This window comes from Convolutriloba macropyga, chromosome 2 (genome assembly GCF_964194025.1).
Source record: "Convolutriloba macropyga chromosome 2, txConMacr16.3, whole genome shotgun sequence".
Taxonomy (NCBI): Eukaryota; Metazoa; Xenacoelomorpha; order Acoela; family Convolutidae; genus Convolutriloba; species Convolutriloba macropyga.
The window spans coordinates 42,954,236-43,026,324 of record NC_134469.1 but is presented as its reverse complement, the minus strand read 5'-3'; the positions used below and the strand labels follow the sequence as shown (position 1 = coordinate 43,026,324).

General features: G+C 36.0%; 1 protein-coding gene across 2 annotated transcripts; it reads right to left on the bottom strand.

The window, feature by feature from the left end:
• Positions 1 to 41,137: 41,137 nt before the first annotated feature.
• On the bottom strand, positions 41,138 to 69,178 carry LOC142335285 (uncharacterized). 2 transcript variants are annotated; one of them, XM_075383722.1, is made up of 6 exons: positions 68,804 to 69,178; positions 56,691 to 56,940; positions 54,734 to 55,050; positions 49,738 to 49,900; positions 46,513 to 46,641; positions 41,138 to 41,497 (listed from the first exon to the last, which is right to left on the bottom strand). In XM_075383722.1, the coding sequence occupies exons 1-6, from the start codon at positions 68,944 to 68,946 to the stop codon at positions 41,363 to 41,365; spliced, it is 1,137 nt and encodes a 378-aa protein (XP_075239837.1). In that variant the 5' UTR covers positions 68,947 to 69,178; the 3' UTR covers positions 41,138 to 41,362. The 2 variants fall into 2 exon arrangements, with proteins under 2 accessions (XP_075239837.1, XP_075239838.1); XM_075383723.1 differs by having other exon boundaries at positions 56,727 to 56,940; positions 68,804 to 69,174.
• Between the last annotated feature and the right edge of the window lie 2,911 nt (positions 69,179 to 72,089).

Here is a 72,089-nt window from a genome sequence, read left to right as displayed (position 1 = left end):
ATTGCAGCCAAATGAATTCAAAATTTTACTTAAAAGGCACGTCAGAAACAGGCCGATTAGTATGAAACTTTGTTAATTGGCAGTTGACTTTTGCTAATGAGTGTATCAGGAAGAAAACAAAAAAATTAAATAAACTGTCAATATACACCCATTGACAAATGCAACCTTTCACTGTATTTTTAGTCAATTAGACTCAACATAAATTCGAATGTTTCATTGGACGCTTAAACAATAGAAGCTTAATAGATCTGAATTTACAAACAAAGACATGCATTATTGCAGAGAAAATTCAGATAACTTGGCCAGTTTTCCGCAAGCAGCAGTAACATTAGTCCCGCGTGAAAGCTGTTTTACTGCACAAAAATTTGTTGATTTCACAAAGCAAATTAATGTCTTCAATCGATAGAAGCATTATCAAATTGAACAGATTGCACGTAGGACTCAAATAACAGCAGCTTACGGAAAACCGGCCGTTATATCTGAAAAGTATACAGATTATCACTGTTTCTGAATTAAAATTAATTATGTATCGATTGCTATTTAAAAAACCAATTCAAAAAGATTGATCAATGAAGTCACACACATAACTCAGTTGAAACTGCATGAACGAATGAACAAGAAGCAGATTTGAAGTGATTGTGACGTCATATGGTCGTAACAAAAATCGTGACGATGAAATAAAAAACCAAGAGAAAGCCAATAATAGCCTCAGCTATCGCTTCGCGGCTATTAGAAACGAGGGTTATGCCCTTCTCTTGTGCCCTCAATGCGTTCTACCCCCAGTTGCAGAGCACGTCTCATTACATAGTATATCCTTATGTTTAAATATGGCACGTGCGTCTAGGGGTGCGTCTAGCGTCTTTTAAACAAAAAGTTACAGCGGAAATGCTTAAACGACACGAAAGAGTTCCAATAGACAGAAGGGTTGCAGGATTTAAACATATTTTTTATTAAATTATTTTACGAAAACCGAACCTTAGTTTGTTATAAATTAGAAAAAAAATAATGTTTGATTAATAAATTTCTAACATGTAACATTAACCAAGTGGTTAGTTTAATTTACATGTTTGCAGATTAAAAAAAATGAACCCATAAAGCTGGGAGGTGGAAGCAAACGAAAATAGCCAAACATCAAATTAAACGGTAAACAAAAAGGTGACCAAAATGAATTTCAAAAACAGGCAGATTGCAATTTAAAGTTGCATTTTGTTTGTTTAATTTTGTCAATTAAAGACTTCGTTGATCTAAAAAAAACTTTAATCTATCAGAATTCCATGACTGTTTATGCGTTTGTTTTGTGTGAAGAATAAAGCACTCAACAGTAGCTTCTGCCTGCGGACTGAACAATTAAAGTTGCACATGAACTTCACTGCCCAAGAGCTGGGTTTACTCAGTACAATGAAGCGATAAGGAAAAGCTTTACCAAACTCCTCGGTAAGTTTATTATGATGTTTATGCTCAGCCCCATCTTCAGCCATTGCAGGGGAAACCTTAACGCAACCTCAACTGATGAGTACAGACTGGATATTGGAGAATTTTTGATTTTGAAGACTTGGAAAAACATTCGTCGACGTCAAAGTTTTCAACCACCCATACAGCTACCATGAGAAAACCAGGAGGCTTCAATGCGATCATGCTAGGCTCAACACAGTAGTTTCTCGACGCAACTTTTTGAGTGCATTCGAGAAGCCACCACCTCATCGTCGCGTGTTGTTGGGGATTTTCAGCTAAGGCTGTGGGGACCTGGTCCCTGTCGTCTTAACTAAACATTGTCCGGTTGTTTCTACACGTTGAGCACTCGCAGCCGATTTCCCACGTGCAGATGTTTGTTTCACAAAAAGTTTCATTGACAAATCTCCACATGATCTCGAGAATTCAACTTTTTAGTCCTGTAGACTGGCAAACGTCTGTGTACTTGGCTAATCGATTGATGAATCGGTACGTTCTAAACACAAATTCGTTTCGTACTCTCTCAGTTCGTCTCTTCGGCAATTTGAAAATCTCGTGCGGTCGACTCTCCTCGTCCAGAGTCTTTGGCAGAACAAATCGCAGTTATCAGCTTTTACAAGCTTCACGAATAGCAATACGTCAGAAAGTTGAAGAATTATGGGCAGTGGAAGAATATTCTTAATTGGTTGAGATATTGCAGTTCTCTCTTTCCGGTGATCCATTTCATTACCTTTCTTTGAAATAATTCGAGTTCACTGAGATCTCTGCGTGACGGCGACACAGTTAAAGCCGCACAGCAGAACCGGAAGAACGAGTGATTTATAAAGAACCAATTTTACGCTCATTCTGACTTTCACAAGCATATTTCTCCTCAACATATAAATGACTTGGTTCCCCTTATAAATTCTTGTGTCAACATAAAGTCTCCAAGAAAGTTTTTTTTAGCACAGTGACACAGAGTCTTTGATAGCTTGTTTACTATCGAGTTTCCCGCCAAAGAGCTTCATTTGATTCCAGAGGCCTTGGAACGTTATCTGAGAACACTTCTCCATTGCAAGATCCATTTTATTTCGCAATACCCCTTTATCTACCGCATGCAGGTCAACCTGGCAATTCTAAAAAGTTTTTCCGAAGGACAATAACTTCAGATTATCAACAAAAAGGAATTGTTCTGCAAAGAAAAGCACATCGGTAGGATCGTTTATAAAAATACAGAACAGTGTGAGTGTCACACGTATACAAAAAAAAATTAACTAAAAACCTTGGGTTTCAAAGTTAAAGATTTAGTTTAAAATTTGATTTATTACTTGATTTATGGCTGACACAAGGTTGATAGGTGTCCAAAAAGAAAATAGACCTGTGATTACACAAAGCTCGGGCTTCGAGCGAAATCGACAAAACTGACATATCTTTGTTGACTTAGTTAATTTACCATGATGATAGAATTGATATTGGGTGCCGAGGAATAAATTACCAAAGCGAGGAATAAATTCATTTATTGAACACCCAACTTCCATCAGAGCTAACCACTCTATTAAATCTAGTCTAATTAAACCAACTTTTCTTCACCAAAATCTTATTAACAATTTAACTTTAAACTTTGCATTTTGACCAAGTACCACGCTCAATTAGCCAAGGACATAGGGTATTTCGCACGGGCGCTTACTATAGTGGCGAAAAAGATCAAAAATAAACAGAAAACCACCACCCAATAATATTGAGCGTTGTACTGAATTCTAAAAGAAATCTATTTTTTGTTTGAAAATCAATTTTCGACACAAGTCTGACGTCTTAACATCACGACCCGAATGAGAAATTTTAACTGGTGTCGGGATTCGACGAGAAACACTGCCATCTTCGAAATTTCAAGTGAGTACTCACTAAAATTTCAAACATCGCAAATCGGTTCGTACATGTTTTTTTGATTAAAAAAATAGCGTTCAAAATTCAGCAAATTTGAACTTGACATAGCTTGACTTAGAATACATCACTGAAGCTTGAGTTTTTTGAATTTTTCCAGGAAAAAATACAGTGTCAATAAAATTCAAATGCTGCTGATTTAGAGTGTCAAAAAGTAGTTCGAGTTTCGAACATAATAAATTGGAGTAATTTGAAAAACAGCAGCTTTAAAATAAAACACCGATGGCGTGGCACTCCTCAAAAAGCTGTTACCGGAGCCTTTTACGGGAACAAGTTATTTTGAAAGTTACTTTACACACTTTGAGTTCTTGTCACCACTACAGAACCGGCAAAGAAAGGAAACAGTAAACGGCGCCAAAACCGAAACTGATGAACGGCCGCATTATTTTGCTTTGCGTTAAGGCTAAAAAAGTTGGCTATTGATTTCTATCTTCAGTTTTTGGAGGATACTAGGAAGAGCTATAATGAGACCGTAAAAGCTTTCAGTTAACAATATAATGAGAAACCTGTAGATTTCCGGGAGGCTAGCTAGGAGAGTCCAGCAGCCGTTTGAAAAATTAACAGATTTTCTTGGTGATTTGCAAGTTTTAGCCTTGCAAGCACACCCTCAAATGTCTAATGAGATAAGAGAGCATTTCATTTCGAGGGGATTCCTCGAAGGCATAGAAAATAGCCAGATGCAACACGACCTGAGAAAGAACTTGGGTGACGCGGATAGGACTTTAGACAAAGTTTTAGAAAGAGCACTACATATTGAAGCAGTCACAAGAATTGAGGAGGAGGATAATGAGCCGCGGGTGTCTGCCATCCAATCGAATGAAAACTCTCAATTAGTTAATTCGATTAGCGATTTAGTGCGAACACTGCAGACTTACCAATCTAACAATCCAGGCAAGATAATCAAAAGTTTTCATTGCAAGGAGCGAGGCCAAAAGAGTTTCTGCGCGGAAGAGAGCGTAGTTCAAGAGAAACCGGAGAACGGAAAGAAACTTTAAAAGCTATAAAACAAGCAGCGCTGATAAGAAACGAACCAATTGCGACAATAGAGTGCCATCGCCAACACCAGGAGGCGAGCACAGAAGCCAAGGTTGGTCGCACGAGAGCTCTGCCAAGCAATCAAAGACAGCGTTGAGTTTTGAGAGAGAGAAATGTCGCCGTTGCGGTCAGCAAAATCATGCATCTAAGGAATGCAGGAAATGTTTTGAATGTCGGCGTCGAAATCATTTCAAACGAAGTTTCCCGTATTTAAACAAGAATTAGCTGAAGATGGCAGGGCTTCATTTTCAGCTAGCAACGTAAAAACTTTGCGTGGCGGAAACAGCCCCGTGGAGGCCTTGTTTGCCAAATTAATGATAAAAGACAAAATGATAAAGACCTTAACTGATAGTGGAAGTAGTGTTAATCTTTTAAGTGACACACTCTACCAGAAATTGGGAGAAACGAGCCAGATCAGAGTGTGCAATAAAGATTTAATAGATATCAACAATGGAAAAATGCCTGTGAAAAGTTCAACAGCTATTCAGATTCAACTTTAAAATTTTACACCTTAGATAACAGTTGAGTTTCTAGTCACCAAAATTGAGATAACGCCTTGTTTATTGGGCATGGAATTCTGATATAAATTTGACTGTATTTTAAACCTCAGAAAGAACGAACTTGTTTCCGGGACAATTGGGAAAACATTACAATTGTTCCCATCCCAACGAAATAGTCAAAATCTGTTTTAAATTGCTGCTGAGGATAATGAATTACCTCGTCGCTGCGAAGGGTTCCATTAATGCAAAACTATTGATTAAGAAGGTAACAAAACACAGCAAACAGAAATTGTAGTCGATCCCATGATAGAGTTTGAAGACAAGTCACAATAACTTATAGCGAGATCGCCGAATGACATGGTTGATGATGTCGTATGGGTTTGAGTTCTAAACCCGACATTAGAACCAAAGAAAGTTTACAAAAATGCGAGAATCGCATTTGCGGAAAACATTGAAAGTTTCCTTTTGTACAACAAAATAACCCTGACAATCATGGAAAACAAAGGGATGAATTTGATTTTGAAAAAAAATGTGAACTCAAGTTCAATGAGCTTGTCTTGTGAGGAAATGACAAAAGTAAGGTCACTTTGCGCAAAATATGAAGTAATATATTCTCGAAACTCAAATGATATGGGATTTTGCGACCGAATTTATCGTAAAATAAAATTAAAAAAAGGATGCTGTGCCATTCAGACGTACATACGGATGCATGAGGTTTGAGGAAAAAAAAGCCACGAAAAAAATTGTTGAAGACTCGGAACGAGACAACTTAGTCGAACCAACACATTCCGACTGGGCAGCACCATCATTCCTTGTATCAAAAAAGGATGGAACCTATCGCTTGATTGTAGACTACCGTGGTCTGAGAAAACAAATAAAAAAATCATGCTGGCCTTTACTACGAAATAATTAGGTTATTGATTCACTGGAGGGAAATATGTACCTCTCGAACAAATATCTCTTGTCGGGATACTTTCAGATGGCGATCGAGGATGAGAGTCAGAATTTAACAGCTTTCATTACGCCTCCAGGCCTGTATAAGTGGAAAAGACTCCCTATGGGATTAGCGTCTGCTCTGAGTGGTTTTCAAAATCTAATGGAGTTAATTTTTGCTGGCCTCTTTAACGAAATGGCTCTAGTGTATCTAGATGACGTTATCGTTTTCGGAGGAAATTTCGACGAACATCTGAAACAATTACAACTGATTTTTCGAACGTTTAGCGGAGAATGGATTAAAGATTAGGGGATCAAAATGCAATTTGTTCCAAAAATGTGTCAGCTTCTTGGGTAACATTATATCCGAGAGTTTAGTCGAGCTCGACCCAGAGAATGTTAGAGCGGAAGAAAGAATGAAAGAACCATCGTCCCTGAAGGACGTCAGGACCTTTCTAGGCCTTTTGGGCTATTATCGAAAATTTATTCAGGGTTTGGGAAAAACAACAGAACCTCTTTACAGTTTACACAATAAGTCAAATAAATTTGAATGGAGTAAAGTGTGCAAAAATGCGGTAACCGAGTTAAAAAAAGCCTTTTGACGACCTAGTTTTAGGATAGCCAAACGATAGGGATCCGTATACATTAACTACGGATGCTTCGTTGACAGGGATTGGAGCACTTCTTAAGCAAAAGCTAGGAATGGAGGATGGAGTTTTTACACATGCTAGCAAACTCTGAGTAAAAGTCAGCAAAATTATTCGGCCACCAAGCGGTAATTATTTGCAATTGTTCATTTTACCCAGCATTTAAAAAAAATATTTTCTTGGTCAGCACTTTTTAATTATAACGAACCACCGGGCGCTTGTCTAGATCTATATTTTTAAAGAACCAGACGGTATGAGTGCAAGATGGATAGAGAAACTTGGGCAAACTAACTTTGACATCAAGCGCAAAGCAGGCAAAAAAATTCCAAACCCAGAGTGTCTGTCGCGCATAAACACAGAAGACGATGAACGGACAGCTTTTGTTGACGCTATTGAGATTGACTTAGAGCAAGACAATACCGATTATGGTAGTCAAGGTTGGCAGTTAGACAAACTGCAGAGAGTAAAACTTCGAGATTCGCAGCAAAACGACAAACTACTCAAAGGAGTATACTCTTGGCAGCTAAACAGAGAACAACCGGAATCACGGAAGATGAAAAATGGGGCATCAAAGGAGTTATGGAAATACTGGGTTCAGTATACAAATCTTGGTCTGATAGACGCGATTTTGTATCGTATACAACAAAAAGAACCAAAGCATGAGACTGTTTACTAAATGCTTGTACCATGGGAGGGAGTGTCCAACGTGCTTGAGCTGTTGCATGACTCTCCTAGCGCAGGTCTTTTAGGGATTGAGAAAACCTACCAAAGGGCTTGTGAAAAATTTTACTGGCCGTGCGTGAGAAGGGACGCAAGAAACTGGATAGAAAGCTGTTACGTGTGCCCAAAAAGGAAAAGCTCTCAGCAGAAACATCGGCATTCACTCACAAAATGGAAACCTAGTCATCCATTTTGGCAAGTACCTCTTGATATCATGGGTCCACCTCCCGGGTCTCAGGGAAACAAGTACATTTTGCTTATCGGAGATCAATTCAGTAAGTGGTACGAAGCCATAGCTTTAACCAATCAGGAGGCAAAAACCTTGTCAAGAGCGCTTGTTGAACACTGGATAGTAAATTTGGTTTTGCAGTCAACCTACACAGTATGAACTTTATGTCAAAATTATTTCGTAGTCTTTGCAGTAAACCAGGAAATCAGAGGACATCAACAACCTCCTGCCAACCACAAGGGAAAACGATGATTGAAAAAACAAATCGGACAATAGAAGAATGTCTCTCCAAATACATAGGCCAATATCAAAATGAGTGGATAATATTTCTACCTTTAGCGATGATGGCATATCGCTCATCAATTCATAGTGTAACAAAAAACAGCCCAGCGTATGTGGTACAGTTTCCACTGTCACTACCTATAGACTGCAACTATAGCACACCCCAGACCGCAATATATGCAATAACAAGTGACTATGTTTTCACAATGAAACAGAAACTAAAGGAAACGCATCAGTTGATGCGAGAATATATGGAGGTCGAACAACAACGTCACAAGACCTATTATGATCGCAGTAAGTATCGACCGAACTATAAAGTCGGCCAAGAAGTGTCAGTTTTCAACCCAACGGTTAAAAAAAGAGAAACAAGAAAATTTACTTCTTTATATAGGGGACCAAAGGTAATTATTGAAAATATAAACGATTTGAATTTCAAGGTAGAAGATAAAAAACCGAGGAAAGCTGTCAAGGTCCATTATGACCGACTGAAGAAATATAAAACACGAGAAAAGCCACTCACGCCTGAGCCTCAGTCGAAACGAAAAACAACAATTAAGGAGTAGAAGAATACCGATTTGAACAGATCAGACGATGGCGATATAAATGAAATAGAATCATCAACAGACACTGAAAGCAATCTAAACACAGAAAATCATTCCGAAGCTGAGGATGACTGCAGGAAACTGATGATATTTTTGTTTCAGGAAAAAAATAAAGGAATCGAAAAGAAAGACGAGTTGGTTCGGAGCATTGCGTGATGAAGTATCACTAGGTTTGTATCTGGCATTGCTAGCCATTTGTGCTTCTCCATCACCTTGTATCAAGTTATATGTTTATGATTTTGACAATATCGTATCAACAGTGATCTATTGTCTAGATCACAGTACAAACTGCGATAACAAAGTTTGAGTATCAAAAACAAAAGAAAAAGGTAGTTTGTTATATGCTGAGGATCAGCTTGAGATAAAACTAAAAATTTGCATGTATGAAGAGGTATACACATTTTCGGCACTTTAAAAAAGCATTGTATACGACGATGTTGTTGTTCTCATAGAAAATTCGTGACTCTAAAATCAATATACCCTTTAAATGAGGGAGTTTGTAAGAACATTTGGCAGAACAAAAACTTTGCCATACCAGGTTTTGGCGATAGCACATTTAAAGTCAACAGGTCGGTAACTGAAAAATTTCTACGACAGACCAGTGAAACCACTTATGTCTAACAGCATAGTCAAAGCTTCATGACAAAAAATGGGCGCGAAGTTGCTATGTATGCTGAGTGTGTAGAGTGGACTTCACATACAGGACAAAAATTCATTGGAAATGTGGTAATTAATGGAAAAAATTACAACGGAAGAGTTGATGGAAAGTTGCTACAAAGAAACTTAATAAATTTTCAGGATCCCCTAGGTTTCCCGAAAACTGTTTTTTATATATTTTTATCAAAACCACATATTTTGAAGACATCTTAGTCAACTATTGTTTTGAAAATCAAGGTGAGCAAACATTTCAAACGATAAAACACTTTAATCAGGATGACCCTGCAGAAGTTTTTGGGAATAACAAGAGTAATTTAATCAGCGGAAAAATTGTACACAAAAACAAATTTGAAGATTTTGCATTAGAAACATTAGAGGAAAAAACAAGTAGTTTGTGTGGACAGCAGGTGAAAACAACCGGAGTTCCAGGTGTTTTTTACTTCAAGGAAAGTTTGGAACTGAAAACTGGTAATCTTAAAATAACCATGGAAATGTTTTTTTTTCAAGCGTTGTTAACACCTTAAATTTCGAACTTCTCAAAGAAAGAGAAATTTTTTTAAAAAAAATTAGAACGCTCCAATGCGAGATTCAACGACTACAAATTCAAACAATGATTGAAATATCAAAAAACATTAATAGTCTGTCAGTAAAGCGCTTCGAGAAGGGAACTCACGTCAAAGGAGCAGGATCTGTGTTATTTGTTCATAAATTTGCAGAGATGGTGGCAACAATAACTAAACTTCCTTTTTGCACAAAAAAAATTCTGTGTTATTAGAGGGTCAGAATTTTTATTCTAATAGAAATATGGACCCTATTACAAAAATTTTGTATAAAAATTGTACAATCGCTGCATGCAACCCGCTGTACCCAAATGTTGTCAAATTAGAAGACGGCAGTTTTCTACAATATGGAGAAACGCTGAAGAAATTCAATCGTGAGATATATCAGTGGTCGATGAATAGTAACTTAAATGTAAGTGACGAAAACCTGCATCGCAGCCTTTTCTCAATATCAGACGTAAAACAGAGTCAAATTGGTCGAACAATTCGCTATAATAGTGAAAGAATTTTTAGTCGGGAAGCATTCCAAGATTCGGATGGAAAATACAGTCAAGAAAATTTTATTCACTGGAACGATCAGTTCCTACAACAATTTTTTCAATCAAATGAAATAACAATTTTTCGGAGTTTAAGTACCGAAAGATTATACATTGGGTTAAAAGCGAAGGACATTGCTGTGTCAGCGTTAACAGTCTACCTCAATTTTCAATTTGTGAAAATTTTTGCTAAATTTTTCATATACTTTGTATCAGTTCTTAATGGAGCGTCTCGGCGACAACTCTTGCGAAATCTTGACCCCATAACGGGAACACATATGTATAATCAATTACTCAAATTAATAAATGAACGCCGAAAAAAAAAGTAAATTATTGACTAAAAAAAGTCCTCAAAATAGTCAGTTGTTTGAAAAAAAAAACGAAGCAACGTCTCGAGTCTGAGACAAAAAAAATTGAAGAATAGGCAACTTCTCGAGTTCGAGACCAAAAAAAATTGTCTCGAGTTCGAGACCAAAAAAATTGTCTCGAGTTCAAGACCAAAAAAAGAGAAAAATTGAAGAATAGGCAACGTCTAGAGTTTGAGACCAAATCAAACTTGTCTCAAATTCGACCAAAAAAGTTCGGCAGAAAAAGTTATGTAAAACCAAAACTGATCATTAAACTGCCCATATGAAGCTACAATTATTTTATATAGAAGGACGTTCACATAACAAGATCTGTGATTGCAAAAATATTGTTTTATTTTGAGTGAGTTGTGCACTCTATTTTTGTTAGGAGGGAGCGATGTGAGTGTCACACGTATATTACAAAAATGTACTAAAAACCTTGGGTTTCAAAGTTCTTTGATAGCTTGTTTGCTATCGAGTTTCCCGCCAAGCAGCTTCATTTGATTCGAAAGGCCTTGGAACGTTATCTGCGAACACTTCTCCAAAGAGTTGAGTACCATTAAGATGTCAAGGCACCACGGTATACAAATGCAATTTTATATTTTTTCACAAGTCTCAGTAAATACAAAAGTCTACCAAAAGGATCATAAAGGATGCAAAATCTACGTCAAATCTTAAAAGAGGTAAATTTTTCAACGGGTTCTTTTGGTCTTCTCACCGATAACTAATTTCAACATTGGAACATATATTTCAAAGACCCAGATCTGACAAACTTTGACATTTCTAGAGTATAATCTATAACATCTTAAAAGATCTTTAAACTTGCATAACACGGGGTCCAAATGTCAACCCACCCGCATTTTTCCAGAAAACTGTGAAATCAATGAGCAAAATCATGCATAAATTAGTCAAAAATATCAAAATTTGTTGGCTTAGTTAATTTACCACAATGATAGAACCGATATTGGGTACCGACCAATGCGAGAAATAAATTCATTCATTGAACACCAAACTTCCATCAGAGCTAACCACTCCATTAAATCTAATCTAAATGAACCAACTTTTCTTCACCATAATCGACTCAACAATTTAACTTATAACCTGGCATTTTAACCAGGAACCAGGTACCTCGCTCAATTAGCCAAGGACATAGAGCATTGAACACGGGCGGCTACTATAACAGCAGAGGTCTCAACAGAGAGAGCCTTGCAGTACTCCATTTGTTACTTCTAGTACCTTAGAGCATGCATTGTCCACTCGCACCGACTGCTTTTTATCCCTGAGGTAGTTGAACAGAATTTCCAGAAGACAACGCCAATGCCAATATGGGCAGCAGCTCAAAATTTCTCAGCAGCTCAAAATGAAGAACTTTGTCAAAGGCCTTGGCAAAGTCAGTATACAAAACAACAATTTCAATTTTTTGAATTCTTGTCGGTAGCCTCTTATATCGGTTGCAAAAATTTGAGTATATTAGACCAAACTTATTTTCGCTTGTCAAAAGCATGCTTTTGCTTGCATAAGATTTTCACAAAATGCTTATATAAACTCTGGTATATTCATTTTTCGAGAATTTTACTGACTATGTTCAGCAGCGAGACTGTTCTTGAATTTTCCACATTTTTTCGATCTCGCTTTATGTGAATTGGGATTACATAAGCAACCATCCAGCTTTTTGAAATTTTCCTGAGACGTTTAATTATTTCGAACATCAAATGCAATTCAGAGCTGATTTTTCTAGCGGTTTGTTGGAAGAAGGACGGTTTTATACCATCTGGGCCATATGACTTCGAGATATCCAAGGACGAAATAAATTCACTGATTTGCTTCTTCGAGATGGCCCAGATTACATAAGCAACCATCCAGCTTTGTGAAATTTTCCTGAGACGTTTAATTATTTCGAACATCAAATGCAATTCAGAGCTGATTTTTCTAGCGGTTTGTTGGAAGAAAGACGGTTTTATACCATCTGGGCCATAAGACTTCGAGATATCCAAGGACGAAAAAAATTCACTGATTTGCTTCTTCGAGATGGAAAATTTTGTTAATCTTGGGTTTTTTTTTCTAATATCTTCAATACTGAAGTTTGATTATACCATAAAAACTGAATGCAAAAGTTCATTTAACAAATTTCAATTTCCGAATATATCAGAGCGTTTCATATTTCTCCTCACATTAATTTAGAATGGGATGAGAACTCGTTCAAGCTTTTAAGGTGCTTGAAAATGGACTGAGTGTTGAGCGGACGCATAAGCTTTTCTTGATATTTTCTTTTGTCCTGCTCCGCAGAATCAGTCACTTCAGTTTTCGAAAATCTTGGAGATTCTAAGATATAACTGAAGATCCTGGGAAGAGCAAGTCAGAAAATTGTGTCCCACCAACAGAAGATGTGAGAGAAGTGTTGAAACCGAACCAAACCCCGCACTTTTTTGGTTAGATTTACAAAGTAATATGATGCCGGATTGGTAGTGGCTCAAGCGCATGAAAAAAATTTAGATCGCTGAGAAGGAAGTGTATCTCTTGCCATCGCTAACCAAAGAATACTCTGTCAGGGATATCACATGTCTGAATTTATAAAAAACGGTGTTCCAAGAGAGAAACTGAAGTTTCGAAACGATGAAATCTTCAATGATTTTGAAAAAGTGGAGAAAAAATCAAACAAAAGAATGGTTTCGTGACTAAACTTTGATAATAATCTCTACATGAACACAAAAACTCTTCTAAGCATAACTAAAAGATCCAAATTATCAAAAGCTCCCACCCTCTTTGATTACAACATAATCTGTTTGACAGAGACGTGGTTAATAAAAAATTTTGAGTCATCCGAATGACTGCTCAAAAATTGATCAGATAGAAAAGATGAACTGAGAAGAAGAGTGCAGACGGTGGTGTGCAGACAGTAGTAAAACCGACATTGATTCAGAATCAACCAAAATAGAATTACAAGAATGCTGTATTGCAGTTTATTTAAAAATAGACGATAAAGAAATTGTCATCTGCAAAATTTCAATCCTCCCAAATGAATCAAATACAGATACACATATCAAGATTTTGATAAAGTCATGAAGAATTTGAAAGACAGAACTAGAGTAGCTTTAAAATGTGGTGATATCAAATTTCCCCAGCAAGTTGTCAATAATTTTGAAGTACTGATAGCGGCGAACAAAAAGTACTCGAACTAATTGATAAGAATAAATGCCAGCAAGCAATAAAGTTTCAAAAGCAGGTCACAGAACACACTTCACTTTGCCTTTTTAAAAAAATGCCATGTGTTTGCGACAAATGATTCAGACTTTTTGAAAGTCTTCGATTGCTCGGATCACGAGGCAACAAACACACTACTTGTGTACACTCATAAACAGCCGAAACCAAGCATCGAATATGTGCCAGGAGACCTGTGAATAACTTGACAGATTGATCGAAATACTTGTTCTGCAAAGAACAAGACACCACTAAAACCTGCCTCCTTGGATATCCTCTGGGATATCAAATTTGAAGAAAAAACTGAGGACACAAAAACAATTGATAGAGCAAAGATCAACAAGCTCCAGGAGAAATCAAGTTCCGAAGCTCCGAAACATGATAAATAGCATGGGCGATTCAGAAAGAGTTGAGTATCATTAAGATGTCAAGGCACCACGGTATACAAATGCAATTTTCGATTTTTTACAAGTCTCAATAAATACAAAAGTCTACCAAAAGGATCATAAAGGATTCAAAATGTACGTCCAATCTTAAAAGAGCTAAATTTTTCAACGAGTTTTTTTTGGTCTTCTCACCGAAAACTAATTTCAACATTGGAACATATAATTCAAAGACCCAGAACTGACAAACTTTGACACTTCTAGAGTATATTCTATAACATCTTTAAAGATCTTTAAACTTGCATATCACGGGGTCCAAATGTCAACCCACCCGTGTTTTTCCAGAAAACTGTGAAATCAATGAGCAAAATCATGCATAAATTAGTCAAACATATCAAAATCCTCGGAAAAATTTGTTGGCTTAGTTAATTTGTTGGCTTAGTTAGATATTGGGTACCGACCAATGCGAGAAAAAAATTCATTCATTGAACACCGAACTTCCATCAGAGCTAACCACTCCATTAAACATAGTCTAAATGAACCAACTTTTCTTCACCATAATCGACTCAACAATTTAACTTATAACCTGGCATTTTAACCAGGAACCAGGTACCTCGCTCAATTAGCCAAGGACATAGAGTATTGCACACGGGCGGCTACTAAAACTGCAGGGGTCCCAACAGAGAGAGCCTTGCAGTACTCCACTTGTTACTTCTAGTACCTTAGAGCATACATTGTCCACTCGCACAGACTGCTTTTTATCCCTGAGGTGGTTGAACAGAATTTCCAGAAGACAATCGCCGATGCCAATATGGGCAGCAGCTCAAAATTTCTCAGCAGCTCAAAATGAAGAACTTTTTCAAAGGCCTTGGCAAAGTCAGTATACAAAACAACAAATTCAGTTTTTTGAATTCTTGTCGGTAGCCTCTTTTAACGGTTGCAAAAGTTTGAGTATATTAGACCAAACTTATTTTCGCTTGTCAAAAGCATGCTGTTGCTTGCATAAGAAATTCACAAAAAGCTTATATAGACTCGGGTATATTCATTTTTCGAGAATTTTACTGACTATGTTCAGCGGCGAGACTGTTCTTGAATTGTCCACATTTTTTCGATCTCGCTTTATGTGAATTGGGATTACATAAGCAACCATCCAGCTTTTTGAAATTTTCCTGAGACGGTTAATTATTTCGAACATCAAATGCAATTCGGAGCTGATTTTTCTAGCGGTTCGTTGGAAGAAATACGGTTTTATCATCTGGGCCATAAGACTTCGAGATATCCAAGGACGAAAAAAATTCACTGATTTGCTTCTTCGAGATGGAAAAGTTTGTTAATCTTGGGTTTTTATTTCTAATATCTTCAATACTGAAGTTTGATTATACCGTAAAAACTGAATGCAAAAGTTCATTCAACAAATTTCATTTTCCGACTATATCAGAGCGTTTGATATTTCTCCTCTGATTAATTTAGGATGGGTTGAGAACTTGTTCAAGCTTTTAAGGTGCTTGAAAATGGACTGAGTGTTGAGCGGACGCATTAGCTTTTCTTGATATTTTCATTTGTCCTGCTCCGCAGAATCAGTCACTTCATTTTTCGAAGATTCTAAGAGATAACTGAAGATCCTGGGAAGAGCAAGTCAGAAAATTGTGTCCCACCAACAGAAGATGTGAGAGAAGTGTTGAATGAAGTAGGAGTGAGAGTCCAAATAACAGAACTCAAAAGCCTGGGAAAGTTTGACAAAAACCAAACCAAACCCCGCACCTTATGGTTTGGTGACTAAAATTTGATAATAATCTCTACATGAACACAAAAAATCTTCTAAGCATAACTAAAAGATCCAAATTATCAAATGCTCCCACCCTCTTTGATTACAACTTAATCTGTTTGACAGAGACGTGGTTAACTAAAAATTTTGAGTCATCCGAATGACTGCTCAAAAAATTTTCAGATAGAAAAGATGAACTGAGGAGAAGAGTGCACACGGTGGTCTGCAGACAGTAGTAAAACCGACATTAATTCAGAATCAATCAAAATAGAATTACAAGAATGCTGTACTGCAGTTAAATTAAAAATAGACGATAAAGAAATTGTCATCTGCAAATTTTCAATCCTCCCAAATGAATCAAATACAGATACACATGTCAAGATTTTGATAAAGTCATGAAAAATTTGAAAGGCAGAACTAGAGGAGCTTTCAAATGTGGTGATATCAAATTTCCCCAGCAAGTTGTCAATAATTTTGAAGTACTGATAGCGGCGAACAAAAAGTACTCGACCTAATTGATAAGAATAAATGCCAGCAAGCAATAATGTTTCAAAAGCAGGTCACAGAACACACTTCACTTTGCCTTTTTAAAAAATTGCCATGTGTTTGCGACAAAGGATTCAGACTTTTTGAAAGTCTTCGATTGCTCGGATCACGAGGCAACAAACACACTACTTGAGTACACTCATAAACAGCCGTAATCAAGCATTGAAAATGTGCCAGGAGACCTGTGAATAACTTGACAGAATGATGGAAACACTTGTTCTGCAAAGAACAAGGCACCACTAAAACCTGCCTCCTTGGATATCCTCTGGGATATCAAATTTGAAGAAAAAACTGAGGACACAAAAACAATTGATAGAGCAAAGATCAACAAGCTACAGGAGAAATCAAGTTCCGAAGCTCCGAAACATGATAAATATCATGGGCGATTCAGAAAGAGTTGAGTACCATTAAGATGTCAAGGCACCACGGTATACAAATGCAATTTTCGATTTTTTTAAGGCTCAATAAATACAAAAGTCTACCAAAAGGATCATAAAGGATTCAAAATCTACGTCCAATCTTAAAAGAGCTAAATTTTCCAACGAGTTTTTTGGTCTTCTCACCGAAAACTAATTTCAACATTGGAACATATAATTCAAAGACCCAGAACTGACAAAATTTGACACTTCTAGAGTATAATCTCTAACTTCTTAAAAGATCTTTAAACTTGCATATCACGGGGTCCAAATTTCAACCCATTTGGTAGCACGTATTTATAAAAACCATGACAAACGTATTGTGGAAAAATACTGCCCTCTTTCTCTACTAAACATAGATAGTAAAATATTGGAAAATAGCAATTATGAAGCACTCTATCGACACTTCAGGAAATAATTGTGCGCAAACCAGCAAGGCTTGCTTGGGAAAGGATCAATTCAGACAAATATGTTGTCCTTTTTGAAACAAATTTATGAAGCGATAGACTATAGTGTGGATAATAGAAGTAACGAGCGGTGTACCAGAAGGATCTCTTCTGGAACCCATCAATATCACCTGTACTAACAAAATTTATGCTAAATCAACATAAATCGTTAACAGAGCTGCGTAGACACCGTTAACTTTATACGAACCCAAGTCTGTTTTAAGCTCAAGCGAAGTGGCAACTTTTGACTGGCTGAACTTCACAAAATACCGTTCAATGCCAATCACCCAGTTACCAGTGGGGAAATCACACGAGGCCAATCTTGAATTTTCAGACAAGACTTACCAGAGATACTAAAGTTAGGCAAGGCCTGCTTGTTTATTGACGATTTAAAAATCTTTGTAGGTGAAAAGCGTGAAGAAGTACACGATGACTTGAATTCGTTTGAAAGATGGGTAGCAGAAAATAAAATGGTCTCTGCCCTCGACAAATGTACGAATCTAACCTTCAGAAGAAAAAATCAACCATACCAAGTATGTGACAAAAAATTAATCAACAAATAGAAGTGAAAAAATTGGGTGCGGTAGAATGTGTAAACTTGAACTCGTCATGTCATATTGAAAACAAGCTAATAAAACAAACAAAGTTCGATGTATTCTACACAAAAATGTTGCGAAAGAAGTAAAACCATTCACTAAACTCGGTTTGTAGAAATTTCTGGTGTTACCAGTCCTAATGTATGGTCTTTATTGTGCTGAGATCAGAAGAACAGATATGGTCAAGCTGGAAAAATTTCAAAGGAAATCCGTAACTTGGATCTTGAATTCACGCCTTGAAAGAGCTCAGGATACTGAATGTCTTATCCCTTCCTATGTATAGTCAGTTGAATGATGTCCTAACACCTGCAAAACTAAAGAACGACAACAGCGGACACATCGTAATCAGAAATAAACGAACTTCCAGAAGGAAGCAAAGAACTGTTTATTTTACGAAAAACCAGAACTGAAAAGACGAGAGGCGAATTGGTTTTCAAAACATACAAAATAGTCAATCGATTGAATAGAAATAAAGATTTTTTAACTCGAAGATTAAAGGAAATTTGGAATTTTGTTAATGAAAAAATTTGCGATGGAAATATCTGCACATGACAGCTTCTTCGCAACTGCAGAACGCGCAGAGAGAATTGGACAATTTTTTATCATAAGACGCAAACATCGGAGATCCGCAAGCAACAAGACCTCACCAAAACTTGCCTCGTTGCATATCTTCTGGGACATCAAATATGATGAAAAATTCAGGACAGAAAAACAATTGTAAGAGTAAAGACAAACAAACTACACAAAAATTCAGTTACGAAGCTCCGAAACATAATAACAAGCATGGCCGAATGAAAAATGGTTGAGTACCATTAAAATCTCATGGCATCTCGGGTTAAAAACACAATTTTAAAACACATAAAAAATCTCAATAAACTCAAAAGTCTACCAAAAGGGATTCTAAACGAAAGAAAATCTTCGTCCAATCTTCAAGAAAAAGCTAAATTCTTTAGCGAGATGTTCACATTTGATCTCTTCATCCAAACCTAATTTCAACACTGAGGACATGAATTGCAAAGACCCAGAACTGACAAACATTGACGATTGCAAAGTGGTAATCTATAACATCTTAAAAGATTTCGACACTGGAAATCACGGGGTCCAAATGTATACCCACCAATGTTTTTTTCAGAAAACTGTAAAATCAATGAGCAAAATCAAGCATAAATTAGTCACGAACATCAAGCTACACGAAAAATTGCGGACTGTGGCAAAGTTGCAGCCCTAACCACTATTTACAAAAAAGATGACAAACGTCTTGTGGAAAACTGCTGCCCTGTTTCTCTACTAAACATAGATAGTAAAGTACGGTAAAAAAGCTTTTATGAAGAACTTCATCGACACTTCCCGAAATACTTGTGTGGAAACCAACACAGCTTTCTTGGGAAAAGATCACTTCAGATTAATATGTTGTCCTTTTTGAAACAAATTTATGAAGAGATAGAATATAGTGTGGAAAATGAGGTTTTCGCATTTTACACGGACTTTTCAAGGCCATTTGACATATTACCTTGTTATAAGTTTTCAAACAAAGTGAGCAATACTGGAGTTGAGGGAGTTGTATCTTGGAAGTTTTTTTCGACCACCTAACGGAGGAGAAGTAAAACGTAAGGACGTAAAACTTCAAATCAGACGAACTAGAAATAACGACTGGTTTGCCAGAATGATCTCTGTTGGGACCCCAGTCCTTTGCATTTTCAAAAAAGACTTACCAGAGGTAATAAAGTTAGGTAAGCCTCGCAAGTTTGCTACCGATTTAAAAATCCTGGTTGTAGGTGAAAAGCGTGAAGAAGTACACGATGAATTGAATTCGTTTGAAAGATGGGTAGCAGAAAAAAATGGCCTTTGCACTAGACAGATATAGGAATCTAAACTTCAGAAGAAAAGATGAAACATACCAAGCATGCGACAAAAAATTAATCAACAAATAGAAGTGAAAAACTTGGGGGTGGTGGAATGTGGAAACTTGAACTCGTCATGTCATATTTAAATCAGGCTGATAAAAGCGAACAAAGTGTTTTATAGTCTACGGAAAAATCTTGCGAAAGTAGTAGAACCATTCATTAAATTCGGTTTGCTAATTTTGCTGGTGTTACCAGTCCTAATGTATGGTCATTATTGTGCGCAGATCAGAAGAACAGATATAGTCAAACTGGAAAAAAATCAAAAGAAAGCTTTAATTGGATTATGGGTTCGCGCGATTAACGATATATCGACAATCTCGGGATACCGAATGTCTTACCCCTTCCTAAATATATCCAGTTGAACTATATCCTGACACTTGCTAAACTTAAGAACGTAAAAACGCACAAATCGTCCTTCCTGAAATATACGAGCTTGCTGGAAGACGCAAAGAAATTTGCAATTTACGAAGAATTAGGTTTAAAAAATTATTGAGCAATTTTGTTTTTAATACATGCAAATAAATTAATCAATTGAACAACAATTTAGATTTTCCTACCCTGAAAGAAATAAATAAAAACATATGTTAAAGGAAATGTGAAATTTGTAAATGAAAGTTCTTGCGATCCAAATATCTACAAATGGCAGCTTCATTGCGACTGTGGAACGTGAAAACAGAATTGGAAAAGACTTTAAAATGTGATTCTACGGAAATAATCCCCTCAATGGTAACTGAAAATCATCAAAACAAACGACCAAACAAACAGTTACTGTAAAATATTGTGATTTTCTATTTCCGACTCTTAATTTTGTGCACATTTTTGCCCAGTGTCTTGCCTATCAGAATTGCTAAGCAGACATCTCTCGTTCAGAAATCACTCTGCGTAATTTGTTTTGTGAATAATTTTGTCTGGAAGTTTTTGGGTCTCCAGATTGTGTTTGCTGTGGGTTGTGTCCAATGATTTGCACAGAAATCTCCCTTTGGATTTCCTATCTGCATAAATAATATCTATGCAGACAACTAGCACGCGTGGTACAGAAAAAAAGGAAGTACAGACAGCTTGATCCGACAGAAAAGCTTTACCAAACTGCTCGAAAAGTTTAATGTGATGTTTTTGCTCAACCTTCATCACTTTCTGGGCAAACCTTAATGCAACCTCAATTGATGATATGTGCAGACTGGATGTAAAAACATTTTTGATTTGGAAGACTTGGGTGGACGTTTGTCAATATTAAAGTTTTCAATTACCTGCACAATTACTACGAGAAAAGACTGAGGCCCAAATGCGGTCCTATCAGGTCGAAGACAGTAGCTTCTTGACGCAAATCATTGCACGTGTTGGAGGAGCCAAAAGTTTGTGATCACCAGTACTAAAATAATTTCTGTCAAATTAACATAAAACGTCAACAGAGCTGCGTAGACGCCGTTAACTTTAAACGAACCCAAGTCAGTTTTGAGCTCAACAAATTGGCAAATGTTGTCTTTCTGAACCACACAAAACTCCGTTCAATGCCAATCACCATTGGGGAAATCACAAGAGGCCAATCTTGCATTGTCAAAAAAAACCTTACCAGAGGTACTAAAGTTAGGCAAGCCTTTCATGTTTGCTGACAATTTAAAAGTACTTGTTGTAGGCGAAAAGCGTGAGGAAGTAGACGAGGACTTGAATTCGTTTGAAAGATGCGTAGCAGAAAATAAAATGGCCTTTGCCCTAGACAAATGTACGAACTTAACGTTCAGAGGAAAAGATGAAACATACCAAATATGTGACAAAGAATTCAAACAACAAACAGAAGTGAAAAACTTGGATGTAATGGAATTTGGAAACTTGAACTTGTTATGCCATAATGAAATCAGGCTCAGAAAAGCGAGCAAAGTGTTATGTATTCAATGAAAAATGTTGCCAAAGAAGTAAAATCATTCGCTAAACTTTGTTTGTACAAATTGCTCGTGTTACAAGTCCTAATGTATGATCTTTATTGTGCGCAGATCAGAAGAAGAGATATGGTCAAACTGGAAAAAATTCAAAAGAAAGCCGTAACTTGGATTATGGGTTTGCGCCATTAACGATATATCGACAATCTCAGGATACCGAAAGTCTTACCTCTTCCTAAATATATCCAGTTGAACTATATCTTGACACTTGCTAAACTTAAGAACGTAAAAACGCACAATCCGTCCTTCCTGAAAAATACGAGCTTCCTGTAAGAAGCAAAGAATTTTGTAAATTACAAAAAATTGGATTTGAAAAATTGCTTAACAATTTCGTTTTTAATACATGCAAATAAACTAATCAATTGAACAACAATTTAGATTTTCTTACCCCGGAAGAATTAAAAAAACATATGTTGAACGAAATGAGAAATTTGTAAATGAAAGTTCTTGCGATGCAAATATGCACAAATGGCAGCTTCATTGCGACTGTGGAACGTGCAGACAGAATTGGACAAGATTTTAAAATGTGATTTTACGGAAATAATCCCCTCAATGGTAACTGAAAATCATCAAAACAAACGACCAAACAAACAGTTACTGTGCAATGTTGTGATTTTCTATTTCCGACTTTTAATTTTGTCCACATTTTTGCCCAGTGTCTTGCCTATCAGAATTGAAAAGCAGATATCTCTTGTTCAGAAATCACTCTAAGTAATTTGTTTTGTGAATAATTTTGTCTGGAAGTTTTTGGGTCTCTGGAATGTGTTTGCTGTGGGTTGTCTACAATGATTAGCACAAAAATCTCCCTTTCGATTCCCTATCTGCCATAAACAATATCTATGCAGACAACTAGCACGGGTGGTACAGAAAAAATGGAACTACAGACAGCTTGGTCAGACAGAAATGCTTCACCAAACTGCTCGGAAAGTTTAATGTGGTGTTTATGCTCAACCCTAACTTCATAAGTTTCTGGGCAAACCTTAACGCGACCTCAATTGATGATATGTCCAGACTGGATGTAAAAACATTTTTGATATGGAAGTTTTGGATGGACTTCTGTCAAAATCAAAGTTTTCAATTACCTGCACAATTACTACGAGAAAAGCCTGAGGCCCAAATGCGGTCATATTAGGTCGAAGACAGTAGCTTCTTGACGCAAATCTATGCACGTGTTGGAGGAGCCAAAACTTTGTGATCACCAGTACTAAAATAATTTCTGTCAAATCAACATAAAACGTCAAGAGAGCTGCGTAGACGCCGTTAACTTTAAACGAACCCAAGTCAGTTTTGAGCTCAAACAGATTGGCAAATGTTGTCTGCCTGAACCACACAAAACTCCGTTCAATGCCAATCACCATTGCGGAAATCACAAGAGGCCAATCTTGCATTTCAAAAAAAAACCTTACCAGAGGTACTAAAGTTAGGCAAGCCTTTCATGTTTGCTGACAATTTAAAAGTACTTGTTGTAGGCGAAAAGCGTGAAGAAGTAGACGAGGACTTGAAATGGTTTGAAAGATGCGTAGCAGAAAATAAAATGGCCTTTGCCCTAGACAAATGTACGAACCTAACGTTCAGAGGAAAAAATGAAACATACCAAATATGTGACAAAGAGTTTAAACAACAAATAGAAGTGAAAAACTTGGATGTAGTGGAATTTGGAAACTTGAACTTGTCATGCCATATTGAAATCAGGCTCATAAAAGCGAGCAAAGTGTTATGTACTCAATGAAAAATGTTGCGAAAAAAATAAAATCATTAGCTAAACTTGGTTTGTACAAATTGCTGGTGTTACTAGTCCTAATGTATGGTCTTTATTGTGCGCAGATCAGAAGAACAGATATGATCCAGCTGGAAAAATTTCAAAAGAAATCTGTAACTTGGATCTTGAGTTCACGAATTGAACGACATTTCAACCAAATCAAGATACTGAATGTCTGAACCCTTCCTATGTATATTCAGTTGATTGATGTCCTGACACCTTCTAAACATAAGAACGACAACAGCGGGCACATCGTCTTTCCGGAAATAATCGAACTTCCGGAAAGAAGCAAAGAACTGTTTAACTTACGAAAAACCAGAACTGAAAAGACGAGAGGCGAATTGGTTTTCAAAACATACAAAATAGTCAATCGATTGAATAGACATAAAGATTTTTTAACTCGAAGGTTAAAGGAAATTTGGAATTTTGTTAATGAAAAAATTTGCGATGGAAATATCTGCACATGACAGCTTCTTCGCAACTGCAGAACGTGCAGAGAGAATTGGACAATTTTTTATCATAAGACGCAAACATCGGAGATCCGCAAGCAACAAGACCTCACCAAAACTTGCCTCGTTGCATATCTTCTGGGACATCAAATATGATGAAAAATTCAGGACAGAAAAACAATTGTAAGAGTAAAGACGAACAAACTACACAAGAAATTCAGTTACGAAGCTCCAAAACATAATAACAAGCATGGCCGAATGAAAAAGGGTTGAGTACCATTAAAATCTCATGGCATCTCGGGTTAAAAAAAACCGATACTGAAAAGACGAGAGAAAAATTTGTTTTAAAGACATGGAAAATAGCCAATTGGTTGAAAAAATACAGATTTTCCTAATTCGAAGGGATTGAAAAATTATAGAATAGGAAATGAGGAAGTTTGTTATTGAAAGACTTTGCGTTCAAAATATCTGTACATGGCCGCTTCTTAGCAACTGCGGAACTTGCAGAGAGAATTGGACAAATCTTTTTTTATTATTTGACGCGAACATAAGTTCCGCAAAGAACAAGGCACCACAAAAACTTACCTCTTTGCATATCTTCTGGCAATCTTCTGCAATTTGATGAAAAAAAATCAGGACACAGAAACAATTGTTAGAGCAAAGACCAACAAGCTAAAGAGAAATCAATTTAAGAAGCTTTGAAAAAGTTGAGTACCATTAAAACTTCATGGCATCACAGGATAAGAACACGATTTTCAAACACTCAAAAAGTCTAAAAAAACAAAAAACCAAAAGTGATTATAACGTAAAGAAATATTTCGTCCAATCATAAAAAAAGCCAAATTTTCCACCGAGATTTTTTCATTTGGTCTCTTTATCCAAACCTAATTTCAACATTGAGGACATAAAATACAAATAAATTTAACCAGAACTGACAAGTCTTTGACACTTCTAGAGTAGTAATCGATAACATCCTAAATGATCTTGACAATCGGATATCACGAGTCCAAATAGCCACCAACCAGTGTTTTTCCAGAAAACTGTGGAATCATGCGCAAATTAGTCAAGAACATCAAACGACTAAGAATAATTCTGCACTGTCGGAAAGTTGCAGCCGTAACGCCTATTTACAAAAAAAAGATGACAAACGTCTTGTGGAAAATTAACGCTCTGTCCTCTACTAAACATAGATAGTAAGTTCCCGGAAAAATGCATATACCAAGCATTGTTTCGACAATTCACCAAATACTTGTGCGCAAACCAACACGGTTTTTTAGGTCAAAACACGGAAGAGACTAGAACAGGGAAAAAATCAGTTCCGACAAATATATTTTCCTTTTTAGAACAATTTTATGATGCCATAGATAATAGTGTAGATTTTTAGGTTCTTGCATTTTACACTGACTTTCTAGAGGCATTTGACAGAGTATCATAATATGAGCTTTTGAAAAAGCAATATTTAACCTGGAGGATGTATCCTGGAAGTGCTTTTCGACTACCTAACGTAAGGAAACATTACGTAGTGGAGGAAAAATTCAATTTGGTCAAACTTCAATAACGAGTGGTGTACCACAAGGATCTCTGCTGTGATCACTATTCTTTTGCTTTTTTATAAAGGACTTACCAGATTATCAAAAGTTTAGCGGGCGCTAAATACGTGCTGACGATTTAAAAATCCTTTGTGTAGGCGAAAAGCGTGAAGAACTACACAAGGACTTGAATTTGATCGAAGGATTGTTAGCAGAAATTAAAATGACCTTTGCCCAAGACAAATGTACAAATCTAATTAAGAGCAAAGGACGAAACAAACTGACAAAAACTGAAACAAAAAACAGAAGTGAAAATTCTGGTTGTAATGGTATGTGAAAACTTGATCTGGTCATGACATATTGAAAACATGCTGATAAAAGCGAACAAAGTGTTATTTAGTCGACAAAAAAATGTCGCAAAAGTGTTGAAACTATTCAATGTACTCGGTTTTTGCAAATTGCTGCTCCTACCAGTCCTAATGAATTAATGGTCTTAATTCTGCTGGGAATAGAAGAACAGATACAATGAAACTTGAAAAAACTCAAAAGAAAACAGCAACTTGGATCTTGCCAAATATCTGCAAATGGCAGCTTCATTGCGACTGTGGAACGCGTAGCGAGAATTGATCAAGATTTTAAAATGTGATTCTACGGAAATAGTCCCCTCAATGTTAACTGAAAATCATCAAAACAAACGAACAAACAAACAGTCGCTGTACAATATTGTGATTTTCTATTTCCGACTTTTAATTTTGTCCACAATTTTGCCCAGTGTCTTGCCTATCAGAATTGCTAAGCAGACATCTCTCGTTCAGAAATCACTCTGCGGATTTTGTTTTGTGAATAATCTTGTCTTGAAGTTTTTGGGTCTCCAGATCGCGTTTGCTGTGTGTTTTCACCAATGACTTGCACGGAAATCTGCCTTTGGTTTTATTTTCTGCCTTTAAAAATGTCTATGCAGACGACTAGCACGTTGGTTCGTGGAACAGAGATAATAGAAGTAGGGACAGCTTGATCAGACAGAAAAGCTGTACCAAACTCCTCGGTAAGTTTGTTGTGATGTTTATGCTCAACCTTAACTTCAGCAATTTCAGGGCAAACCTTAACTCAGCTTCAATTGATGATATTTCCAGACTGGATATAAAAGCATTTTTGATTTGGGAGATTTGGATGGAAGTTTGTTACTATCAAAGTTTTCAGTTACCTGCACAACTACTACGAGAAATCACCGAGGCCCAAATGCGGTCATATAAGGTCGGAGACTGTAGCTTCTTGACGCAATTTTTGCGCGTATTGGAGGAGCCACAACTTCAAGATCATGTGTACTAGAATAATATGTGTCAAATCAACAAAAAACGTCAACAGAGCTGCGTAGACGCCGTTAAATTTATACGAACCCGAGTCAATTTTGAGCTCAAGCGGAGTGGCAACTTCGGCTGCAGGAACCTCCCAAAACTCCGTTCAATGCCAATCACCAGTGGAGAACCCACACAATCTATCAGAACACCTTTTGAATTCGTGATGAAATTAAAACAATACCCCATAGTTTTAACTCAATATTTCAATACTTTCTATTGTTTTATCGAAAAACTTCGAGTCTTATCGAGTTAAATCAGTCTTACTTGTGCCTTAAACATGAATTTAAAGTTTTCTTTTTTAATCTTTGATAATTGTAATCAGATGATAAAAAGAATAAACCAGAATTTAGTGATAGATGCAAGGGTTGTTAGTCCCAATTTCCGTTGATTCAAAGGTTCAAATTCAATTTCGGAAAATTTGGACAGTTTTGATAGCTGCATAAGAGCCTCCAGGTACACATGACATCGTTTTGCACCTTTTATGGATGTACTTGCTGTACAATTTCACCATCCGTAAACAGAATCCTCTCGTAAAGGTATGGTTCTCCTGCCTTTGTTTCTTGAATAAACTTGTCATGAATGCTTTCGATTTTCCCGATCGGGAACGCTGTGGATGGTCAACGTTGATTTGCAAAAAATTCTTCCACTTGATTTCAAATCTACTTTTAAAAATGTCTAGGATGACAAGTAGGAGATGTAGTTTGTGGTACAGAGAAAATGGAAGTAGAGAAAGCTTGATCAGACGGTCATTGTATTCTTACTGGTTAGTGGATAAAGTCCATTTCGTTATATTATAATTTGTGCTTTCCACTTTCCCTAGATTTTTCTTGCTCGCTTTCTACAGAATTGCACCGTACAAAACAATAAGTGATATGTAGTTCTTAAAAAGATTTTCCCTCGATTGCTAAGTGGTTCCATCTACTATAATTCTTTTCATTGTGGAAAAGGATCCGATAGCATTTTTACATCTGACTCTATCTGAGGACCATGATTTATCGGAGATTACAATAATTTCCAGGCCTTTGTATTTATCCGGGCGATCAAGTAGTTGATTATTCAATTTGATGTTGCAAGAGCCCTTTAGGCAGAGGATATTGCATTTTTCAAGATTAAGTTTCATCATGTTTGAGTTGCACCATTTCCAGACGCTTGTTGCAACAATTTGAAGGACAAGGGCATTGGCTCCAACAATCTTGGAGTCATCTGCGTAACCAAAATACTTCGACAATGCGTGACTGAATAGACCATTTGTAAAGATGTTGAAGAAGAAAAGTCCGAGCACCGATTCTTGTGTGAATCCACTCTTGACTTCCAGTTGGGAGGAAGAAAAACTTCCAAGCTTCACACTTTGTGATTGTCCGACCAGTTAGTTTTCAAGTAGGTTGATAACATATTCTGTCACCCCACTTTCACTACGCTTCTCGAGCTGCATTTGATGTCAAAAATTGTCGAAGGCTTTTTCAAGATAGAATGTTGCAAATGTTTACGAGTCTACTTCATCACATATTTCAGAGATATCCAGAATCATCTTGTTTGTTGTAGACATGTTTTTTGTGAAAATTTGTTGCCCGGGCAGATTTGTTTTCCTATTGCTTCGTATAGTCTAGTGAATATGAGGGGTTCAAGCACCTTGAAGAAGCTAGTGACTAGGAAAATTATGCAAATTTTATCGATGGTCTGCTGGTCACTGTCTTTCTGGAGAGGCACAATGTTGCCTTTCGTCCAAACTGCGTGAAGAGATATTTCTTAGATATTGTGTTGAAAGCCAAGTCAAGGGATTGCGACAAGCACAAGGACAGTTTCCCGAGGTGAAGCTTCCCCAAGCCGTCTGATCCTTTCGGTTTCTCAATGATGGAATTGTCCAATACTAGTGCAATTTTTATCCTAGTGAAGTCAATGCTTTGCATGAGTGTGGGTGCCAACTCGCAGTACTAGCGTTTGTAGTCAAATTAAGTGAACACGGCTTCGAATTTATTTATTTTGAACAATTCTGCTTTCTGGATGTCACTAGCGGCCTTTTGGTCCCTCAGGTACAACTCCAATCGTGATTGACATTTTCATGAGAAGTTTCCGAAGATTACTTGATCAGCATTCATTTGTGCTGCGAGGTGTTCTTGAAGAACTTCTAGCATTTGATCAAAAATTACTGCAGGTTTCTTTCTAGCTTGTTTTTTCAATGACTTTGGTCTCTTTAATAGGTTCGAAGTCACATTAGTGATTCAATTTGGGATACTCATTCGGTGCTCCGTATTCTTCAAAATTTTGCTCTCAAAACTTGTAAAGCCAGTGGTACCACTGTTCAACAAGGAGGTCTACATTGCTGTAACAGTATGGCGAAAAAGAATATTGGAGAAACTCAAACGCTATTTTGTGCAATATAAGTGAATAAACAGAACAATAACTTTCAGCCATGTCTACAATGCAAAGCTTCAACGTTGGGGTGCAAGCGCATTTCTCTCACGCCATGGAAGAAAATTATGATGCTAAGCAAAAGCGGTAAGCTAATTGTTGCCTTTATTTTGATCCAACATGGATCCAAATGATATAGCAACTGTGAACGGATGCTATGAGAGAAGTGGCATTGGTTCCTTGATGCGATAACAGAGTTCAAGAGGTAACATAAGATTCAATTCGTTTCCATCCAAAACGCTTGCCAAATCACATCCAATAATAAACATATATTAGACAAAATAGAAATTACTAACATGCAAGGAATTAGTAGGCCATACGATTAACAAATCATAAAAAAGTTCAATCAGAAAACAAAAAAAACATTAGCCATAAAAGAGAAACATAGAATATCAAAGTTTTTCAACTCACAAAATTATCAATCCCAGTACATGGATATTTTATCTTTTTGCCCCCAAAACAGCTTAGTGGGTGCATGCTATCTGCACCCCCCGGCGCTTGTATCTTATTTTTACCTAATGACTTACTATGTAATGGCACGTGCTCTCGAACTGGGGGAAGCATAACATACTGGGGGCAAAATGGAAAAGATCCAAGTACAGTATTTAAGATATTTAAGGAAAGTAACTCGCTTTTCCCCTGAATTAAAATAAAACAAGAGTTTTACTAACTGTGATGCTGAGAAAGCTTTTCTTTTAATTAGAAATTTTCTTCAATACTCTTCATGCCACGCATGTTTATTATCAATTCGAGTAGAAAAGAATTGTTGAACAGTTTTACACTCACAGAAGAAGTCATTAGAATTATCAAAGTCTGGTGATTCAAATCACTTGGCTGGAGTTGTCTTCAAGAAACATGCAAGAAATTTGCGAAATTTGCCTTTGAAAAAAAGATCATTTTTAAGCACCTCCTCGTCTCCATTTTTACGTGTCTCATGCACCGTAATGAATTCTTTCAATAATGGGGTTTGTGATGGGCTACGACTGGGAAATGACATTGATCATGGAATCAATGCCCTATTTACATAAGCTTAGATTCTGTTGATGGTACACTGAACAAAAAATGGACAATAGAAAGGATTTACGAGATGATTTGAATGATTAATAAGGTTATTTAAGACAACATATCCATTTCAACTAAGTCTACAGTGTGAAAGTTTGACCTTGGCACGCTGGCGCATTGCTCGCACACCGCGGAAGAAAGTATGGAGCTAGGCAAAAGCACGGAGCTAATTTTTGCCCTGATCTACGTAATCATGTCAAATCGATACAACTAGTATAGCAACTGTGACCGGATGTTAGATGAAAAGTGTCGTTTGTTACTCGAGGCAATAAAAATTAAGCCCAGAGGTATCATAAGACCTAATTTGTTTTCATCGGTCCGCTTGCCAAATCACGTCTAATAGTGAACAAAATTTAGAAAAAACAGAAACTAAACAAAGAGTGAATCGATAAGACATATAAGATGGAAATATCCCAAAACATTAAATTGAAAACCAAAAACCCAAATGGGACAAAGAAGAATCACAAATTTTCATCACACAAAGCTCTTAAGCCCAGTACAGGGTTCTTTTCCTTTTGTTCCCGCTCCAGCCTATTGAGCTTATATTTTTTGCACTTCCCAGACGCACGTTTTTACATAATATTTTACTATGTAAAGGCATGTGCTCTGTAACGGGGGGCATATTATACTGTGGGCACAAGCGGAAAAGATCCATGTACAGCATGTTAAATGTTTGAGGAAAGGACCTCATTTTCCCCCAAATTTAAGTAAAACAAGAATATAGCTAGCGTAGATGCTGAGAAAATTTTTCTCTTTATCAAAAATTTTCAGCAATTTTCTTCATGCCATCCATGTACATTAAGATTTTGGCTAAAAGAGAACTGTGGAAGGATTTTACACTCACAGAAGAAGTCATTAGACGTATCGAAATCTTGTGTGCCAAATAACTTGACTGCAGTTGTCTTCAAAAAATTGAAATAACATTGCAAATCGTGTCTTTGAAAACAAAGCTTTTTCAAGCGCCTCATAGTCTCTACTCACATATGTCTTTTTAAATTAAATTGTCAGCTGTTCTGATGGTATCATAAATCACAACAGTGTTTTCGTGAAAGCCAATCAGTTATTCTTCAACATTTTATCATTCAGCTAAAAATGTATGTGGAAAAAAATAATGATAAAAGCTCCTTTATTACCACCTTTTAGCTCAACTGAAAACAGGAAAAAACCTCAAGCAGTTATTTTTTCTTTGACTTATTCCAAACTGTTGAGCAATATGATTATGGAATACTGCTTGGCGGAAAATCAATTTCATTGGATTTTCGTAAAGGAGACCGCAATAGGTGAAAAGAGTTAACGTAAAATTGAAGACTACACCGGTTATCACGAAGGTACCTCTGTGTTCAAACATTCTCCCCTTTTTTTTCTAACTCTGAATTTTGTCTTTCTGTGGAGGGACAGAAACTATAGTGGTAATGGATAAGGATCTCCACTCTGTCATTTTGACAAACACTACAGTCGACCGACTCATATGATCCACTTGAAAGTCAAAATTGTTCCCTTCAATTGTTTTGCCATTTGTAGAAACACTCTGGATTAAAACTTCACTAATGTCATTCGTTTAATAATCGCAGCCAGAAGCAAAAAAGAACGATACTCGACGGTTTCAGTTCAACCAATCATATAATTACATTAGGAAAACTAATTTGAAGACTGCTAGCAGGAAAACCAAACTAATCAACAAGTCAAATTTTATTGAGTATGATTATGTTGGATGGTATGGAAGTTTTCAGTCCTCACTCTAATTGCAACTACAACCCATGCTAAGTGAGTAAAATCTTCGGTTCCTCAGTCAACCGAAAAACAAACACCGAGAAGTAACAATAGATCTTAATTGTTTCCAACGACACCTGGTGAAAAACAACTCACAAACAGTGGCCAGTGACTCATTGTAAAATGAGATCAAAATATCAAGAATTAGTCTAGCGGTAACCATAAAGCCACATTAGAAAAAATTTAAATGAGTGTTATTCAACTCACAGATTTCTCAAGCCATCAACACTTTTTTAAGTGCTTACGGAAACGGCCTTTCAATTTGCCTCAATTAATATAAAACCGAGATATATTTAAATGTGATGCTGAGAAATCATCGTTCATTAAAAAAGTGTCTGTTCAATCTTATTCGTGCCATCCATCTTATACGACAGTTTGAATGAAAAAGAAATATTCAACAATTCTACTCTCACAAAACAATGATGTTCTGAAGTCATTAGATGTATCGATCTCGTGTGGGCAATATAAATTGCCTGTACTTGTCCCAAAAATAAATGCCAAAAATTAGGTCAATTTGTTTTTGAAAAGCCAAGCAAATTGAGGAGCCTCTGTGTCTATACTAAAACATGTGTCACGCACATCCATGCATTGTCTCAAAAACTCAAGATAATTTTTTACAATTAAATATTCAGTTGCTCTAAAGATCTCACAATTGACAGAACGGTTCTCATCAAAGAAGATCAGATATTCTTCATAAGACTACCTTATAATAAACAAAAAATAGAAAAAAGTTAAAACAGCTCATTTTTCGACGACTTCTCAAAAACTGTTTACGAAAACGATACGTTTAAAAACTTGAAAATTGGAAACCTTTTATGAAAAAACTCACCAAACATCATAGCCATGCCTCTGTTTTCAGTACTAGGAAGCGCTATTCTATTTTTTTAGTTTTTTTTGAGACGAATTTACAGGGGAACTAATTTTTGGCTGAAGCTTTTAATATAACCCATAATGAATGTTTTCGAAAGACATACAGAATCCAAGAGGATCAACGTTCAATATTGTGTTAGAGTTACGAAAATTTTTGGCCTCAGTTATTTTAAAAACCAGTTCATACATCTGAAAATCATGAAGACTGATTGCAATGTTGGTTCAAGGGGTCAAGGGTGCTGAAATAATTGAGAACTGTTGACGAATTTGGAATCAATTTGAAAAAGAACCTGACTTGGAAGTAACATGAGGAATTAAATGGCAGTAAAATCTTTAGTCAAAAAATCGAAAAACAAGAAACATGTCAATATTCTAGACGATTACAGTAGAACGGAATCTCTATAATAGTACGTTGATTAATATGTGAACTTACGTATATAACTTTTATTTGCCTTCGAAGACTAACTTTTAAATGGTATTAAGAACAAGTTGAAAAATTCAGCCCACAGAACATCAATTTTTTTCAAATAATTCTTAATTTTGCGTTCGTTTTTTCTCAACTATTACCAAGTTCTCTTAATATAAAAAATATTGTTTTCAAAAATTGCGTTTAAAATCATCAGTCATTTTAATTTAGTGCGAAAGCAATTTAGTCATTGATTTGTTTTCGCCTTAAATCAAAAAGTGGTTTTAACAGGAGAAGTTTAGTAAGTACCCGTGGTCAGCGAGGCTAAGTGTCATAAATCTTAATACACTTAGCGTTGCTAAATTTGATTTTAAGTGTCTATAATATAAGCCTAAATCAAAACTTCTAAAGCTTTCAAATTTTCCCTTTGGTAAAAAATTCCGAGTTCTAGCTTTTTATTTATCAAATCAGTATATTTTTACAATTGTTCTTTATCCAGATGGTTTTTGTTTTATCGCAAAAAAAGCTGGCAAAATTTCTTATTTTTTGTTTTATTTTCCCATTTTGGTTTTTGCTTAACCCAATAGAAGACTTCTATTGATTTTAATTGTGTTTCTTTTAGTTGTTTCGTCAGTTCTTGTCTACAAAGTTTTGGGTAATTTGCTTTGTAGTCAGTGTTTCCACGTGTTTTAGTTTTAAGATCTAAACGCATCTAAAAACAATATATACATTATGTAAACAAAAACAATTGTTTTGCTTTAGCAAGTGCATTTGGTTTAATTTAGTATTTTCTTAACCGTTAATGGATAAAAGTTTAACAATTTTAAACCCAATGTGGAACCATATTGGTAGAAATTTTGTTTTCTTTTGCATTTAAGTTACAAATACTACACTTATAACCTCTGAATTAAGCATTAAAGTGAACATAATCTGTTGAATATTGTTCACGGTGTGCTTCTCCTCACAGATAACATTCAATATCTAGTTGATTTTCAGAAGTTTCTTTTATAACACATTTGAAGCTAAATAATGCATTGAATTTATTTCATATTCTATAATTACTTCTTTACATATTGTTCTTTAGCATGTTCACCCATGTTTTAAAATAACAAACTTCTATTGAGCATGAAAATGCTCCAAATCAAGAAACACGAAAATGGCAAAAAAAAGAAAAAAAGTTTTTTTCAAACATTAATATAAAAGTTATAACAATTTACTTAAAAAATTTTTAAATAGTGTGCACAAACTACATCACTATAATAAAATTTGCAAATGATAGGGCAAAACAACCTTCAACTTTAAACAAGACATATTCAGTAGAGAGTGTTTCAGAAAAAAACCTAGTGAGGGAACCGATGCAATAAAAATATCTTTTCCTAACTGCAATTTTTTCAATGATTAAAGATAAAATATTGATCCAAATGTACTGTGAACTTATAACACGGTACGTTAAAACAAAATAATATCAGCAATAATAACACACAAGAAACATTCTGCTCAAATTTAGAATAGAATTGTAATGATGCTGCGGCATCATTTCATTTCTTTCCTAAACTTAAGCAGAATGTTTCTTGTGCGTTTTTGTTGCTGTTAATTTTTTTTGATAAAATGCTGTTAAAATAACTTCTACTGAGTACGTTATTTTTAAAGTTAATGATTGTTTTGCCCTATCATTTGCAGATTTTATTGTAGTGATATAGTTTGTGCACGTTATTTAAAAATTGTTTTGTAGTAAATTGTTATAGCTTTTAATGTCTGAAAAAAACTTGTCTATTTCACTTTTGACCATTTTTGCGTTTCTTGATTTGGACCATTTTCATGCTCAAAGGAAATTCATTGTTTTAAAACATGAATGAACATGCTAAAGAACATTTTGTAGATAAGTTATTATAGAATATGAATTAAATTCAATGCATTATTTAGCTTTAAATGTTTAATAAAAGATGCATCTGAAAGTCAACCAGATTTTAAATATTATCAGTGAGGAAAGCACATCATGAGCAATATTTAACAGATTATGTTCAATTTAATGGTAAATTCAGAGGTTTTAGCTGTAGTATTTGTAACTACTAGTATTAAAATTAAGGTCACTGTAAGTGTTTTGTTTTGAAAACTTGTGTTTTTAACGTAAACACTGCATCATTTTTCCTGTACGGATATTTTTCTCATAGCTGTCTCCTCCGAAGTAAAATATGATTAATGTTTTACCTATTTTCAAGATTCGCTGCGACGATATCACTAAAATTAAATTGTTGTATAATTTAGCTGTTATCTTTACAGTTTTTTTTTTAACATTTCTGTTGTTTTCCGATTTGATAATGATTTAACTTACTCCTCTAAATCAGTCTTTATCGCATGACTTAATTCCTTATCTACTGTATTTTTACGTTTCTTGGGTAAGCATTGTTTCCGTAAATTTTTGTTACATGCAAACTCTCTGCTAATAGACATTGATAAATTTCTTTTCAAGTATCTTTCTATAGTGATGATTCTAATCTTCTTTTTGATCATGATGATGACTGAAGAATTAATTTTAACACCAAACTTTATTGTAGTGAAATATATTTTTGGTTATCATTGCATCAACCCCTTGCTTTTAATTAATGTAATGATGAGGATTTTATTCAGGATTGTAATTAATTAACTGATAATGACATCTTTTTTAAAGTAGTGATAATTATGTTTCTCAAAATGATGAATATCCTTATGATCACAAAATAAATCGTCCCCCTTTAGGCGACTATACGGGAGTGGCGACCCGGTGTGTTGGGGTTCTAAAAGCCCTTCAGTTGCAAAGAAAATTTCTTGTGTATGCTTTTCTAACCTGAGTGTCAATTTCAACCGTAAGTGAGTCCCACAAACACTCCTATGAGGAATTTTCCTCTATAGGAACTTTGATATTGGTCTTTGAATCGCTAAGAATTGTAGTCTCTTCACAAAACTGGTACACGTTTTATAGGAACGTCTACCATTTTTGTGAAAAAAGCAGCTGAAGTTGATTTAGCCTGACATATTCAAGGGTGACGGTGGCTGTACGTCAGAGTTTAATACTCCAATAAATAAACTTAAAGTTAGGAAATGCAGTCTGATTCGAACCACAATTATGAGGTAAATGTTTGAACTAAATAGTGGATGACGTCTCAAACTGACATCTGTGGTGAGGTTTGTACTATTAATCATCACTATCACAGTGCTCTATTTTGATTTGGTGTTTGGGTGAATTCCCTAATTTTGAGTAAAAGCATGTTTGTGAGTAATATTACTACTATTTAGCCAATATACGCTACCCTTTAAAATTATTTTGTGTGTATAAAATTAATCAGTTTGTGTATAATAAATAAAACTGATCCCGACCAAGCTTTTCGCCACGCTCCGTGTTTCAATGATTGTTGGTCGGAAATAGAACGTAAATAGCAAGCATAGAGGATAGAAATGCTGCTATTTTTGTTTTGACAATTTTTACAGGTTGCGCTAAAGGTTTTTGCTCTGTTTTTGCTTTCGTGTTTGAAATAAATTTAGTTTATTAATGAAAAGGTTTATTGTTTTGATTAGGAAAAATTGCTCTTAATATATTGTTTTGATCAGGAAAAATTCAGGAAAAACTGTTTCTAGCTCAATTTTTTTGGCAATCCCAAGTTGAAGTCCCATCCGGAAGTGACCTCTGATCAGACAAAGTCCAACGCACACGGTGTGTTCCCAGACCAAATTTAAAGGGTCTGGGCTTTGGTTAGAGCGCACAATACTCAGATCAGAGATCACTTCCATCTGGGGATGGTATGATCAGTGGTCCCTTCCGGATGGTAATGGTCTGATCAGAGGCGGATTCAAGCGCACAATAGTGTGATAAGAGAAAATTTTGAGCCCAATTGGATCTGATCAGAGACCATTTCGAGCGGAAGTTTTTTCTTTTGAGTTTTTGTTATTTTACCGAGAGATGTTGGCTCTGCCAAGAGGCAACAAAAAGCAGAATTTTGATACAGACATATCTGGAGTCTGATGGCTTTGATCAGAACGAATGGGGTCCAGCTGATAGAAAATGCCGGTCCCCTCAATAGGCAATTCTGATTAACTGTAGAACACGACGTTTTATATTGAAAGCTGTCTACATTCATCTATTGAGCTCAAAATATGTACTAATGGTATGCTAAATAAATTTTTTCTTTGCAGTTCGGTTTTCTTTTTTCTATCAATACGTTTAGAATGGTCGTTTCTGTAAATGATTTTAATAATGCAAACTTCTATTTTTTTGAAATGATTTTATTATAACAAAGTTAAAAAAACTTGTTCATAGTGAAAACCATTCACAGATCAGACTATTTCGAGCGCTATTGAGTCTCATCAGAGGTGATTTTGAGCGCACCATAGTCTGATCAGGAGTGGCGTTTGAGCGCACAAAAATCTGATCAGAAGTGATTTTGAGCGCACAATCGTCTGGACGTTGGTCTGATTCCGGTCTGATCAGAGTTCATTTCCCTCTGGAATGGTCTGAGACAATTTCAAGCGCACTTCGAGCGCACACATTGTTTCGAGCGCGATTAAGTCTGATCAGAGGATACTTTGGTCTGGACTTGTCTGATTAGAGGTTACTTTTGTCTGGAGCGGTCTGATCAGACGTCACTTCCGGATGGCACCTCAACCTGGGATAGTTACTACACAGTTAGATGTTTGTGAACCAGCTCAAATATAGGGGAAGAAAACCTGCTCTAATTTTTGCTTTCGTTGATGAAATTTAATCTAATTCGAGAGCTATTTCTTGCAAGACATCGTTTTATTTTTTTCCATTAGAACAACAAAAACACGAGTTCATCAGTGCGGATTGATTCTCAGTTTATGTTCCACCCAAAGGGAATGAAAATTTCTACGAATAATACTTTGTTTGGGTCAAAATAAGTTGGAACTAGTGGCATTATTCCTCTTCATCTTTTGATTCTCTATCTGTTCTAATTGTTCAAAAATCAAATTTTCAGCTCTTTATAAAAAGGAAGACCGCTGGATTTTTTGCTTCGCTAACGATAGTTTTGTGATCTGAAAATAGTACAAGATTTATTTGAGTACAACCGAACATTATCTTTAAGGTTGTCAGCAAAAAATGTTTTTCATAATTAACAGGTAAAGTATTCCTAAAGAGAACCTAGAAATAATCTTCTTTTTCAAAGTCTCATAAATTGGATGACTACGCAAACAAATTTTAGCGTCGATATTCTTTGTCGTGGGACTGTTGCAAACCAAAGAGAACATAAAAAAAGTTACGACAAACAGAAATGTTTTTTGACACACGTTCTAAATATAGGGTCTGTAACTAGATTATTCAATCAACGCAATCACAATATTAACGCAAAAATGTCACTTTTAAAACTTCTTTTTTGGTTGTAACGATGATTCTGGCTATATAGATAAATAGTTATATGAATTCTCTGTTGGAACCGCTGATGTTTGATGTTATCTGTTTGAGCGTTCACAGATGGTGTAACAATGGTGACAGCATTATCGGATGTATGCCTTGGTTGCTCTAGTATCAGTTCTTTAAGAAACTGAACGATCATTCGATAGTTCAGATGTATATGTCATCAAACTTTCTTTGGCTGCTTTTTTTAACAATTTTGATCAGTTTGTTGAGAGGCAGCACATTAAATTTTGGTTCCGGATTATTGCCAAAGATCTCATTTAACCAATAATTCCAATCATTATTCTTTCTGTTGGTATTTTTGCTTTGGAGAAAAAATCTCAAGGGGAGCACTTTACCTATCACAATTGTGTCTAGATCCAGCTTAGTTTTCTAAACATCAACGAACTCGTGAAATTTACGAACAATCGGGTGTTTTCATAAATTTTAGAACGTTTTTCCTGAATTACGAACTTTTTAGGAGCCTCATTTTTTTTACTGGTGATAGCTTCTCTTTGGTTGTTGAGCCACTGTATACATAAATTCAAATATGCTGAGGTGTTATCGTCTTCCTCTAGCTTCCTAATGATTTTCCTTCAGGGACTGAGATTGAACAAGTTTGTGTTTTATTTGAGCCTAAGAGAAGGATTGTAAATTTTTCTTATGCACCCCCATTTACCTGTTTACTACTCATTGTTTCAGCTGTAGAGAGACCAGTCGAAACCTCATGGCCATCGCTCATCTGAATTCGGAGCATCTTTCTGGTTGATTTCTTCTTACCATTCTAATTTGTTGTAAAACTCACAATATATTTTAGAACAGGCATGTTAACTTTAATTTAAAGTTGAGTTGGGGTCATTAAATTGCTTTATTTTCCTTGCTTTGGCAAATAATTTATCAATCTATGACATGGCTCATCAAATTGTCAATAATCAGGAAAACATAGTGAAAAAAGGAATTGATATAATATAAATATCAAAAACAGTACAAAGTCGTTTGTCAGAACTGCGCTATTTAGTCCCGCAAATCCTGGCAAACAGGCTATATGATGTTTTTGCCACTACTAACTTATATTAATAATTTATTTGATTTATTTTTTTGGAATTTTTATGGGAAAATGACTTGATTTTTACGTTGGATACCCGGGTCGAGAAAAAATCGCAAAAATATGTAAGATAAGCGGTGAAAAGTTGGTTTTTTCACAGCAAATTTCGTACAAAATTTTGCGGTGAAATACGGTGAAATTATGTAAGGTCATCGCTAGAGTAAGCGGTGAAATTTGGTGAATTTTTTTAAGTTCACCGCTTACTTCAAGTTACCGTCCTTGCACGGCTTCGAACCTCTCACCTCCTGCATGTCAGCCATTTCTTCTTCCACAGCGCCAGGTCTCACTAAAAGCTAGCATATTTGTTTTGAATTTAGATCAAGATTTTTTGTACGATAGCGGTGAAATTACAAATTTTAGCGGTGAAATGTGGTGAATGCGGTGAAATTATGTAAGTTCACCACTTACTCTATTGGTGAAATTACATAAATTCACCGCGTAAAAATTCAAAAAAGATGTATGATTATTTGTGGGTAAATTTTCCGTGTGTCTTTTAATAAATCTATTTTAACTTCGTTGGACAAAAAAACAGTTCGAAGCGTTTTCTAAGCAGTGAACTTATGATATTTTTTTAAAGTTAAGCGGTGAATTTATGTAATTTCACCGTATTCACTGCTGATCTCACACAATTTTCACAACCTTTTTCTAAGCGGTGAATTTATATAAGTTTACCACTAAGTTAAGCGTTGAAATTATGCAATTTCACCGCTACCAGGCAATAATGGTTTTTTCAACGCATTCACCGCCTGATTTATGTAATTTCTTCACTGCATTCACCGCTTATCTTACAAAATTTTTCTCATTCACCGCTTATCTTACATATTTTTGCGTTGAATGGCGGTGACACCTCGACCCGGGTATCTTGATGCAGTGCTAGTTTAGTGTTGCTCGTTGAAGCTCGCGCATCCACCGAAAGAAACGAAAAGGAGTTTTATCAGTAGCGACAAATCAGTGGTTCCTCGACGCTTGAGAAAACTATGCTCAACTCAAGTTAGTTTAATGAAAAGATACTTGCTCGACCGGTGAAAAATATTTACCCCGACTTTAACTAGTAGCTGGGCTGGGTCATCTTGAGCTCAATTCGAGTTCTAGAATGATGTACTTCAAGACATTTTTTGCGTTCGATGTTCTTTCTATTCACACCACGTTTATAGACGTAAAATTTTAATTTAAAACAGGCAAGTAATGAACCGCAAAATTAATAACCGCATAAAATCCCGGAAATCAGCTATTTAGAACTAACTAGGTTTTTTTAGTCTGATTTAAAATGTACTTTCTATGCTTTGTCGTCGTTTTTGGCCATCGGTAAGGAAAGGGAAAGTTTTTCCAAAATATGCTGTAGTTTTTAAATAAACAAACTGCCAATTCTGGATATACAGATTTCAAGTTATCTTATAGCTCAGTCTATATTGATTTTTAGTCTTACGTAATCTCTGTCAACGAAAAATTAGAATTAAGAATATAGCCACCTTCAGTTTTTACACCAATACCCAAACTCAAAAGCTGTACAACTCAAATAAATTTTCTGCTAATTCGGATAATTCTCATATCATGTAAACATATCATACAAACTTGTTGAGCCTCTACAGGAAACTAAAATTCTAAGATATGAAGCTGTTTGTCGGTGGTATTGCTAGCAGACTGTTCTATGATATTATCAATATAGTCTAAATTTGCCTGGCAGGGGACCAATTCGGTTGAACAATTCTCCATACACAGTTGCAATTTCTCTCTTTTCGTCCTTTTCCAGTCGGAAATCAGGCTGACCGTGTGCAAATCTGTAGTTGCACGCCTGACAACGATTTACAAATCAATAGACGAAAATGACATCAAATAACATAATGAGGGTCAATTTGTATTAACTAAGTGTTTCAAAAGTGGTTTTATTGAAGCAAACCGTGATACAAAATTTGCCAGTACTTCTAAGAGAGGAGCCGAGTTTTAAATAAAAGGTTATTAGATAACCTTAATGGTGCTCTTTAATGATCAGACACAATTGGAAAGACAAAAATCAGTCATGATCAGACCTGTAGTAAAAAATTAGCTGTGATCAGACCTGTAAAAAAGAAATTTGCCAAGTCAGGCCTGTTGAGACAAAATTCAGCCATGACCAGGATCATAGTATCGTTTTTTAAAATTTTACCCATTTACCTTCATTGATAGGAAAAAGTTGACCACCCAGATAACCACCTATAAAGATTTACTGTGCAAAACCTAGCAGGCGCGAGGAAAGCCTCAGAAGAATAAATCAAGTGTTTTATCATAAACAGTACGTCATGTTAAAATGCAACTCAGCATTATTGGACAGACTTTTGTATTAAACTGCCCGGGTTGAAGTTTCTTTGATTTCATACAAGGATCATATATGATTTCATACTGTCCATACTTGATTTCTTAGTACGGTCCTTGTATGAAACCAAAGAAATCATATATGATCCTTGTATGACTACCAAGAAATCATATATGATCCTAGTACGAATACCAAGAATCATACATCCATTTTTTGAAAATCTTTAACCATTTATGTTTTCTTGTTTATATTCGGTAGGGCATCACACATATGATGCCCCGGCATCACATTGTGATCCGCCAAAAGACCCTAACGTACAACATCAATTGCATGTTGGGCACAAAATAAAAGAGTAAGTCCAAACAAATAACAAAATTTTTGACATACCCTGAAGCCAGTTTATACATATATAAATGCTCATTTATAAAAAAAAATCAAGAGAAAAAATGCATATCACGTCATATTCGTTTTCAGAATACGTTTAAACCACAAAGTTATTCTTTTAGCGCACACAAAAAATCAAATGTGGATTGCAAATGCGATATAATAATTTAGTAAGTCCTCTGACTACATTATACGAGAATTTATGACACCAGTCAATGTATTATGTGTCATATATGACCTTGTATGAAATCCAAGAAATTTTTTCAACTTCAGTGGAAAATCAAAATTATACAGTTTTTAGTCTTTGAATTTCTTTGTATGATCCTTGTATGATTTCTAGGAAATCATATATGGTCCTTGTATGACTACCAAGAAATCATACAAATCATATATGACCTAGTATGATTACTAAGAATCATATATGACCTAGTACGAAATCAAAGAAAGTTGTATGATCGTTGACCCGGGTGTCAACACATACATTCCTATCGTATTGAAAGTAATTATCAGAAACTCAATCCTAGAACTGTTGTCATACGGAGAGATGCCATTAAAATCGACTTAGGGAAAATAAACTTGTCTATCGAGATAGGCAAACTGTAGAAGGGAGGAAGGCGGATCTGTAACTAAGACACTTGTTAAATTGGTGACAGTTTGATCGTTAAGTTCTATGAAATCGGTTAGATGCAAACTCAGATAATTAAAATAATGAGTTACTGCAGTTTCGAATGAACCATAGAAATCAATTTCCAAACTTCGAGGCTTTATTTATTTTAGTTTGAGAGGCAATGTACATTACTCTTATTGAACTTTTGCAGCTCTTAGCACTAGGATTCATGGCATTGTGTTATGTACCAAAAGGGTAAAGCAGCAGAAATAACCCCGAATTATATGACAGGAAATGAATTACATTTGTGAGACGTTTGAGATATTAGAAACGCACAAGCTTGTGGGTGCGAGTATTATATTGATTGGCAGTTATCCTAAGTCTCTTGTTTATGATAGGGCGTATTACTGATGCGCATTGTTTAGTTATAGGTTGCAGTTTTTTTTAATTAAAGTGCTTTAACGTCCACTCCTGTCCATAGCCAAAAGCAGAGCTCTGGAAATCTATTCTAGAGAAGATGAACGACCAAACTAAACTTTTCAAATTGTGAAATCTCGGCATCAAAGTTTTCCCATGATCAGCTGCCGTATTAAAGTTTGGAATGTTGCACGTCATATTAATTTTGGCCCCAAAGTGAATATTTTGGATGTTCTATTTTGTCCTTGCTTTTTAAACCTTTTCAATGAATGACGGACAGAATATATGAAAAACAGTTTTTATGACTTAAATGTAGCGTTGGCCAAATATTGAAGCTCAATTTCGTTTTTTTAAGTTAAATTGGGCAATGACTGACCAGATAATCATAGTTAGGTTGTGAATGAAATGTTCACTAACTAAACACAAAGTTCACCTTGCTGATAATTTAGGAAGCCACATTTAGAAGGCCACAGTTTTTGTTCCGTTGCATCTTTTCTTAAAAGCATATTATCCAGCTTTTAATGAGCAAATCTGTAGTTGCATGCATGTCAACTATTTACAAATCAATAGACGAAAATGACATCAAATGAGGGTCAATTTGTATTAACTAAGTGTTTCAAAAGTGGTTTTATTGAAGCAAAACGTGATACAAAATTTGACAATACTTCTAAGATATCAATTCTTCAATACTCCATGATCAGACTTGTAAAGACAAAAATCAGTCATGATCAGATCTGTGTTAAAAAAATAGGTGTGATCAGACCTGTAAAAGAGAAATTTGCCAAGTCAGGCCTGTTTAGACAAAATCCAGCGATGATCAGGATTCTATTAAAACCCATTTTGAACCTTTACTTATTAACCCTCGTTGATAAGAAAATGTTGACCGCCCAGATAACCACATATAAAGATTAACTGTGAAAAAAAAACTGGCAGATGAGAGGAAAGCCTCAGATAAATAGAATAAATCAAGGGTTTTCTCATAATCAGTACGTCATAATAATTTGCACCTCAGCATTATTCGACATACTTTTGTCTAAAACTTTCAACACATACATTCCTATCGTATTGAAGGTAATTATCAGAACCTCAATCCTGGAATTTGTGTTGGTCAAGCAAGCCTATAGGCAAGCTAGCCGAATTTTGAAATTGGGGTCAAGCAGGCCGAAAAATTTCCGGATACCCGTATTTTAAGTTGCTCCTGGCGGGCCGGTGAGCGGGCTGGACGGTGGGCCAGTGGGTGGGCCCGCGGTTTTCGAATTACATCCCACAGCGAATAAGAGGCAAGGCAATGAACAGAGGTCCGTTGAGGCCCGTAATGAACAGAGGTCCGCTTACTTTTACTTCGGCTTCGTTTGCGTTCGCCCCTAAAATTGTTGTCATAATGAGAGGATTAAAAATGCCTCAGGGAAAAAAACTTGTGTATCGAGATAGGCAATCTGTAGAAGGCTGGAAGGCGGACCTGTAACTAAGACAATTGTTAAATTGGTGACAGTTTGATTGTTATAAGTTCTATGACATTAGTTAGATGCAAACTCAAATAATTAAAATAATGAGTTACTGCATTTTGGAGTGAACCACAGATATCAATTTCCAGTTAACTTTGAGGTTTTAATTATTTTAGTTTGAGAGGCAAGGTACTTTTAGCTAATTGATTTTTTGTAGCTCTTAGCGCTAGTTTTCAAGGCACTGCGTTAATTGGAAAAGCAGCAGAAATTAGTCCAAAAAGTTTGACAGGAAATTAATTACAAGATTTGTGAGGGGTTTGTGTAATTAGAAACGCAATTGCAGTGATGTTTGTTTAATTTATAGGAGCAATTCAGTTGCGGGTCGTCGATTCTATTGTTTTTGTTTGATTAACCCTTGAATCGGTTTAAGAACAACAGCGTTGATTCTGTGACACTTTGGGCAATTATTTGAGACTAGATAAGTTTGTCAATATTCCAAGCTTGTGGGTGCGAGTTTTAACTTGATTGGCAGTTATCCTAATTCTAATGCTTATGATAGGGCGTATCACTGATGCGCATTGTTTATTTTTTGGTTGCAGTTCTTTTTTATTAAAGTGACGTCCAATCCTGTCGATAGTCAAAAGCAAAGTTCTGGAAATCTAATCTAGAGAGGAAGATGAAACACCAAACTAAACATTTCGAATTGTAAAATCTCGGCATCAGAGTTTTCCCATGATTGGTTGCCGTATTAAGGTTTGAAATATTGCACGTTATATTAATCTTGGCTGCAAAGTGAGTTTGAGGTGTTCTATTTTGTCTTTGCCTTTGTTTTTTAATCCTCTTCAATGAACTGCGGTCAAAATGTAAGAAAAACAGTTTTTAGGACTTATATGTATCGTTGGCCTAATATTGAAGTTAAATTTCGTTTTTTTTAAGTTAAATTCGGCAATGACTAACCAGGTAATCTTAGTCAGGTTGCGGATGAAATGTTCACTAACTAAAAAGAAAGTTCATCATGCTGATAATTTAGAAAGCCTCATTAAGAAGGTTTCTGTTGCTTTGTATTTTTTTAATGCAGATGATCCAGATTTCAACGAGCAATTTCCTGGGCCCAGTTTTCCACCCGTATTCCGCTATCATTAAGCGAGAATAAGTGTTTAAAGCAATTTCCACTCCTAAATAGCGGGGAAAAGAGTGAAAGAGTAAATTTGAGAAACGAGTAAATTTGAGTAAAAACCGACAATTCTTACGTTAAAATACCGACGAAAACCGATCAAAACGACGAAAAAAACGTAAGGGCTTTGATCGGTTTTGGCGAAGTAAAAGCGACGAAAACCGACGATTTCTTATGTTTAAATTCGAAGAATTTTTCAACACGGGAAGCACACACACAACTCGAACATTTTTTTTTGCATCGGAATAAATTACTTGCCGCAGTTATTTTCACTATTAAATCAAAGATTATTTTGGCAAAATTTTCGCGTTATTTTACCATTATCACCCCTGAAAATCTGTAAACTAAACTGGTGGAAACTTTCTTTTCCAGGCTGTCCAGCCTTTTCACTAATAATTAACGATAAACCCCAATCCGAGAACACGTCGAAATATAGATAGTCGGATTCTTCCTGGCGGAGGGGAGGGGGGCTAATGCATTTAGTACATACGAGGACAGCTTCTCCTGGTCGCCAGTTAAATTGTATGCCATGGTTGTCAGCCACCCGTACCATCTGCTCAACCTCCTCTTCACTAAACTCAGTCCCGTCCCCGAATGTCACCAGACACCACGGCTCAACCTACACATGCATGTAAAAACAACTAACGGAATCATTTTGATAATCTCTTGTGGCCCAGATAAATTGAACTCTGATCAGAGCCTCTTCACAAACTAGGGCATACCTGGACCAAATTTTTCGGATTAGGACAAGAGCAGGAACTAGAGAAACTATTGATAATAATGAAATGAGGTGGAAGTCTGCCGGGATTGAGGTCCAGTTTCTCTCCATCGATTTTCAGCGTGACTTGTAATTCGTTAACGTTGAAAATCTTTAAACTTAAGAAAGATTAAGTAACAGTGACAGAGTGGTATAAAGTCTGACTCTGCAACAGAACCTCTAAGGAGCAGTTCCAAGGAGGAGGAGGAGGGGGGGGGGGGTAGAGAGTGAAATGGAATATGCATGGGAATTGGGACCAAACATTTAATGTCCCGAGTCCAGAAAAAAATGGAAAAATATGTAAGATAAGCGGTGAAAAGTTATTTTTTTTACCGCAAATTTCGTACATAATTTTGCGGTGAAATGCGGTGAATGCGGTGAAATTATGTAAGTTCACCGCTAGAGTAAGCGGTGATCTTACAAAAATTCACCTCAATTCACCGCTAAAATATGTAATTTCACCGCCCTTACAAGGGTTCGAACCTCTGACCTCCTGCATGTCATCCACTTCTTCCACTGCGCCATCTCTCACTAACTTCTAATAATTTTTTGAATATAAATCATATTTCAGCGGTGAAATGTGGTGATTTTTTGTAAGCTCACCGCGTACTCTAGTGGTGAAATTACATAAACTCACCGCTTAGAAAAAAGTGTCGAAATGAATGATTAAGGGGTAGTTTTAGTGGCGGGGTAAATCTAACAATTCCTCCCTTACTCCCCGTTAATTTCACTGCATTTTTTGCTGATCTCACACAAATTTAACAATTTTTTCCAAGCGGTGAATTTATGTAAGTTCACCACTAAATTGAGCGGTGAATTTATGTAATTTCACCGTATTCACCGCTTATCTTACATAATTGGGACACTTTTTTCGAAGCTGTGAATTCATGTAATTTCTCAGCTAAATTCAGCGGTGAAATTATGTATTTTCACCGCTACCATGCGATAAAGTTTTTTTTCACCGCATTCACCGCCTGAATTATGTAATTTCACCGGATTCACCGCTTATCTTATAAAAATTTCAGCATTCACCGCTTATCTTACATAATTTTCTGCTGAATGGCGGTGGCACCTCGGCCCGGGGTGTAATAACCTTTGATATTCTTTTTGTGGCCATTGCACTTCGTCACTTTCTGACGAAGGAAACTAATGGCAACGAAGATACATTTGTCTTAATGGTGAATACGAGTTGTTCTCTGAATTGGTCTGCGGGCAACTAATGATTTTATTGATTTTGAAAAAATTAATTAATATTTGGTCAATTACTTGAGCTCCAGTGAGCTACAAATGAACATAAATAATGTTCTCGGTATGACACTCATTACTTTGAAACCATTTGTTTTCGGAAATGTTTTTTTTTGTACATTTTTGAGATGTTTTGTGTTTTTGTGAGAAACTGGCAGGGCTAATTACGTTCCAGAAAGTCTGATCAGGACCTCATCAAGAGTCTGCATAGTCGGTGCACTACCTAAGGTCTGGACAGTCTGATCAGAGCCCCGTCCAGAGTCTGGATGGTCTCATCATAGATAGCTACCTCTAGAGTCTTGCTAGTCCGAACAAAGCTCTTTCCAGAGTCTGCACCGTCTGATCAGAAATTTTTAAGAGTCTGGAAAATCTTCTCAGAACCAAGAGATCAACCAATAAAATGACCAGTCCTCGAAATAGTAAGATTTAGTTATCCCCAAGGAGACCGTTTTTTGAGGAGCAGTTCCTTATTTAATCGATGAATGTCAAAGACCACGCTAATGATTAAGTGTTTGCTAATTGCTGTCGCACAGAAGTTTTTTATTGTTTGGAATGAATTTCTTTTAATGAAAAACCCAAAAACCATATGCATAAAATGACCATTTACATTTCTAAAAATAATACCTTATACTAATGATTGCTGCTACTTCAACAGTAAAAAGTGGCAGTCAGGGTACCATCAGTGAGCAACCGAAGTGCGTCTGGTTTCCCAAGAGCGCGACTAAAGTCGGACTGGCAACCCTAGTGAGCGATTCAAATCGGTCTGGCAACCAAGTGCGCAACTGAAATCGGTCTGGCATCTCCCGCCGTGCGCGACTCAAGTCCGACTGATGAGAACAAATTTTGGCCTGGATGGTCTGATCAGAGCTGTCTTGGGTGGGGCACCTCTGTCTGGGTGGGAGGCGTTGAGGTGAACAAAAATCTGTGACTATAATGGAATCTCCCAGATGAGATTCTGTTGCCAATAACATAGGAAAATATTTTTTTCGACAGGTGATTTCTTTTTGTAAAAAACAGTCAAAGACTTTACCTTTTCCAAACACAAATAAAGTTTTGACATAAAATGGTTTGATTGTAAGAGTTGATTGTTTTTAAAAGGTGTTCTGAGAAATTTCTATGGTTAATGTTGAAATATGAGTTTTAGCAGAGACAAATGAACTTAGTGCGTTGACTCGTATTAATTTCACCCCGGGGGCTGAGTACAGGTTCTGAGATAGGGCTATCGTTTTTATTCTAACTTATTTAGGTAACCAAACGCTAAAAAAATATATCAAATTCCTCCCCAGAATAAACTGGAGGAAAATTTTATGCCCCATTATCTGATCTTCGGATGCAATACAAATGACTTCTGATCAAATAACACTGCTCTCACAATCTACGTATATATATATATTCTGAGTTGATCTTCTGATTTCTAACAATTTTCGATTTAAAAAACAAGGAAATTTTTAGCGGCTGATTGTTTGTTACCCTGGGTTCTATGAATCAAAAATAAATCAAAGAGTAAGACAGAATGCGAGTCGTAGCGTGATCACTTCTACAAACTGTCATTTGAACCGACCAGAAGCGCTAAAAATGATCAGTCAAAACGTCCACAAACCTTTCAATGCTCGTTTCTCAAGATATTGCGATACCTGCAGAAACCTTAGTTTCTCAAGTTAATATGACCCTTTCTGAATGATTTTTTTTCAATAGGGAGTAGTCGAGTCAAACCTTGTCGTAGTCATGAGGCAACTGGTCACGTGAGAAGCAAGTCTCCTCTGACAAAGAGAGGAAGAGGAGATTTCGGTCAACAATTGGACAGTACTCGTAAATTGAAGGGTAATACACTGCTCTCAAGCTCCCATCTCTATCCCACTCAATATCTTGAAACCTCCTGCAAAAGCAATTTCCGTAACGTTTAATTCACTTTTTGCCCAATATAAATCTGATTTGCCACAACTATTTGTTTATATTCCTATTTGTGTTCCCTCGTTCTATGAAAAAAGAACTAGTCCCATTTTCACAATCAAAAAGATTTGGATTGTATTGGCACGCTGTCATTTTTTCTCAAGATCGATTCACATATTTTTTAACTTTTCTTGTGTCAGTGTGAAATCAAATTGGATTGTGTCTCGCTAGAGTAGCAGAGGGAGCGGAAAAGGGCGTAGTTTAAAGCGTTAAATTGTTTCAAACTGACTTCAAACAGGCCTCAATGGGGGGAACTAAGGGTCCTTGACTTTTACGCTCTCTGTTTTCAAAAATGTGAGTGAAATTTTGAAATTTGCAGGTGTTTGTTTGGCTTTATACGTTTACTTGATCTCATCAATTGCTACCATTAATGACAAGGGTTATCGGTTTAGCATTACTGCTATTCGAAAAATACTGGTGAAGTTTTCAATATTGCCCAAAATTGTGGATATTGTTGTTGTACTTGTCACTTAATGATGCCAATAGTGATCAATTTCAAGGGGTTTAATAGGAGGCATAATTGAAAGTAGTTAAATGTTCTAAAAACATTAGCACTAAGATTAAAAAAAATTGTTAAACTTTTCAGTTTCGCTACAATTTTGTTTTTCATTTTGCTTTCTTTTCAGTTAAAGTCATTAATGTCAAGTATTATCGGCTTTCTAAAGGAGTTCACAAAAAATTAGTCCTTTGTTTCATTTCAAAACTATTTTTTTTCAATTTTGTGATTTTTCCCCTTATTTGTTGTTAATTTGATGTCCTGTTGCTTAGGCATAGTACTGACTGATTTCATCAGCTATCTGGTGAGACATAAGTTAACTTTTTGATTTGTTTCAGTTGATAGCTACTGAGATACTGACTGTAACTTTGTTACTTTCGTCTTTAAATTTTTTTTGTTCTCAATTTTTGTCGCAAAATCTCATTGATTAGAAGTGCCTTCGGCTGTGAAGAGAGACAAAAACCATTTCAATTGAACTTTGTACTTGACTTTAATTTTATTTTGCCTGGACAGTGATTGCTTCATTATAATAGTTAAGTTTTTGACCTTATTTTAATCTCTGATTTTATACCTCAGCCTTAATGACAGGTCTCCTTGAAGGAGGTTTCGTGGTTGAACGAAATAAAATAATAGATTTTGTTTAACCATACCAGTTTAGAACTAACAGTTTTTGTTTTGATCTTTCTTGTTTCAGAAAGTTTTTGTTTTTACCCACTGTTTATTGTTTCAATTGGTATTTTTTCGCTCGTGAGTCTGTGGATAATTGGGAAATTATCCCGTTAATGGGACTCTCGCGCCACTGTATCAAAGATAAAAATTTGAAATCGATTTTCTACTTTTTAAATTCTTACCGCCGACTGGAATGATTTTCTGAATAACTGGCGTTTGTATTTTGTGAATGGTTCTTTAGTTTTTGAATTTATTGATGCTGCTCACATTTCAAAAAAGAACAATTACAGATGTCTCAATAAAGATCTTAGTTTTCCATTTTCCTGTGTCGATAGATCTCCTTTCTATATGGTTGATAGTCAAATGCTGATTTTATTCAACTCTGTTGATTGGAGATCAGAACTTGTCCTGCTATATTATTTTGTGAAAATACTTTTTGATTTTTTTAGGGGCGTACCAGTTTAGCAACTGTGTCATCATGTAAGTGTTCCCTGCATCTAAATTTTTACTACAAAGTTATTTTCTAATAATTTTGATTATTTTCGAAATAACTCTAGAAATTATATTTGGTCGCAATTAAACTCTCTCTGCATGTATTTATTATAATGCAGTTAAAAAATTTCTTAGAAACTTTTAATCCCACTACTCATCTCTAATCACAACAATAAAGAAGTCCTTTCAGAAAAAACTTGAGATAAATTTCAAAATCTCGACCAACGTTCAGTTTTTCTTTGAAGATCCTCTCTAACCAATTGTTTTGTGTTGAAAGTTTTTTAATAGTTGGCAAATTATTCATAAAAGATTACGAAACTCATTAAAATAATTCAAATCTGACATTGAAGTACTTGGAAAAAACTGTTTCAGAGATTTTCAGGCACAATCCACCCCCCCCCCCTCACTTGACTGGCACAATCCCCACTCTCACTCAAAAAATACAACAAACCAACTATTTTTGAGTTTCGGATTTTTTTTTCGCTACATCAAACTTTGCGGAAAAAAAAACACAAAAATTGACTTTTGAGGACCTCGATAATTTATAAGTTAACAAGCAAAATAAGTTTGTGGGAGCTGTTTCATGGACTAAGTTGACCATTATTGCGCCCGATCTGTTTTCATTTCATTCAATTTGCGTTGCAATTGTTTTGACTATATTAACTAAGTGCAATTATTGTGAATGTTCTAATCATACACATTAAAGATTTTGTTTCAAATTAAGAGTTAAAATGAAGCCTGATTTAAGTATGAGTAGAGCACAATAAAACACAAGAAGGTGTATGCTCGAACATTTTTTTTTTGAAAAATTTACTTTTTTTGAGGTATTGTTGATTTTAGGAGTTTTCATCAATGTCTTCGCTGTTATTTTTTTTTCATTATCTGCTTTTACTTCGACTGCCATCAATAAATAATAATTTTTATTGGCTCCCTCTCCCTGTCGCAATTGCATTGAATTCAAAATATTATTCAATAGCATTACATACAGTTTTGATATGTTTTGTTTTTGAAAACAGTTTTTTTGAGAAAATTTACAAAAATTTTCTGAGTTGTCACCATTGATAGTTCTTTCGAGTGTTTTTCTTGATTGTCAATAAGCTTCTGCTGTATAGCAAGACTACTTTTATGTCTTTTATGCTGTCATTCATATTCCAAGTGTTTTGTCATCTTATATATATATATATATATATATATATATATATATATATATATCACTTTGTTTATTGAAAACATCGTCATGCAGTTTTCCAATCTTTTTGAAATTTTTGTTGTCAAATTTCAATTTTTTTTTATTTTATATTAAACAGAGTTGTCAATGATATCAAATTGAAGTAACTCAGACGTGATCTGATCCGTCACTTAAAAATCAGTATTGATTCATATCAAAAAAGCTTTAAAACTCTGTTTCAATCATCGTAGAGTTTATTTTAAAAAATCTAGCCTCTTGCAGTTTTGTCTTTCTGTCCTATAGGCAAATTTTATCAGGTCTCAGATGATCTTTAACATATTTCTGCATTCCAACTTTTTTCACCTAGATAACGGTTCTCTCATCTTTGATACATTTTTGGGAATTATTTGCCTGACTTGTTTAGATCGATTTTTTAGATCTATATTGTAGTACTTGTTACTTGTTACAATTTCATCGGTGCCTTTGTATGCTTCACAAAGTTACAAAATTAGTTTTTTTGTGAGCAATCTCAGTCGATGCTCTTTTTTTAATGAGCGAGACGCCAACTACTTTTAAAAAAAGAGTCAAAATCGTTTCCTTTGCATTCATATCAGGTCATCATTATTTTCGTTAATTTTCGTAGCATGTGGGGTTGTTTCCGTCAGGTGCTTGATTTGTTTTATATATAAAGAACTCTCAAATTGAACCATTTTTTACGCACCTCATCTTTTTGTTTTTTAAATAACTAAGGCAATTCGCTGTATCGAAAATATGCTGAATTTCACTTAACATTGTAGACAAAAGCATGGTTAGTTTCTTCGTTTGTGGTCTACTCATAAATTGGGCTTAAGTAATTGTTGGATGTGGTTTTCCAATTCACCAAATAAATTATTTTTTAGTTTAACTCTTTTGCCGGAATTAAGATCTGCTTAAAATATTTTTAATTGTTAATAAATGCTATTTCATTTTTTTTGTCTAATAGTCATCAAAAGAAGTATTTATCAGAAAAAAATTGACAACAATCGAGACAATTGTGTCTTGTTGATAACATTTGCCAAATGATCGAATTAAGAAAACCATTTTAAATGAAAACAATTGATTCAGTTTTTATCAATGAGTATTTGTGAAGAAAATTGATGGAGCCAGGATTAGGTTGTTCACGGATAATGTATCTTTTTGTTTATTTAAACTTCTATGCTTCATAAAATCAAGTAAGTAGTTTTATTTGAACGATTACGGAATCAAATTTCTTATTACGGAACACGGCACCTTTAATTATAAAAACAACAAATCAATAATGCTATATATGTTTTCATTTCGCATCTTCGTTTCTTTTCATTTCCATTTTCAATATCATGTGGTGTGCGCTTTCTTAAGAGCTGATTTAATAAGAGCTGTTGCTTTCTTGTTTTTTTGGGTCTGCTCATTTATCAGAATAAAACACAGAAACATAAGTTCTAAAAAATGATTAAAAGTGCTACAGGCATGCTTGCTAATTTTTTTAAAGAAAAAAAGTACTTCGTGAGAAATTCTGACAGTATCAGAGACAGCTAACTTTGAATTGGTGGCCATCAAGTGGACCCTGCAATTGCTATTTTTTTTAAAAACTATTAAGAGGGAAAGTTATAAATAAAAACAAGATGAACTGACGACGCATGATCAAAGTATTCAATTCACAAAACGGAAAATCAATCGGTTGATTTTGTGGGATTCAGTTGCTCTCTTTTTTAAGGCTTCAACAAAAGTTAAAATCTAGCTTTATTTCGTAGCCTTTTATATATATATATATATATATATATATATATATATATATATATATATATATATATATATATATATATAGAACTGCTAAAAAAAATTGCGGGGTGCAGTTAATGACCAATATAATTAGTGTCCAATTGTCTGTTTGTTTTCAATTTCAAAAACATACTCACATTTTCTTTGCCTTTGCAACTGCAATGTTAGGATCGTCGGTGGAAAACGCACTTTGCCAAGAGAACCGATAGAAAGGGGGCGGAGAAGGAGAAGTGTTTGAAGTGTTCACGTCAGGCCACTTTATTGTCACCCTGATGCCTTCCTGCAGTAACTTTCGCCCTATTGGTCGTCTCTCGATGTCTGTTGTGAAACTGACATTGTCCATGAAGAAGCTGGATCCTTTTCCGTTTTTTAGGTTGAAGTCGGAGCAGAGAAAGGCCACCGATTTGCAGGAGATTGGGTTGAATTGCATCGTATGGTGATAAGGTGTGAACATCTAAATAAAAGATACTTTCCCAGGCTGAGCTCAAAGACAAAAATTCCCTCCGAAACATTTTCCCTTGAGCCGGGATTCATGTGTTCAATGCTGTACCAGCTATCGATTATATAAGCCTAACAGAATTGTCAAAATGCTATTTTTTCTCTATTAATTTTCTCTATTTTTACATATCCAACTTGGCACCGCAATGAAACTACCTATAAGAAATTAGTTGAAAATGTCATAAATCCTGTCGAGACTGAACAATCTCATTGAGTACGGGGAAATAATCAATTCAGGATATTAAGTTTCACACATTTGAACACCTACAAAAAGAATACTCGCGAAATGAGAAACGCCGTGTTTCTGGTTTCAAGTCGTATGTATCTGGACATAGTTGGTTCGAGTCCTCTTAACCCAAAACATTTATGCTAATTGCTGTTGGTGGTACGCTAGTGGGGTGGTAAAATATTCGCGGGTGTGATTTGTCGCAGAAGCGAACAATTTTCTGCACATTCTTTCGACTCTGCGGGACATTCGACTCGATAATGTCGATTCAGCTATCATTTCGGTCTGATAACTCATATTAGAGTTGCGGTCTGTGAGTTTTTTTAGTAATTGTAGTAATATTACATGTTGAATATTTAACATGTATTCTTACTACGTTTACTACAAAATTCTAGAACCAGAACTCTATTTTGATATTAAATGATTCTGCATTAAGCATTCTGCCATAGGTTAAAGAACGCAACATGTGATATCCAATTTTCAATTACATCAATTACACTAGCTTAATTATCAATTTTTCAGAAATAGATAGTAACGGCTGACAACAAAACCAGAGCACAGGTTCATTACACAAAAAAATTCAGAAGTTATCTCCGAGGTACTGCAAAATTAATTGCATGTCATGAGTCCTGCAGTTAAGTTAATTTAGTAGCATCTCAAAGTTAACTTCTTGAATCTGTTTTTAGAATAAAACCTTATTTCTCTTTTTTGTCAACTTGTACCATCTATTTTCCGGCTTTTAAACCAAATTACCCTAGGTGAACTTAAATCTCATCAATGAACCCAGATTTCCCCTCTGAATATTTCCCGTGTCGAGGTGTCACCGCTAAAAATCGCTAAAAGATGTTAGATTTGCGGTGAATTTGAGTTAAAATGTAAGATTTGCGTTCAATGCGATGAATGCGGTGAAAAAAACTTTTAAGCGGTGAAATTTTTTTTCAGCGCTTAAGCGGTGAAAGAAAATTTTTCACCGCTACAAGCAGAATGTGGTGAAAAAAAAATTTTCAGCGCTACCAGCAGAATGTGGTGAAAAAAAATTTTTCACCGCTAAAATCGCAAATCTTACAAATATTAACCGCGCTAATTTCAAAGCTTATCTTATATTCACAGGAAATATCGATGAAGTAAGTTACAGATCGCGCAGTGGATTACGAATTTTGTGAGACGCATGAGGTAGAGGTTCGAACCCTTGTACTGCAGTTTCTTTTTTGTAAGAATTCCGGTAAATGCGGTGAAAAAAAATTTTTCACCGCAAAATTCAACGCAATTCTTACAAAAATTCACCGCTTTCAGCGCATTCAACGCTAAAAGATGCGGGCGCTTTGCGGTGAAAAAAGTTTTTTTTCACCGCTATTCACCGCTAATCTTACATTATTTTTTGACAAAACCTCGACCCGGGTTGGTACCTCGTTTTGAGCTCTTTCTTCCCCAAGTTCTCCAACGTGGCCGGCTCCTGCGAACATAGAGTTACAATTGACACCCAAAAGGTGACTGAAGGCGCCTCGCAGTCTGAATGCATCTCTAGTTCCAGTCTCCACTAAATGGACCAGACCTACTCGGTTGAAGCAGTCTGTTACCTTGGCCTTCAAGTCACTGTTTACGTCCAAATCTTTCTGGAACCTGTTAAAAATGCGAAGAAGCAGCGGATCCTGCAAGGAGAAAACTCAGACACATACTATTGCGGCTGAGCTTAACAACTCAGAAATCAAATTGAATAGCGCTTCAAGGCCATTTCAAGATTTAAAGCTAGAATAGTGTGACAAGCGAAATTTAATGCTACATTCTATCGAAGCCAAACGGATTTGTTCATTTTGTTCAACATTTATATTTAGCAACTATTATTAGTACACAATCGTCATTCATGAAGTCAAACTATAACTCAAACTCGAACTACCTCAACCACCAGCAAAACAATACTACGACTTAACAGTATTGCATCAGATTCTTTGCGATTGGATTGCGAATCAACCTGTTATTGATACAGAATATTCGACAAAACTTCTACATGGTTAACAAATTTCCCATGACATCAAATTTACACTGAAAAAGTGACGTTATGGAAAAGTGTTCACATTCTGTCGACATCATTATCTACAACCAATCAACATTTGAATTTGACATGTAAATCCACGTGACTAGCAGCATAAAAGGAGCTTGAAAAACTACCAAAAATCAGTTGAAATCTGCAATTTTGGTTATATTAAACTGACATACAGTGCGTATTGATGCACACTTTCTTGAGCGGTAAATTACTTGTTATCGTGTCTTGTTTCTGTAGATCATATTAGTGATTGTACAGTTTTAACTTTACTTTGACTTGTGAAAAGAGAATTAACTTTGATATTCTCAAAACTTTCTTTCTGAGGAACGAAGTTCCTAAGTAAGAGAAACTTTGTGCAAAGCATAAAGTCAGTTTCTCTTACTGGCTTTAACGAAGCCTACTCTAGTTCAACATTGGTGTTACTGAAACCAATAGAGAGACTCGCTAACATTAAAGTTAGAAAAATTATTATTCTTGTTCACCTATAGTTACAGTAATTGAGCCCCTTTCTGTAATCTTTGTAGCAGAAAGCTGAAACTTTGTAGAAGTATAGCCAATTTACAAGGCTACAGTTTGTTGGAAATAGAATTCCTAAATTCGGTTTATAGCTTGAGTTATTAACAAAAACTCAACAAAATTTTGATTGTTTCAATTTGAATTATTTTGTTATTCTGAGAGAAACAAGCTTGTTAAACAGCAAAGCTGAGCGATTAGTTATCAAGAGTGATAGAGCAACAAGTAATGCAACGGTATTCTACAGTATAGCGGATAATACAGTTCACAAAAGTTAACTGCAAAAACACAATATCCGGACAGATTTGAAACCGCTGAAACGAACTGGGCGGTGTAAAGTTTTCCTTGACTTTGATAGGAGAGCAGCCGTTACATTTGGTCCGCCGACCCGGACAGTGGAAGGCAAACTGCTGTCCAATCTGATGAAGAGAGTGCCGAAGGCATCCCCCAAAGAGAATCAAACAAATCAACAGCGCAACGCCAGTGAGGCAGAGCGAAAGTTGCGAGTGCACTTCACAAATTACGTTGAAGAACTAACCTCGCTTAAAAAGAGCAAGCAAAGCAAAAGGCAATCAGGCAATCCTAACACAATCAGCAGAGAGGAGCTTCAATCAACAGCACAAAGGTACGACAAGAAGTTCCAAGATTTATTAGAAGAAGTCAACACCAAAACAGGGATTGGCTACAAAATTATTGAAGATTCAGATCGACCCAACAAACTAAAGGTCCTCTACCAACAGACTGTCCACCTCCTAGAGGAAGAAATACCCAAGCAACTGCAGCGTCGAAACAAGCTTGTGCCCTACCAAGCAAATTTCGTTGAAGAGCATCTGAAAGAAGCAAGAAAGTGCAAAGCAAGTTTGGACTATCATTGGCTTGCATATATAAGCAAAGGCACGCAATCAGCAATGAATGCAGAGCAAAGCAACACAGCTCAAGCAGTGAACGACAGCGAGAGCAACAACAACTACCAAGCGGACAACCCAGTTGCTCAAACAGTGCAAAATGGAGCAACAGCAAGTGGCCAAGAGACGGAGAATGTTTCGGAAACATCTTCAGCAAAGCAAAGGCGCGAGGAAAGGATGAAGAAATTCGATATCGAGTTCGAAACCAAGATGCGACTCGAACAAGCACGGTTCGAGCGAAGGAAGCTAGAGCTGGAAATGCAAATGAAGGAACTGGAAACCAAGCATCAACTGCTGGAGGAAGAGCGTGAGCTAGAGCGCAAAGTGAAGAGAACAGCATTAGAGAACGATGATGATCGTTCCCAATCAACTGGTGCTCGAGACAAATCGCCTTTCAACTGGACCCCCAAGAAAAGAGATGTCTCTGACTGGGCCAGCAGAATCGACAACCTTCTAACACCAGATCGATCAACAGCTCGCTTCGAAGTAACCCCTGAAGTGAACAGGCAAAGTCACTTCTCACGATATCGCAGTTCACGAGACCGATCCTCAAGTGTTGAAGACCGAGACGTTTCCCCCCGAGCTGGTCTATTACGATACAACACTGGCTATTCAGGTAGTAGTAGCCTACCAAAGCTGAAGTTGAACAACTTCGACGGGAACCCTCTCGAATGGCCGGAGTGGTCTAGTATGTTCATTGCTACAGTGGATCAACGACCAATACCAGACTCAGAGAAGATGAGCCATCTGAAGACTCTGCTGACAGGCAAGGCAAGGTCAGCAATCTCTGGAATGGGCTATTCTGGACAGTTCTATGGTGCCGCATGGAGCATTCTGGAGAGGAAATTTGGAAGGCCTCATGTGATCATTGATGCACAACTGGAGAGTCTTCGCAAAGCAAGTCAGGTGAAACCACACGACTCAACAGGTCTGATCAGTTTCTCAGTTATTGTTTCGAACTTTGTGAATGTGCTCAAAGAGTACAAGCAGATTGGTGATCTGCAATCAAGCTCGACATTGTATATGGCAGTAGATAAACTACCCCAAGTTCTCAAAGAGAAGTGGTGGTTCTATGTTGATGATAAAGATGAAGATTGGCCTGATCTAATTATGTTTGAAAAGTGGCTATCTAGGATAGCATTCGTGCACGAAGGGTTTTCAGCTTTCAAGGGAGAGCGAAGAGAAGAAGACCGAAGAAGCACAAATAGAGACAAACGGTTCTCGAAAACGTCGAACTTCAGTGCAAGTTCCAACGTGAAAGAAACGAAGCAAACGCAAAGTGATCACTGTCCGCTAGCTGATGGCACTCATAAAATATGGAACTGTCCACTATTCAGGAATATGAGTGTGAATGATCGGTACGCAGCAGTGAGAAAGCAACGCTTATGTTACGGATGTCTAGGCAAAGGACATGCAATCAAAGATTGTAAAGTCAATGCGTGCGGCATCAATGGATGCATCAAGAAGCACAACCGATTGCTGCACTCAGAAAACCAAATGGACGAGGGCAATCACGCAGTCAACGTAAGTGCAGCAACAATCAGCCAGAGTAACGAAGTTACTAGCTTTCTTCAGATAGTTCCTGTCTCAATACAGAGCGGTGGCAACAGGCTGAACACATATGCTTTCCTCGATAGTGGATCAACGGTTTCATTCATCGATCAAAGTGTGCAAGAGAAGTTACGAGCCCAAGGCACCGGTGTGATGCTCAACATAGCTGGCATACACGGAACGAAGGATCTGAAGACAGAAAAGGTTCCTATAAAAATAAAGGGACTACATTCAAAGGTGCATTCAATCGAAGCGTTTGCACACCCGTCAATCTCCTTGGGAAACACAAAATACAACTACAACAAGCTGAAGCAAAGCTTCAACCACTTGAGTGTTTTACCCAACAAAAGCTTCAACTTGATGGAAGTTGGCATCATCCTTGGTCAAGATGCTTATGAGCTACAACGCCCATTGGACTACAAGATAGGAACACGAAGTGAACCTTTTGCCGTTCTAACAGAGCTAGGATGGGTAGTCAGTGGACCCATGACGGGCAAAAGAAGACAAAATGTTTGTCATTTCGCCTTCACTGAAGATGTGAAAGTGGCTGAGAATATCCAAACCTGGTGGGACATAGAAACCTATGCTTCCAAAATCAACGTCGTCAGTCAGTCAAAGAAGGAACTGCAGGCACAAAAGATGCTAGAGAGTACGACAAAGTTCACAGGCGAGCGGTATGAAGTGGGAATGCTGTGGAGTGAACCAGAGCCAAACCTACCGAACAATTACAGCTCAGCCTTGGGTCAGCTTTACTCACTGGAGCGAAGATTCCAAAGGGACCCAAACCTGAAGAATTTGTATCAACAGTCAATCGATACAGATGTAGAAAAAAGATTCGTAAAGATATTGGACGAGTCCGAAGTGAAAGGCACCTTCGGGAAAGAATGGTATTTGCCACATCATCCAGTGCTAAACACGAACAAGCCTGGCAAAGTAAGACGTGTTTGCAATGCTGCCTCAAAGTACAAAGAAGTATGCCTTAATGATAAGCTACTAGCAGGACCTGATCTGCTACATGGGTTGATCGGAACAATATTCAGATTCCGTGAAGGACCAATAGCCCTGACAGCTGACATCGAATCGATGTTTCTACAAGTGCAAGTTCCCGAACAGGATAGAAGTTGCTTGAGATTCTTATGGCGTCCAAGAACTAACGAACCTGTTCAGATATACGAATATCAGCGTCACGTATTTGGAGCTAAGAGTTCTCCAACTTGCGCGAACTATGCTCTCAAGCGAGTGGGACTGGACAACGAAAAAGAGTATCCAATAGCAACCAAGGCAATACAAAACAACTTCTACATGGATGATTTCATCAAATCAGTAGAAACCCCGGAAGAAGCAATTGAAGTCTTCAACCAACTAAAACCTCTTCTCTCACAACATGGATTTGAACTGAAGAAGTGGATAAGCAACAATGATGCAGTTACCGAAGCAATCCCAGAAGACTTGAAGTCAATCGGCAACACAAAGCAAGTCGAAGTGGAACCCAATACGGAGGGATCCTCAGTGCTAGGACTACAATGGACCGTTACTGATGACAGTCTTCAAGTATGCAGAGGTACAAACAAGGAAGTTGAAGCACCTATAACCCAGAGGAAGATTCTGTCATTGGTATCTTCAGTATTCGACCCGATCGGATTGTTTGCTCCGTTCAGCGTTCATATGAGACGACTTCTGAAAGGCATCTGGACTAAGAATGGACAACATTGGGACAACGAAGTGGAACCTAGTGAAGAAGAAGAATTCCTGAGATGGAGAGAACAACTTCCAATAGTGGTTGAGACAAGCATCGATAGAAGGTACTTCAACAGAGAGAGGGATAACGCCGAACTTCATGTGTTTGCTGACGCATCTGAAGACACGATGTGTGCAGTGGCCTATCTACGTTCACAACCAAAAGAATACTCAGCTGACTTAGCATTTGTCATTGGAAAATGCAGAGTGGCACCGATGAGGCATCTGTCAATACCACGATTGGAGTTGCAAGCAGCAGTCATGGCAGTGAGGTTGAAAGAACAGATAGTCAAGGAACATGAAATGAGGATAAATAGTTGCAGTTTTTGGTCAGACTCAACTACGGTATTGCAGTGGATACACAGTTCCCATCGCAAACAACAAGTGTTTGTGGCCAATCGAGTAGCTGAGATACTAGACACAACTGATGTTTCACAGTGGAAACATGTGAGCGGTATCAACAACCCAGCGGACATTGGCACCAGAGCAATCAACATTGAAGAACTCAAGAAAAGTGAGTGGCTCACTGGGCCGGCCTGGTTGAAGCGACCAGAAAGTGAATGGCCAGAGCAAGTGAACCTAGTCTTCGCCTCAGATGAAGAGAATATTCCCGCATCGGTCTTTGCAACGCAGACCGAAGAGAAGAAAGCTGTTATCCAGTGGGAACGTTTCAGTAACTTCAACAGACTAGTAAATACAGTGGCATACGTACAGCGAGCATTGAACAAACACAGAGCAGCAACACTCATAGTTAGCATCGAAGAAAGAGCAAAAGCAAAAGCAACAATCTTCAAGCTACTACAACAAGAACAATTTGGTGAAGAGATGAAATCTCTCAAAGCTGAAAAGGAAATTCCAAAAGTCAGCAAAATTCTACAATTCTCCCCCTTCCTGGATGAAGAAGGACTTATTCGAGCCAAAGGCAGAATAGGCAAAAGTCAGTTGGACTTCAATGCAAAGCATCCAATTCTGCTACATTGGAAACATCATGCGGTTGAATTATTCTTGCGAAACGAGCACAAGGACAATCAACACGAAGGCACTGAGCATGTGAGAAACATTGTTCAGCAGAAGACGTGGATACTAGGCATACGAAACGCCTTAAGATCAATCAAGAACAAGTGCGTCACCTGCAGAAAAGGCAGAGCACAAACGATAGCACCAGTCATGGCAGATCTACCCGAAGAGCGGTTAGATGCTTCAACAGCCTTTACAAATGTTGGAGTTGACTACTTTGGCCCTTTCATTGTGAAGATTGGGCGAAGAAATGAAAAGCGATGGTGTTGTCTCTTTACTTGTCTAACTATGAGAGCGGTGCATATAGAAGTGGTACCCAAGTTGGACACAGATAGTTGTCTCAATGCAATAATGAGATTTATTGCTCGAAGAGGCAAACCAAGTACAATCATCAGTGACAACGGAACAAACTTTGTTGGAGCTGAAAGAGAGTTTGCAGAGTACGTTGCGGCATGGAACAAAGAAGGGATCGAAGAACATCTAATTCAACGAGGGATCAGATGGAAGTTCAACCCACCCGCAGCACCTCACTTTGGAGGAGTATGGGAGCGGTTGGTGAGAAGTTGCAAGAAAGCAATGTATGCAGTGTTGGGGAACAGATCAATTACCGAGGACGTTCTGTCAACAACGACGTGTATTGTTGAACAGACTTTGAACTCAAGACCTTTGACTCCAGTCAGTTCAGATGTTAATGACTTAGAAGCATTGACCCCCAATCACTTCTTGCTTGGCAACAAGAACGTTTGCTTACCCTACCTACCATGCGCCGAAGAATTTGTTGATCATCGAAAGCTCTTTCGACAAACTCAAGCCTATGCAAATCTCATATGGGACAGATTTCGGAAAGAATATCTGCCAACTCTGAATAATCGGCAAAAATGGCGATCTACGGCGAACGAAAACCTTAAAGAAGGCGATCTCGTTTGGTTGGTCGAAGACAGCGATAAGCGTGGATATTACAACCTAGGTCGAGTTACTGAGACCATCGATGGGTCTGACGGTGTGATTCGGTCGGCGATAGTTCGAACGAACGACGGAGTGTACAAGAGACCAGTAGTGAAGCTCGCCCCAGTACTACCTGGAAAAGATGTTTTCGCGATGGAAAACAGGGCCGGCGATATTGCGGCTGAGCTTAACAACTCAGAAATCAAATTGAATAGCGCTTCAAGGCCATTTCAAGATTTAAAGCTAGAATAGTGTGACAAGCGAAATTTAATGCTACATTCTATCGAAGCCAAACGGATTTGTTCATTTTGTTCAACATTTATATTTAGCAACTATTATTAGTACACAATCGTCATTCATGAAGTCAAACTATAACTCAAACTCGAACTACCTCAACCACCAGCAAAACAATACTACGACTTAACAGTATTGCATCAGATTCTTTGCGATTGGATTGCGAATCAACCTGTTATTGATACAGAATATTCGACAAAACTTCTACATGGTTAACAAATTTCCCATGACATCAAATTTACACTGAAAAAGTGACGTTATGGAAAAGTGTTCACATTCTGTCGACATCATTATCTACAACCAATCAACATTTGAATTTGACATGTAAATCCACGTGACTAGCAGCATAAAAGGAGCTTGAAAAACTACCAAAAATCAGTTGAAATCTGCAATTTTGGTTATATTAAACTGACATACAGTGCGTATTGATGCACACTTTCTTGAGCGGTAAATTACTTGTTATCGTGTCTTGTTTCTGTAGATCATATTAGTGATTGTACAGTTTTAACTTTACTTTGACTTGTGAAAAGAGAATTAACTTTGATATTCTCAAAACTTTCTTTCTGAGGAACGAAGTTCCTAAGTAAGAGAAACTTTGTGCAAAGCATAAAGTCAGTTTCTCTTACTGGCTTTAACGAAGCCTACTCTAGTTCAACATTGGTGTTACTGAAACCAATAGAGAGACTCGCTAACATTAAAGTTAGAAAAATTATTATTCTTGTTCACCTATAGTTACAGTAATTGAGCCCCTTTCTGTAATCTTTGTAGCAGAAAGCTGAAACTTTGTAGAAGTATAGCCAATTTACAAGGCTACAGTTTGTTGGAAATAGAATTCCTAAATTCGGTTTATAGCTTGAGTTATTAACAAAAACTCAACAAAATTTTGATTGTTTCAATTTGAATTATTTTGTTATTCTGAGAGAAACAAGCTTGTTAAACAGCAAAGCTGAGCGATTAGTTATCAAGAGTGATAGAGCAACAAGTAATGCAACGGTATTCTACAGTATAGCGGATAATACAGTTCACAAAAGTTAACTGCAAAAACACAATATCCGGACAGATTTGAAACCGCTGAAACGAACTGGGCGGTGTAAAGTTTTCCTTGACTTTGATAGGAGAGCAGCCGTTACACATACATATATACACATAAGACATACACAATCCCATAAATTTGCACACACAAGAAAAAATGATTTCCCATTAACTGTTTTTTTAGAGAGAATTGATATCAAGATAGTACTCTTACGGGGTAAAAAGTGACATGATCATAATCTATTCATAATAAAAATACTGCGATTCAGCGCTGATCTGCTATGTTCCTATTATCCGGGTTGTTAGTGACGCAATGCAGCAACTCCGATTTTTTAGCAGCAGTCTTTCCATCATTGAGATATCATGATCATTTTTATCACTCGCATAGACACATAGATATGGTTTTGACTAAAACAACTGTTCAGTGTCAGCAAACAGAATCAAAGCAGGTAACAGAGTATTAACGCTACATTAGTTCAATTAACTCTGATTCTTTGTAACACATTATTGAAGAGATAAATTTTTGAGAGTTATTGTAAAGAATAAGTGAAAAATTTCAGTTAAGACAGTTAAAATAATTGGTTTGAGAGCTCTTCGATTTTTTTTCACATTTCCCATAAAAAATAAGTAACCAAACCATTGTGCTGCTAGCATTGGTGAACTTTGTTATTTTGCAAAATCCTCAGATTTAGTTCTTTATAGAACTTTATATATTTTGGAATCATTTTTCATACGACGAGCACCCAAATGATCTGGTAATTTTTGATTTAATCTTTCTGTAGAGTTGGCAAAAAAGGTTTTGAGCTGAACAGATTAAGGCGATCCTCAATTGGGAACGAGCACTAATCATGTGTTTAATGTTTTTGACATTGTGATGTTCAACTCCAACAACCTCAAATTTTGATATAAAGTCATTAGAAAGTTGGTCAGAAAAAATGAAGGTGACCTCATTGAAGAAAATCATCGGTTGAATGAACTCGGTTGGGAAAAATTCAAATAACAAACGAAGGCAAAAGAGGTATTAATCCTTTTCTTTCATTGAAATTTGATTTTATATTCTATAGAGAAAAAACAGAAAATTATTTTGATACAAAAGGTTTGCAGCTTCATTATCGAATTGAATTTAGAAGCGTGTCAAATAGTTTGCTATAAAAATCTATTAACCATTTATTTTTATTTTGACAAAAGTTAGACAAAGTTGTAAAGCGAATTGATTTATATTTGGTTCAGTGGAATTAATTGAAAAATGTAACAGACTTGAGTAAAACAAAATTGTAAAGTTTTTAACATGATCTTTATTTATAGGGCCACGAGGAGATTTGACAACCAGCAGAACAAAACATCAAAAACAAATAATTATGTAGCAGATAATTTTTTGTCGTTTTCTGGGTATTTTTGGTTCGTTATTTTAAGAGGTTCTCTTTCCTTTATCATTTTTCTCCTCTCTTAAATTTTAAATTTTTTCCAATTTTCTACAAGGAGTTATTCATAATTTGTTGGCTAGTTAAATTTGTCTAAAATTTTGATTTTTTTGACAATGCAATTGCCATTTTCTTTGTCGAACACTTCCGCAAATGTTAATTTTTTCCATCAGAATAAACTTTGAAAAAAAAAACGAAAAAGAGTCGACTGGTTTTAGTTTTTGCGACAAGAACAGTTACTGGTTTTTCCTCCGAAAATTTCTCAAGTGAAATAACATCATTTTAATATTGAAATGATCAATTGCACAATTTTTCAAACATTAAGCAAAAAAACCGCCTCGTTTTTAAACAAAATTTTGTATGCTTTATATTTTCTACTAATTTTTCATGAAAAGAATTGCCTGGAAGAAATAAAACAAAAAAAGTTCTTTTTTGACAGCATTGTTTACTTGGATTCTAGAAACACAAGCTACATGACTCGAGATCAGATTTGACCACAGCCGTGCTCAAAATATCTTCGATAATATAAATAATAATAAATCCACTCAAGAGTTCACTGGAGTTCTCTCAGTACTACCAATTCAAAATAAAAAACAATGAAATTGCTACAATTCAATTTATTGAAAAATCCAGACATACAAACCATTTAATTTATGAAAAATATTATCAAGTCGTAAGGTGAAAATTAAGTTTTTCTAATTTTTCATAGATAGAATAACTACTTGAGGTTAATTTTGATGAATTTGAAAAATGAAAAAGTGAAAGAGTGGAAAAATTCGGATTGACAAGTTCTAGTAGTTTTCATTTAACGGAAGTGCATTCATTCTTTTCTCTAAATGCTACTGCCCTATCTTTCCTGCCTGGCCCATATACGGATGTAACCAGTTTATACAAGAAATGAGGAGACCTTACAAAGCAATTATCATGAAAATTTAACAAGGGTTTCTTAAACGAAGTATTAGATAATTAAACGACTGAAGAGGAGACGTTTATCTTGAAATTTGTGAAACGTTTTTTTTTTGCTTGTCTGACGATATGACAAGCAGCTCTGTAGTTTAGCATATTTGTTATTGTTAGGATCGAATATTTAACTTGTGAATCTATGGAGCTGTCATACATTTTTTCTTTGAAATCAAGATTTGACAGCCCTGCGCAAATGAAAGTCGAGCAAGGAAATTTATTATTCATCAAAAGTTTAAAAAGTTTTTTTTGCTGATTATTGCAGATTAATTAAATCAAAAAAATATTGAAATGAAATGTCTCTTTAAATTTTTTAAGGAATGCATTCACCTAAGGCATTAAGGGATTTTATTCCTTGCACCATCTTTCTCAACAGCATTCTCACGTCTTGTTGATCGTTTAACTCATTGTCAAGAATGAATCCCGGATAATTAACATGCTGCTTTTGTGAAAGCTTCTGGTTATTTACCTGTAAATGAACTTGATTCTCTTTCCCAATGCAAGTAATTCAGTTTTTTCACTATTGCCTTGTAGTTTTTTTTATTGAAATATTTAAATAAGTTTGCGATCGATGATTCGAAGGAGTTTTTACCTTGATCAATGCGTTTGCCATAAGATAGAATCAAAGTTTCATCGGCGAATTGAATTAACTGACAATTTGGATGACTGTAATTGTTTAAATCATTGAATCAGCGCAAAACAGTACTGTTTTGCCTGAACTTCATCAAATGAACTCGCGACTCGATCTGGACACAAAAATAATTGGAAATCGTCAGGTGATGATAAAAAAAAGCGTATATTATTAACCGATTTTTTTTGCTAAAAAGGACACGCGATCCGTTTTTCGGTTTTTCAGTGTTGGCATGTAAAACAAAAAAAATGACGTCTTGTGCGATTGAAGTAAGACAACCCTCAACATTCCCGTTTGAGACAAAATCCTAACACAATGAAAGCAATTCCTGCACTAAAATAACTTCTTTGCAGGAAAGTTATTTTTTGGTCGTCTATCATTTTGGAGTTTGTGTCTGAACTGAAATTTGTACATGCACAATCTCAACTCTTATTACCTTGCGCAGTTGATTGTGTATCGATGAGGTTCAATCCTATCCACATAATTGGCCTCCCTGACAAATTGAGGAGCCAAAGACACTCCGGATTTTCGAGCGGCGAGCTTTCCAGCCAAACCAAACAGCGCACTTGAATCTCGCATCTCAAAGTTAAAGTACGCGCGTAGGAGCTGCCGCACTAATATGACAATTATTTAACTGAACTTAATCAAATCATCAATTAGTTTAAACTTGTAATAAAAGTTGTTGAACTTATAACTAGCGAGCAACAAACTTCTTTGACCCATACTCATATGGCTTTGGCTTAGTATAAAATTTTGAATGTTCAAAGTTATGAAAGAAACTTATCAGAAGAGCGGTATTCATTAGAAGAGAAGTACCGAACATCAATTTAAACGTGTTAGAAATGACTTTATTAACCCAAACCAAACCAAGATTGATATCATAAATTAACATTACCACTTGAATATGGAACAAAGTCCTGTTGATTCTTTATGATTTGTTCATACATACGACTGTTTATTTTAACGCTACTAAAGCGTCAATGTCACACGTCAAGTGAATCTCAACCTCAAACACAAACTTTATCACTTCATACGTGTGACACGTTTGCATAAAACGTTTGTATAAAACTCGAAATCAACATATTGTTAGATAGGATTCATTTCAGATAATAATTTGTACAAGTTTCGCTAATCCTTGGCATCAACTTTTTCCCGAAAAAGAGACATCATTCAAAACTGCTCACATTTTCTCGACTTCCTTATGATTCAATAAGAATTATTTACTTGCTCTTTCACGATCTTTTCCATCGCATGTGTCAATAGACATTTTGTTTGCATATCTTGAAAAGAGTCTTAAGAGTCTAGGAAACGATGATAAGCTTAAATATTGATGAGACACATTGATGAGGCCCTGACCGCGTATGTCAACCGTTTGAAATCTCGAGAGTTGTTTTGAATTCTCATCAGATACCACAATTTCCCCCATACTTGATCAACATGAATTACCCAACATGAAAAATATATAAAACTTCATATCACAAACTGCAAATCACAACTCGTCTAATGAAGTTTTAAAATTTTTTATTTATTCTGCTGTTATTGAGAGTTTGATAGCCACTACCCGTGAAGGTTTCAGAGTAGACATCCAGTAATAAGTTTTTCAGAACAAACACCAAAAAGCAACACCAGAAAATTTGTAAAAAAAAATAAAAAAGATTTGAAACCTGATAGAAATTTTAAATTGAACACCTGTATTGCTCAGAACGTTTAAAAAATAATATGAATGGTTTCGCACCTAGAAGTGATAGAATACATGCTTATTAGGATCAAAAGTTTGCTAGAATTTTGGAAGATTTTTGTTCTCTAAAAACAGATAAAACTATCGATCAGAAAATCAAACCCTCCGAGGAAGCGAAATCACCATCCTTGTTAGGTTCTAATCAACAACTTCAGGTGAAAAAATCACGCAGTTACCACGCAAGATTCTTGCAAAATTTTAACAACTGGAAAATTAATTGAAAGAAACTTAAAATATGTTTAAACTCGACGAACCAACAATGATCTGTGTGCAATAATTCAATTGTTGTCGGATTGAACTAACTTTTCGGATCGATATTGCGTGTTTTTTGCGTTTCAATAACCAACAAGGAGGCTTGTTAATGTGCGTTTGCACATGATGTTTCGACCCACGCTCATCTACATTTCTGACTCAAGTGTCTTTTGACTTACATTTTTGACAAAAAGATAACCAAAACAGATGTTTGAGTTTAAAAAATTTGTTACACAAACAAACTAATAATTGAATTACAAAATACCATGCCTCATTACAACCAGATCTGACATTACAAAGAAATTTAAAAGCACCTAGTATCAACGTCAAATTACACTCAGACAAAACCCTAACCACATATTTGTTTTTTTCCTAACTACACAGCAGATGGAAGTTCTTCATAATGAGTCTACGACGAAAAGAAGAAATAATGAGGCAAAAATCAAAATCAATCAACATTTTTGAAAACAAATAATTTCGAAAGTCTTAAAAATTGTTAGCTTTTCACAAAATAGTTTGTAATAAGTTTACTAAAAAGTCACAATGAAACCAATAAGACCTGTTTTTGGTAAAATTGAGCCATAGGAATGGACTAAAGACGCAGAAAATCTTTAAAAAATCAAACAACAAATTACAAATAATTTGAAAACACAAATTTCGGAAGCCATTAAATTCATTAGCTATTCTCTGATGATCAAAAATTTTTATTTCAATTTCTATTCATAATAATTCAGCTAATTTTGTGATGAATTAGTAAATAAGTGGGTCACATTTGAAAAAGAATTGGGAATTGCTACTACGCGATTGTGCTAAAGGAAGAGAAGAAGAAACACAAAAACACCACTCGCATAACTTTTACGAAAACGCATCTTGTCAAACCAACAAAACATCAGTTACGTAACAACATCAGAAAACATGTTTATTTTTAAATTAGCAAAAGTGTATGGCACCTCTCAATGACGAGAATAAGTTACAAGTTGACGAAAAAAAACAAAATAAATAAAAAAAATTGAAAAATCCTTACAAATCTTAAAATGGTTCCATATCATAAAGTTTAAGACTATTCGCAAAAATTTGACCGCTTCGGGCATATCCATTTATTTAACCCTCAATTACAAATTCTTGAGAGCGGACTGCATTTTACGGCCAGCTAAAGAATATAAAAAGCAGCAAAATAAGCAAATTCCAAAAAGTTTAGCGAGAAAAGTGTCAAAACCATTAAAGAGAATTTTTTCAGTAAAAAACTTTTCTACCTTCAATTAATTGTTTACTAGCAATGGGATTCTTTTTTTAACAGATTGACTCACTAAACATGAAAATAAGTCAACAAACTTGAACAAATAAATTAAAACCACGAAATTTTTGATAGAACCCGTAGTAACAACGCCATTAAATTCAATAGCTTTCAACGGAAGCTAAAAAATACGCAAAATTAAGCCTCAGTGAGACAACGAGGATGTTTGTCTTACACAATTCATCAGTATGACTTTACATTAAGTCATTGACTATGAAAACAAGCAAGTATAGCGAAATCCAAAAACTAAACAGAAGAGTCCGAGAAGAAAGTGTCGAAGCCATTTAAACAAAAAGCCTTTCTCTGAAATGGTTATGTAGGATCCAATAAAAAATGTTTTAGACCAGTGCAGCTATCAATATTAGGACAATCTTGTAAGATTGCAAGAGCAACCAAAATTAAAAGAAAATTATCTAAAATTTTTTTAAATAACGAAAA

Coding starts and splice junctions, on each gene's coding strand:
- LOC142335285 (XM_075383722.1), bottom strand. CDS start 68,946: ATGCGAGATTCAAGTGCGCTGTTTGGTTTGGCTGGAAAGCTCGCCGCT. Junction 55,051..56,690: donor AGGTTTTGTCAAAAAATAAT/GTAAGATTAGCG, acceptor TCTTTTATTTAG/ATGTTCACACCTTATCACCA. Junction 49,901..54,733: donor GTTGCAAAGGCAAAGAAAAT/GTGAGTATGTTT, acceptor TTGCTTTTGCAG/GAGGTTTCAAGATATTGAGT.